We start from the raw sequence: 72089 nt of genomic DNA on the forward strand, positions 1-72089 counted from the left end.
TCCACACATGGAGGTCCAGGTTTTCTAGCCCCAGGTATTAAGGAGGCTGCTGATAAAATGAGGCATGCTAATCTTTCCTATGTTTTATATATGGTTGCCTTCTGATGATTAAGGGGACATGATGTTTGAATTCAGTCAGTTCCCCACGTATAACTATGATTTAATTCTTCTTATTGCTAAAGTACATGAAATTTTGAGAACTGGTACATTTATGCTCTTTCCAACTATGTTCTAGTCACACAAAACACAATTGGCACACTTTTCATCTTATTGTGATGTTCTATTCATGTTTAGTATAAAAATGTAATATGCAAATTTAGGTCTTCCAAATAAGTCAATTTTGAAAGTTTGAGTTAACTTAGTTACATAGTATGCACACTGTGTTTATTACATGACTATACTAAGAGGTTACCTACGCTCTTTATTCCTGCTTATTTTCTCCCTGTATCATATTTTTAACTTGAAAAGTAGCCTAAGGCTGCCATCATGTTTGCTAGATTTTCCAAGAGCTCAGAGCACAAGGTTTAAGTTCCTCTTAGCTGCTTTGACTTAGCAGGTGTCTAAAGTGGCAGCTTTTCCCCTCCCTTTTCCCCTGGTTATGCCTTTACCTACCTCAGCAGTGGTGTTCAGTCCCTGCCTCTAAGAAGAAAGAGAAAGATCTGGAGTCTCCAAGGAATGGCCTGTCCCTAGGGTGACACCTCCAAAGGATAATCCTTCCCTTCATCCATTATTTGTCCTCTTAAACAAAACCTTCCTCATGGCTAATACCTTTAAATGTCTACCTGGCAAGTCCCTGGTGGTCAGGGGTGGCCACTGTGGGGCATGCCCTCCTCTGTAGGTGCAGCAATGACTCAGAGGGGGTTATGGTTTGCTTGTGAGGGGTTCCCTGAAAAGCTCCTGTGTTGGACAACACAGCAGAGTCGGAGGGGAAGCGACAAATCATGGAACCTCCACCTGATCCAGGTGTTAATCCATTTGTTGGAACTGTGATTTGAATGGGTCATACCCATAGGCAGGTGGGGACTTTTGGGGGAAGCAGGTCACTGGGGATATGGCCGTAAGGATGATATTTTGGTCCTGGATGCCCAAGTGTGCTCCCTGCTCCCATCATGCCCCCTGGCTGCCATGGACTGAGCAGGTGTCCACCACATACCCTCCTGTCACAGACGACCTGCCTTGTTGCCAGCTGAGAGGACTGACCTCTGAAACTGTGAGCCCAAAAGAAACTTTCCTCCTCCAAGTTGTTCGTCTCAGGTATTTGATCACAGTGATACAAAGTGACTAATGCAGAGGGGACGAGGTGGTCACCCAGAGAAGAACCAGTGGTCTCAACTGTCTGTTGTTTTTTAAAAATTTGGTGACAGTTTAATTTTAAAGGAAAGATTCTCAGCCTGTCACAGGTAACAGCACTTCAAAGTCCAAGCACATTGTCCAGGGAGATTTATAACCTCAAATTACTTCTTTTGAAATCTGAAGGAGAGCTCAAATTGCTCCTTCCCCTGTTCTCCTTGTACCAGGAGCCACCCATCCCCCTGGATGGCAGCCATGGACGGGGTGGGAGGTGGGGATCAGCGGAAGCAGGGAAGCAGCAGAGAAGGGGCTGCCTGCAGAGCAGCATGGACAGTTAGGGGGAGTCATGGAGGACTGTCGTTGAGAGGGGACACGTGAAGTCAAGGTGGAAGAGAAGGAATTGCCTCTTGATATCACATGCTGGACACTGGGCAGGCTCAGGCACCTGGACTGTGGAGAATTAGCCTCATTATTCACCTCTTCTGCCCCATGCCATGTCCTACCTTAGCTCTGAAACTGCAGCCTCCTTTACAAGGCATGGGGGAGGCAGGAGGGAGGAGGAACAGGAGGACGGGAAACAAGGGGAAGCAGCCCAGGCAGCCCCCTGGGTGGAGAGCAATGTAAAGAGCCTCATCATGAAACACGGCTCTCATGAGGACCCCTGGGTGAGGGCCAGTGACAGCAAATTTGGGATTCTGATGGTCACGACCATAATATGATAGATTTCTGTTGCCGTAGGTACTAGGTGTGCAGTCCTTTAAGTAAGTTGTCCTTGCTGCTGATCTCCACCTCCCACCCCATCCAGAAGCATTAGAAAACTTACACAAGGTGGTTGTACTGTGGGGAGATATGCCAGGGGCTTCAGCAATGTTTCATTTCTTACTTGAGCTGCACATTCATTGCTGTAGGCACCACAATCACTCCAGGCTGAAGGAGGGAACCCCATCATGAGCTGGAATCTCTGTGGAACAGGGAAGCTGAGCCAAGACTCACAGTCAAATGCATTTCCCATGAACTGCACGCACCACTTCCCCAAAACTCAGGAGACCCAAGAGGCACGAGACCCCCACCCAATGTCATGGTCCATGAAGTGCCAGTGACCTTGTGGTCAGAAAGGGAAGATCAACAAACAGCTGGTGACACATGAGAGCTCAGGGGAGGGCTCAGGCCCTCAAGTCCCCTCCCTCCACCTTGCTCAGGGCTCTGGGCCTCAGGGGCAGGTGTCCCACAGTGTGGAGGTGCAGCCAGGGGAGGCTCAGTGTGAGGACACGCCCTGTGCTGAGCTCAAGGCCACTCTGTGGGCACTCAGTCAGTGACAGGCTTTGCTGATACCACGTGATAAACCAAGGGGATCCCCAGGATGAGCAGTGACCACCCTGTGTCTCCCCCAGGATGAGCAGTGACCACCCTGTGTCTCCCCCAGGAGCGGCTGCACAGGAGCTGCAGGTGATCCAGCCTGAGAAGCCAGTGTCTGTTGCTGCTGGAGAGTCGGCCACTCTGCACTGCACTGTGACCTCCCTGCTCCCTGTGGGGCCTGTTGAGTGGTATAAAGGGTCAGGGCCAGGAGATAATCTACAAGTTCATAGAAGGCCACTTCCCCCGAGTCACAAATGTCTCAGATGCCACAAGGAGGGACAACAAGGACTTCTCCATCCGCATCAGTAATGTCACCCCAGCAGACGCCGGCACCTACTACTGTGTGAAGTTCCAGAGATCGACCCCTGTTGATAAGGAGGTTAAGTCTGGACCAGGCACCGAGTTGTCTGTGCGAGGTGAGTGCAGCTGCCTCCTCCTCCCTGGGGTGGGACAGGAGGTCAGGGTCACGCCCTCCACCCTGGGGGCCACAGCTGAGAAGCAGGAGCAGCACTGGGGGCTCATGTCATAACCTGTCACCCCTTCTGCAGGTCAGGGAGGCAGAGGCCTGTGGAGGCCGTGCTATGTGGTCCAGGCTCCATGGCTGGTAAATGGGGGGCACCTGCACCCCTCACCTGCCTGCTCCACAGCCCTGCCCTTTTCCAGTCTGGCCTGCCCTGTGGCTCCCCAGCTGAGGGCTCTGAGGGTTTGAGGGACTTGCTAATCACAGAGCCAGACCATGTGTGCTGCCTTCAGAGAGCACTGCCCTGTGGGGGTGAGCCTTCTCCTTTTGCCATAGATCCTGAGGGCCTACCATGTGCCATTCTGTCCTCTGAATGCTATGAAACAGTAAAGTTCTTTTCCTACAGGCTACTGTTTCTGTCCCTCCCTGGGGACCAGGCCTCCAGAGCAGGGAGGGGACAGGGCATCTTTCCTTCCTTCCCCTCCTGGAACAGCACCTGACAGGATTCTGACAGGCTCAGGTTCCCTGTAGACCTGGATCCCTGGTGGAGGAGCTGCCAAGAGGTTGGGCCTTTGCCCTGGGTCTGCCTGTAAATCCCTGTGTCCCAGGGACCAGCCCTCACAGGCCCGGCAGGGTAGGAGCAGAGCTGGGTCACTTACCAGGCTTCATTCCCCATGTTGGTGACACAGGGGTTCCAGATTCAGGAACCCAGATGCTCACTTTCTGTTTTCTGCAAGAGGCCCTGCATGCCCCTCCTAAGTCATGAGGCGGAGGTGGTCAGCACACATGGACCTTCACCTCTGTGCCCACCCCTGCTGACCTGGGGAGCTGGAGGCCCAGCAGGCCCTCTCTCACACAGCACATTAATGCCAGGAGGGGACAGAGCCCAACCTGACTCCAGCCAAGGCTCCTGCTGCCCTGGGAATAGACACTGTCCCCACAGAGGAGCCAGGGCACAGGAGGGGCTCAATACAGACCTGACCTGACCCACTGGGCAGGGAGCTGCATCTCTACTCCTCATCTGTCTCCCAAGGTTCAGGTGCCACTGACATTCACACCATGAAGCCACAGTGACTGAGAACCTCTCCTGAATATTGGCCATGATCTCCCTCCACAGGGAGATGCCCAGCAGGACACACAGAGCTGCTCCATTATTTGAACAAGGACAAAAGCCTTCTTCTGTGGAGATGTTACAGTTGTTCTTGCTGTTCTTGCTGTTGTGGTGGGTGGGGTCAGGGGCTCCGCACTGGCTGTGCAGAGTTATCATGTGGAAAACTGAAGGCAAAAACTCCCAGACCCAGGCTTCACCTACACATTTTTCTTTTAAAATTCCAACATGAGTCTGGGCATCTGAAGTTTTTACTTACTCCAGAAGATTCTAACACAGAGCCAGGGCTCTCAACCCCTGAGGTAGATGTCCTGAAGACACAGAAGGAAATTTTGGGTTTTCCTCTGGCAATGAAGGAGAACATGGGAGCCCTCTCAGGTGTGGATCCTTCAGAACAGCACATGCTGGGCTCAGCTCCCTGGGGCCTGTGGCAGGGTCTCCTGACGGAGCCCGCTCAAATTCAGCGTCAGCCTGGGACCCACATGTGACATGTGTCTATCTCAGAACAGGAGCTGGAGCCACTGAGTCCTGCCTCTTCAGCACACAGCCCTCCCTGCCTTGATGACCCATAATGCCACTGAGGCATCTGTCCCTTGTCCCTTCACAGAGCCCCACTTTATGGAAACAGCTTCTCTGGATGAAACCCCTGTGATGCTGTTCATGATGTGAGAAGCACTTTGCCACTTTGTTTCCTGTGGGGACTCTTAAGAACACAGGGAGAGGGCGGGGGTGCAGCTCAGTGGAGGAGGCCTGCTGAGCACCCTGAGGCCCTGGGTAGACTCTCAGTGTGTGTGTGGGGGGTGGGGGGGCGGGCAATTAAACAGGCAGAGCATCATCACAGGGTTGGGGTGGTGTCTGCTCCTCCTCTCACTTGGGTTCTCCTGTCAGCTGCAGAATGAAGCTTTTCCCAGAATCCCCACTGCATTTGTTGCTCCTTCTGGCTACTAAAGAATGAATGTGTGGTTTCATAAGGAGTGAGGATACAGCCACAGGTGTCATTATTAAGCTCCTACTGCATGCAGTGCTGTGCCTTGCCTTCACCCTCAACTTGCAAGGTTGTGCTTTTAATCACTCTCTGCAGAAGGAGACATAGAAGCTTGGCATAAAAAAATGTATTCAGTTATCCTCATGTTTGGTTGAGAAGGATCCGATCTCTTCCCTCTTCCCCAGCCTGGTGCTGGTGACCGGCCACTCACCTCTCTGACCTTATTCCATAACAGGCTCTCACTAGTGTCCCCTCATGTGGCAGGTGTGTATCAAGAGCTGAGGGACTTTGAGGGCTCAGGCCTGTATCAGAATGCTGAGCAGCTCTTGATAAGTGTCCAATGATTAAAGTCCCTAACCCTTGGAGGGACATCCAGGCTGCTGGTGTCTGGGTGATTCCACTTCTTCAGTGACACCCTCTATACTGTGCCCTCCTAGTGCTGGACATGTGTCAGGCATGGAGGTCAATATTTGCTGATACAAACATTCATGATGACTACTGTAGAAGGTGCTGGGTGGTGGTGAGCAATCTGGAGACACCAAAGGGCCCGTCTGAGGACCTGTCCCCAGGCAAGCAGCCTCCTGATGCTCTCCCCTGAGTGCCCTCAGGACCTGCCCAGGGGCCTCGGACTGTATCTCTTGTAATTATCCATCAGTTATGAACGTAGCCCTGTGGCTTCCTCTGCACTCAGTGACCTGTGACTCCAATGCCAAGTGACCCAGGGAAGCCCAGAATCAGAAAAGCTCCCCTTCATTTTCTCCCTCTCAAATCCAGGCCCGGCTAGACGAGGCCCATGGCACATTGGTAGAAAAAAGAACAATTGGGGTGAATTCATAACCACCTGTGGAAGAGCCCTGCACAGAATAAAGTCTGGAAGAAGGAGGACCTGGGTTTGTTTTTTCTGTTGTTTTTTGTTTGTTTGTTTTGTTTTTGGTACCGAGGATTGAAACCAGGGGCACCTTAATACTGAGTTACATCCTCAGTCCTTTTTATTATATATTTTGAGGCAGGTTCTCGCTGTTTCCCAGTCTGGTCTGGACATTGCAGTCCCCCTGCCTCAGCCTCCCCAGTCTCTGGACAACACGCCCTACCGTTTGCTGAGATTCCAGGGGCAGCTCTGTGTGATCCAAAGCCAGCTGTGCTCGGTGTGGCCTGGGAGGAGATTTGCCAACCACCCCACTCCACAGATGAGGTGCTGGGCCAGGTCTCTGCATGGAGAGCTGGTCCCCATGTTCATTTTGGTGTCCTGGTCCTGTTTGTCCCCTGCATTTGTTTCTAAATATGACTCCCTTTGGTGTCAAGCACTCCAGGGCAGGCCAGCAGGAAAAGGTTTCTAACAAAGAGTGAGACAGGGCAGTGAGGTCCTCCCTGGGCCCAGGTTGGCAGCAGTGCCTGGTGCAGAGAGGAAGGCTCTGACCTCAGGCTGGAGCAGCACCTGGGCTGTCGGTCCTCACTGTCTTACTAGACAGCTGTGCTCGCCCAGGGACATGAGGGCAGGAACACCCCACAAGGATGAGCTCAGAGAACTTTATTTGGAGCATTAAAAACATCTTGTCATTTTGGGTATAGCCCAGTGACAGAGCATGTGCTTAGCAGGCACCTGGGGTCGATTCCTAGCACAACAACAAATAGTAATAATAATAACAATAATTACGTGAAGAAAGATTCTTCATTTTTGGTCAGAGGGTGTCTCTCAGTCACCTGACTCACCTGTCACTGCTCCATTGTAGCCAGACCTTCTCCTCCTGTGGTGTCGGGTTCTGAGACCAGGGCCACACCTGGGCAGATGGTGAGCTTCACCTATGAGTCCCACGGCTTCTCCCCCCGGAACATCACCCTCAAGTGGTTCAAAAATGGGAATGAGCTTTCGCACACCCAGATCAGTATGGACTCCAGGGAAAGAAGTGCATCCTACAGTATGACCAGCACAGCCCAGGTGACCCTGGCTCCTGGGGATGTTCACTCTCAGGTCATCTGCGAGGTGGCCCATGTCACTTTGCAGGGGGGGCCTCCTCTTCGTGGGACTGCCAACTTGTTGGACACCATCTAAGGTTCAGAACCCTGCTCCCCGCCCCACTCCACACCTGACTACCTACCCTGCTGCTCCCCAGGGGCCTTTACTCTAGGTCCTCAGTGGCCTGGGCTCTAATTCCCAGCAGTGCTGCCACCTGCCATCACATATGGACTCCTGTCCTGTGGCCAGCATGAGCTGGTGGCTTCATTTCATTGACCAGCAGCAACTAACACTGCTGAGCTCCTAACAGAGCCGAGCCTTTACATGCAGGGAGGTTTCATCGATTGTGCTCACTTCCTGCAGGCCAGGAGATGTGCTTGTCAGCCTCACTCACTTACCCTCAGGGGAGCTGCTGGTCACTTGGCACCTGTGGGTGGCAGGCCCTGTGGTTAGTGATTCACTCCCGTGCAAACCCCCAGTGTCTGAGCCCCTCTGCATGCCTGGCCCTGTCCCAAGGGAGGCCCTTGCCCTGCTGGGAGGAGCTCAGCTGTCTGTCCCATAAGGTCACAGCTTCTCCCTGTGCTGTTTCAGTTCCACCCAACGTGGAGGTCACCCCACAGCCCACCATGGCAGGGAACCAGGTGAACGTCACCTGCCAAGTGAAGCACTTCTACCCCCAGAGCCTACAGGTGACCTGGGTGGAGAATGGAAATGTGTCCAGGACAGAGACAGCCTCAACCCATTCAGAGAACAAGGCCGGGACCTTCAACCTGACGAGCTGGCTGCTGGTCAACTCCTCTGTGCACAGGGAGGACGTGACGTTCACCTGCCGGGTGGAGCATGACGGGCAGCCGGCCACCACCAGGAACTACACCCTGAAGGTCTCTTCAAGCTTCAGGGAGCAAGGCCTGGATAACACCCCTGGTGAATCCTGCATCCCAGCTGATTGAATGCTTTAAACTTCACCTTGACTCTGTGTGTTGTGATGTGAGAGCAGTGACCCCCCTTCCCCCAGGGCACCCAGAGCCTGGAACACAGCAGCGTCTTAGTCAGCTCCCCACACCACACTCTGAGGGTCTCCTCTGTTGGGTTGGGCACACATCTCATGGGGCCTTCAAACAGGGACACTAGGAAGAAGGGGGGAATGGGCCTGTCCTGGCACCTGCCACTTGCCTTCTTCACCTGACAATTGCCCTCCCCCTCCACCTCTCTTTCCACCCACCAGGGAGATCACCCCAAAACAAGCAGTGACACAGAATCAGCAACGAAGTTCTACCCCATGAATTTGCATGTGACCTGCTTGGAAAATGGAAATGTGTCCAATATGGAAACCACCTCCGTCATCATAGAGACCATGGATAGGACCTTTAACCCCATGAGCTGCCTCCTGGAGAACTCCTGTACCCAGAGTAGGGACGTGGTGGTCACCCTGACTCTAAATAAAATATTGAAAAGTGCTGGGGATGTGGTCTCCACATGGATCTTGATTTGTGGTCAGAGACCTATTGAAGTGACGACCCTCAAAGCCTCATCACAACATGCAAATTTCTGCTTGTGTGTATTCTCCTTTGATGCTCCAACTACCTGTGTGTTAGGAGTTTACAGAAAGGGAAACTAGCCCAGGAGACCAGTGGGAACGTTGCTGATGACTTCCTGCCCTGACACATGTACTACTCAAGTAAAATCTAAGTTGCTGGGAACAGGGACAACACCAGCCCATAGTGCAAACTTTCTCTAATTAAAAAAAAAATATTCTCTCTCCATTGAAAATTGTCCCAAAGACCCACAGTTGTCTGGAGATCCCATTTTGTAGCCCAATGTGTGTCATTTCCCTGTGAACCACAGGAGCAGGTCTGACTCCATAAGACTCTTTCAGGGTAGAGATCCTTCCAGCAGGCCCTGTCATGGGCTTCCTGTGCTGCTGGGTCAACAATGGGCTACTGATTCTTCCCTGTCCCTTCCTGCAGGAAGAGTAATGACAGGAAGCAAATGCAATTTCCCTCACAGTAGGAGAATATGGAGGCTGCCTAACTCCTGTGCTAATCACTTAGGCAGGTGTGCAAAACAGTGCAAGTGCAGTCCACAGCTGGAGTGGTCAAATGATGAAGGACATTCCTCTACAAATCCAACAGCATTATCCCAGTTAATAAAAATAATATTTTCTCAAATCATTAATAATGATTGAAGTATATATTTAAATTTTTCAAGATTCATTTCATAGCTCTTCTCTGCACCAAAACTGGTTTTAATTCATCTTTAAATGCATGGTACAATCTATTTAGGAAACCATTTGGGCATCAGGAAACCTTTTGTCGGGTTTTTAAATGATGTAATTACTTAGAAGTTTAGGGCCTTTCACATGCTAGATTTCATTCTGGGTGTATTGGGGTAGATTGAGTGTCTTTGAAGCATTGTTGGTCCATTTTATCTAAGTTGTCAACTTTATAACTGCAGATTGGCACCTAATATCTCTTTATTATCAATCTATTATCTGCAGAATCTGGAGCAATACACCATGTTCAATCTTGGTGTTACAAGAGTGTTTCTCTCTCTCTCTCTCTCTCTCTCTCTCTCTCTCTCTCTCTCTCTCTCTCTCTCTCTCTCTCATCTTATTGATCTCCAAAGGATCAATTTCATGTTGCAATTATCGTCTCTATTACTTCCATTTTATTGAATTTTGACTCTTTTCTATTTTAATTATTTCCTTTATTCTGCTTACTTCTTCATATTGATCTTCTTTTATTGCTTCTGTGGGAGGAGGATTCAGTTATTGATCTCACACTCTCCCAGTTTCCTCTGACACACCTGGACACCAGCATAAAACGGCATCCTGAGGGCCAGCCCATGGGAAGTGTGCCCTGGCGCATCCCAGATCCTCTCTGTAACATGGAACCACAGCACTTCTCCTTTCTGGGTTGCAGTAAGGATTACATGATTCAGGAGAGGTATTTTTGTTGGGATGGAAGATGGCACTGGATGTCTTTGGAGCAGAGTTAACTGGCAGCCGTCCTGCTGCGACTGTGGCCAGCAACCCAGAAGTCCACTGAAGGTCTACGTGTGCTTTGATCCATATGGCCCTAAACTTCATATCCAGCTTCTACAACTTCCCTATCAGGAAGAGCCCTTGAACCTGAGAATGTCAACTCCTCTGAATCTCTGCTACTGTTGGAATTTCATCCAGGAACTAAACCTCTGCTTTTACTGCCCTCTGGCTCCAGGAGACAAAAAACCCCACAAATCCACCAGGAACCCCTTTGGCTCTCACAATTCACCTTTACCTTCTGATGACTCAAATTTACTTTCTCCTTGTCTTTCCCCACGGGACTGATGCCCAGAAAAAGCTCTACAATACCAGAGCCTAATAACAGCCATTTCCCAATTCATGGTCAAGCACCAGATCCCAAGAATCCCCTTCCTGAGGTTAATCCACAAGTTCACTTCTGGTGAAAGTATGCACAAGGGCACCTCAACACAGGCCAGTGCCTGCCCAGGTGCCATGGACCCCAGCCCTGGGGTCATGTTACCAGACAGCTGATGAGTTCCAGGTTCAAACTCAAATTGCAGAGTCCAATTTGCAAACCACACATGGAGCTGGGATTCCCTAAGAAGTTACCAGTATGATGGACGGGGAATCAGGGAGCTTCTTGGAATGTTCTCAGGATCAACACGAGGGTCTCTCCTACAGGACTGGGAGAAGCAGCAGCAGCTGAGCTGCTCCCACAGACAGCTGAGCTGCCCCCACAGACAGCCAGAGGGACACCAGAGCTGCTTTCACTGGAGGAGGGGGGCCTTCCACTCCTGCTCAGGCAGGCTCTGATGCTGGTGCCTTCTAGAGGGAGGAGGGGGAAGGCAGTGCAGCTCCACTGAGGGGGAGTCCAGAGCACCACTCAGCCTCCCCAGGTCTAATTCCCTGAATCTGGCTTTGTGTACCCAACATAAAGACTTCAGGTAACAGAGCCCTGGAGAGGGGTCTGCTATTAGGAGACTGTGGCCCCTCCCACATAGGAGAAATGTTTTCTTGACCCACAAAAGTCTTTTTCAGGCAGCGGTTTTCTTAGTTCATCCTGCACCTCCTTAGCAGGATCCCCAAGGTGCTGAGACCCAGGGCCCCTCAGCTCACCCGTGGACCTGAGCCAGCAACCTTGCCCTCACCCCTCACCAGGGAAGGGCCCTCACCCATGTGCATGCCCCACTGAAAATACTGTTCTGGGCCTGAAGACACTGGGCATTCGTTGGGTCCAAAAACCATGATCTCAGGTGTCACCATGTAGGACTCCATGGAGGAGCCTTGCTGGGTTTGGGTTCCTCTAAGCTGTGACCTCCCTAACTCCCCAGGCCTCAGTGTCCTTATCAGGAGGACATGATCCCTCTACATGAGACGCAGAGGATCAATACAGAATCAGCACAGCTGGGATGGCAGTGGGCACAGAGCACACAACTTCACCTTCCCTCAGAGAGAACACCTGGGACCTGGGACTGGGTGGGTGGGAATAAGGAACCCCCTGACCAGGTTCTGCCTCAGGCTTGACTATGGCAGCCAGGACACGGTGTGTGTGCTAATGCTTCATAATTTTGTTGGGCCCAGGTAGCCTCACATGAGGCAAGTGCAGGCTCCTGGGAATGGACGCATAGGAGTCCTCCTAATGGCTCCCACTCTCCCTTGATTTTCAGGAGCAGTGAAGTCTACTCTTGCTTCATACCACATAGCCCTGTTCTTTGGTTCAAGATCCTACTGGCTGTCAGTGTCTCTGCTGTCTACGTCCACAGGAAGCAGAAGTCCTGACTGTAAGTCCCCAGGAGGGAGGGTGGAGCACAGGCTGCTGCAGAGGGGGCAGGGCCAGGGGGAGTGCAGCCCACCTGTGCACAGCTGTAGTCAGTGGGTCTAGAGAACCAGGCACACACCCCCAGCACCCTCAGGGTCTCAGGCAACTTCTTCTCCCAGGAAGTGTGTGGGGTGGGCAGGAGATGAGGAGGTCAAGGGTTGGCAATCATTGTCCACTTAGTCCTAGTAGCACAAGAGATGATGGGCCAAGGGTGTACAAAGAGGTGCAGCAGAATGGGTGTGTCCCTTGGAGGCCACCTCTATATAAGTCCAATAGTTAAATGCTGGGCCTCCATGTGCAGGAAGACTCTACCATACAGAGCAATGTTGAGAAGACTAGGTGGGCTGCACTCAGGGTGCTCACTTCTGACCCTCACTGTGGCCCCCTGCAGGGAGAGGGAAGGGGATTAAGAACGCAGGAGAGACTCAGAATTCTAACCTCGGGCTGTTGGTTCACTCACCACAGGCATCCCAGGACGGCCACACCAGGACCTCCTAGCTCTAAGGAGACTCTCATGAATCGTCAGCAGATACCTGAATGTGCACATGTTTCCCACAGATCCTTCATCACTCCCTGCTACCTGGGACCCTCAGTCTCTGCCACCTTCTCCCTGCTCCACGGTGCTCAGCCTGAGAGAAGGAGCTGCCCAGAAGCCTCTGTAGCCTCTGCTCCAAATACCTCCCCAAAGGACACCAGCCCACAGGCCCCTGTTGAACCTCTGACCAGTCCTTGATGCCCCATGGCTGAGTCTGCACTCATGGTCCTGAGCAGGGCCCTTGGACGTGCCTCTGGATGGCAACTCATGACACCTCCCCAGAATGTGACCAGCAAGCCCCACCCGACCACAACAGGATGACTCTCCCACATTGCCTTGGGCTTGGCCATCAAGCACCCCTAGTCCTCACTCTCAAGAGTCATTCAGCCATCTTTTTCTTGCCTACCCCTCCTCCCCAGCCTTGTTGAGGTTCTCAAATGAAACTCGTTCTGCTTTAATAAGGAAAAATTATTCTCCTTCCTCTTTACCAAGTGTCCTATGCCTCAAACTCAGGAAAAAAGAAAAAGGTTCTTCTTAACCTGAGAGACTTTCTTCCTTAGCACTTATAAGCAACACTCTTGTCCTGGATAAAGGCAGTCTTGTCTCTCCATGGAAGAGCAGGATTGTAAAAATGACCATGCAAACTGAAACCAACACCCTGGGAAGATATTTCCATCGTGATCATGAAAAATAATCATGGTCCTTCCAACTTTGCAGCGTTTGTCAAAATATGAAACACACTCAAAATATCAGTTAAATGTAACTTTAAACATATAGGGAAACATAAACAATAATAAATGGGGCCTAGTGTACACTCATTTGAAACATAGAAACACTGAGCTTTAGTGTTTTGTACCTTAGTAAAAACTTATCCAGAGGATGGTCAACACGCTGGCCTTGTTCTTCTTTATTTGAGTATGCAAAGAAAGCACCTTTTCTACCTTGGTGAATTACCAGCCCACTTCAATACCATTGTCTTTTGGGTCACCACCACTCCCCTGGTGTATATGGGTAAAGTCACCTTCAGAAAGTTTGTCTATCTGCAAAGGAAAGTCCCCATACAAGATCCATGTCCACACACCACAGCCAGCTGCTTCTGTTCCATTTGTGCCCAGGTTAATGTCATTTCCATAACTGTCACCTCTCCTGTCCTCACTGTGCTTTTTGCTGTGTTGATTAGTATTTTAATATAGAAGGGATCAAAGAGGAAATGAGAGTAGAAATGAAGAAATCCTTAGAAGCAAATTCGAACAGAGATACAACATATCTAAATCTCTGGGACACTATGAAAGCAGCTCTATTAGGAAAATCTAAATCATTGAGTGCCTACCTGAGTGACATAAAGAGATATCAAATAAATAAGGTTATACTCTAACTCAAAGCCTTAAGATAGGAAGAACAAACTGATTCAGAAAGAGTAGAGGATAGGAAATCATTAAGATCAGAGCAGAAATTATTGCAACTGAGAATGGAAAACAACACCAAGGATCAATGCCAGGAGGAGCTGGTTCTTTAAAAAGTTAAATAAGATTGAAAATCCCTCAGCCAAATGACCACAGAAAGAGAGGAAACACCCAAATATATCAAATTAGAGATGAAAAAGGAAACATCACTGGAAACACTGCTGAAATCCAGAGAAAGTCTGGACACTATGTGCAAAATTCAGACACAAAAAAGTTAGGAAATTTAGAAGACATTGATGAATCCCTAGACACATGTGACCTGCCCAGATTGAACCCAAAAGATATAGAAAACCTAAACAGAACAGTGTCAGGAGTGAAATTCAAACAGCAAGTAAAAGGCTTCCAACAAAGAACAGACACGAGGACCACAGACATCATCAGTTAAGTTCTACCACATTTTTAAAGAAAAACTAACACCAGTCCTTCTCTAAATGTGCCATGAAATTAAAAGGGAGGGAACACTCCCAAATGCACTCTATGAAGCTAGTAGAATCTTTATGTGAAAACCAGACTGAGACACACAGAGTGAACTTCAGGCTGACATCACTGATGGACATAGATGCAAAAATACTTAATGAAATATTACCAACCTGCATGAAAAACACAGCAAGATGCTAATACAGCATGATCAATGGGTTTCATCTCAGGGAGGCTAGGTTGGTTCAACATTCACAAATCAATAACTATTGTTCACCACTTAGACAGAATTATGGACAGGAATCACAGAACCATCTCAATAGATGCAGAAAAGATCTTTGAACATCAATTCATGATTAAAATGCTGAAGAAGGTTAGGATGGAAGAATCCTACCTCAGCATTGTCAAAGCTGTGAATGACAAACGTCAACCAACATCACACCAAATGGAGAAAATTTAAATGCATTTTCTCTAAAATAAAGAATAAGTCAAGGTTGTCCACTCTCCCCACTCCTGTGCAATATAGATCTTGAAACACTAGACAGAGCAATCAGGCAAGAGATGGAAATTAAGGGATACAAATAGGAAGAGAACAAGCCATCTACTTGGAAATGACATGATGCTGTCATTACAGGATGCCCAAAATTCCATCAGACGATTTCCAGAGATATAAATCAATTCAGCAAAGTAGAAGGACACAAGATCTACCCCATGAATCAATTGTTTTTCTGTCCTCTAACAGTGATTCAGCCAAGGAAGATATCATCAAAGTCATCCCATTCACACATACACACACTCAAAAAATTGAAGTTAATGGGAACTAATCTATTCAAGAATTAAAAGAGCTCTACATAAATATTGAAGAACACTGAAAATGATATTGAAGAAAAGTGTAGAAGATGGAGAAACTTCCCATGTTTTCTCATAGGCAGAACTAATATCTCAAAATGGCCATACTACCAAGAGCAATGGACATACTACCAAGATTCAATGCAATCACCCTCGAAATGACAATTACATCCCTCCCAGGATTAGAAAAACAATTCTTGAATTCATTCGGAACAATAAAAGACATGAAATACCAAGAGCCATATTAAGCAAGAAAAATAATGCAGGGGACATCAGAATACCTGACCTGAAATGATAGCACAGAACCATAGTAAGGAAACCAGCCTGGCATTGGCAACAAATAGACATGAAGACCCGTGTAAAGAGCTATTAAGGCACAGAGACAAACCCACACACTCACAGCTGTCTAGGGATACTTGACAAGAGGGATAAAAATACACTTTGTAAAAAGGACTCTTTAACAAATGGTACTGGAAAAACTGGATGCTAGATGTGTGTAGAAAAAGGAAAATGGGTCTGTGTCTCTCACCTGCACAAAAGTCAAATCACAATGGATCAAAGACTTGGGAATTAGTCCAGAAACCTTGCAAACGGATAAAGAAAACATAGGGCCATTGTTATAGGTGCTGGCCACAACTTCTTTAAAGAAACCCCAAGAGCAAGAAGGAAAATCAAGAGTCAATAAGTGGGATGCCGTCAGTTACCATCTTGTGCACAGCAAAGGAAATGATGAAGGGAATAAATAAAGAGCCTACGGAAGGGAGAGGAGCTTTGCCAGCCACTCCCCCAACAGGGGACTAGTACTCAGAATACGTGAAGAACCCCAACACCTTCAACCTAAATCGTAATAATAACAATAACCCAAAAAACAAATGGGCCAAAAATCTATACAGAAACTTCTCAAAAGAGAAAACACAAATAGCCAATATGTACATGAAAAAATGTTCAACATTCCTTGTCATCAGGGAAATGCAAATCAAAACTTCAATATGGTTTCATCTCACTCCAGTCAGTCAGCAAATACCAAGATTAGAAATAAAAACAAGTGTTGGTGAGGATGCAGGTGAGATGTTCACTGTACATTGTTGGTGGACCAGCAAATGAAGGCCACCACTAGAAAAGCAGAAAGGAGAACCCTCAAATAACTAGGCATAGAACCACCACATGACGCAGCCATGCCACTCCTTGGTACTTTTCCAAAACATCTAAAATTAGCATCCTACAAGGATGGAGCCAGATAAAGGTTTATAGTAGCACAATTCACAACAGCTAAATCATGGAATCAACCAGGTGCATGTCAATAGATAAAGAGATTTAAAAACTGCTTTTTTGGAACTGTGCTCCTGGTTTCTATTTCACAATTTTGGAGGAAATTGCTTGTCACTCTGTCACAGTCACTTCCTCTTGAAACAAGGGACACAGAGTATCAGTTCTCTCCAGAGAGCAGAGTCAGGGATCTCCCCAGCACAGACACTGGGACAGAGCAGGCTCCTCAGGGCTCCACCATGTCTGTGCCTGCCTCCTGGCTACAGTGTTCCCGTCCTGTCCTGCTGCTGACCCTTCTGCTGGGACTCACAGGTGAGTGAGCTCTGTCTGGGGAGAGTCCTCTGTCCTGGCCCCTGGGTCAGCTCTGCCCTGGACTCTCAGGGACTCAGGACCAACACAGGCTCCACCATGGAGGCTGGGACAGGGCATTCTCTGGAGCCCAGACCAAGGGTCCTGAGCTCTGTCTCTGGGAGGCCTCCCCTGCAGCTGGGGCCAGAGGTGTCACATCAGCTGATGCTTTAAACAGCAGTGACAAGAATCACCTGCACATTACAATCCTTCAGCTCACAGAACATCTCTCCAGGGGATCAGTGTGTACATTCTGATAACTTCTGAGATAGCCAAGGGGAGGTGATCTCCTCAAGGCCGTGGAGTAAGCCATTTCCCCACCCCTGCCATAGTCTGGCCATGAGATACATGGCTTTGTCCCATTGTACCTTCCCCTCCATTGATTTGGTGCCTCCCACAGGCCCAATATCCATGATATAACTAATGCTGGATTGAAACCCTAAAACTATGAGCTCATCATACTTTTCTCTTCATAAGTGGATTTGTCTCAGGTATTACTTACAGTAATGAAGAGTTGACTGACACAGGCTGTGACGATGTCCTTACCCTTATCTACATCATACGGGGCCAGTGGAAGGCTCCAGGCCTCAAGAAATCTACTGAGTAATGACTTTCAATTTCTTGAACACTCATCATGGGCTAAACTCTCTTGTAATGCTGTACAGCTAGTCTCGTGACCATGACACCCACAGCAGACACCCTGGCCACCCACCTTACAGCTAAGAAGCAGAAGCATCAGGAGCTCCGTGGTCGTTCAGGGGCAGTGCGAGGGCTGTGGTTTGGGTACAGATGCTCTGATCTGGAGCTCGTGGTTCACCCACCATCTTCTCAAACTCTGTGGCCCTGAGCCTACATGTGGCCAGACACTGTTTTAATGGTGTGTAGCACGACATCATGGGGTCAGACATCTGCTTCCAAAGAGCTGGGCAACTCAAGCTCATCATGGGTGGTCTAGAGACCCCAAGAGGATTTGGATCTTGTTTCTAATCTTTCTTCTTTTTTTAAGGCAATAAGTTTAAATTTGTATATGAAATTAGTAAAAAAATTCTTATGTGGACTGATTTACACACTTTCTGCAGCTTCCACCAATGGTCTAGACAATGGTGGAGGAAAAGGGTTTGTGGCTTTCTTCTCCTGGGCTCTTCTACTTCCTGCCTATATCTGGCAAACAGTTCTTGTTTTGCCAAATATTCTGTGTGGGAAACTCAACTTGTGGCAATTTCTACAAAATGTATCTACTGCAAATCCACTTCTGCAGGCTTGTGGCACTGAGCAATTCACACACTAAATACACACTGATTGTGCATTGAGCATAAAAGAGGCAAAGGATTTGCCCTGTGTAGCTAAGGTACCTCTAGGGACAATGGTAGTGATCAACACACAACAAAGAGGTAAATCGTATCACATATTGAACAGTGATCAGTGCCACTTAAAAACTATCAGCGGGATAAGGGAATTGAAGAACAAGTGGGAGAGGTACTGCAAATAAGGTCATCTGGGCGGGCATCACTGAGAAGGGGAATTTGAGCAGAGATTTAGAGGAGGGGCAGGAGTGGCCCTGAGGTTTTCTGGCAGAAGGGCTTCCTGATAGAGAAACCTCATGTCACAGGACGTGAGAGCACATGTCCCTGCTGTGTTCAAGGGACTTCCTCTCACTCTGATTGAAATGGGAGCCACCTCCAGGTGTGGAGCAGAGAGGTGAATTGCCCTGAGCTCAGGAGGCTGCCTGGGCTGTGGCCAGGTGTGTTGTCCTTGGTTCCCATGCTTCAGAGGGAGGCTCTGGTTAAGGGGTGGAGGCACCACATCCCACTGAGTTCCAGGTGTATGACGGGTGGCTGTGCCATTCCTACAGTCCACGGGTTTCCATTATGTCCACTAGGTTAATTCTTAGGGCTCCAGCTAGCCGTGGGGCCTGGTGGGAGGTGACCCCTCTGATACCCAGGTTTTGGGTAAGGGTCTAAGCCTAGGGAAGTCACCCCATCCTGCCAGTGGGAAAGGCCAGATGATCTAGGTTTTGCTTTATCTTCTCCTGATGATGCTTTTGTAGCTGTGGGAGCAGTTGAGGTGAGCAGTGTTCATGGAGCATCTAAGCCCTAGAGAGCCAAGGGGTCAGCAGACACCTGTTGTTTTCATGATGTGTAGACAAGTCCGTGAGGGGAAGAATTTTCCAATGCCAGGGGGCAGTTTATGATCCTGGGGAGTGGTCCAGTGCCTCCAAGGGGAATTTCTGTCTGCTGCTTAAATGGAATAACAGGAGTGTGTGTTGGTATTTTTTTTATTTTTAAATTTCTTCTTTTTTAGTTATATATGACAGTAGAATGTATTTTGACATATTATACATACATGGAGTATGACTTCCCATTCTTGTAGTTGTACATGCTGTGAAGTTACACTGGTTGTGCATTTATATAAGAATATAGGGAGTTTATGTGCAATTCATTCTGACTTTCCTAATCCTATGCCATATCCCTTCCTTTTATTTCTCTTTGTCAATTCCAGTGAACTTCTATTCTTCTCTCCTCATCCTCCCTTCTTGTGTGTTAGCCTCTGCATGTCAACATTTGGCCTTTGGTTTTGTTTCAGATTGATTTACTTCACTTAGCATGATAGTTCCATGCATTTACTGGCAAATGCCATTATTTGATTCTTCTTTATGGCTAAGTAATATTCTATTGTGTATATGTACCATATTTCTTTATCCATTTATTTGTTGAAGGGCACCTAGGTTGGTTCCATAGCTTAGCTATTGTGATTTGGGCTGTTTTATACACTGCTGTGGCCGTGTCACTGTAGTTGCTGACTTAATGTTCTTAGGGTATAAACAGTGAATTGTGTTAGCTGGATCAAATGGTGATTCTATTCCAAGTTTTCTGAGGAATCTCCATACTGCTTTCCAGAGTGGTTACACAAATTTGCAGTCCCACCATTAGTGTTTGAGTGTACTTTCCCCACCACATCCTTGCCAACATTTTATTGTGACTTGTATTATTGATAATTGCCATTCTGACTGGAGTGACATGGAATCTCACTGTAGTACTAATTTACATTTCTTTAATTGCTGGAGACGTTGAACATTTTTTCATGCACTTGTTGACTGATTATATTTCTTTTTCTATGAAGCAACTCTTCAGTTCCTTTTCCATCTATTGATTGGGTTATTCGTTTGTTTGTTTTGGTGTTAAGTTTTTTAATTCTTTATATATCCTTGAGATCAAGGCTGTATCTAAGGTGCCAGTGGCAAAAATTTTCTCCCATTCCATGGGATCTCTGTTCACCTTCTTAATGTTCCCCTTGTTGTGAAGAAGCTTTTTAGTTTGATATCATCCCATTTACTGGTTTTTGGTTTTACTTCTTGCACTTTAGGAGTCTTGTTGAGGTAGTTGATTCCTAAGCTGATGTAATTTAGAGTTGGGCCTATTTTTTCTTCTAGTGGGCACAAGGTCTCTGGTGTAGTGCCTAGGTCCTTGATCCACTTTGAGTTGAGTTTTGGACAGGGTTAGAGACAGCAGTTTAATGTCATTTTGCTACATGCAGCTGTCCAGTTTTGCCAGTACCGTTTGGGAAGAGGCTATCTTTTCTCCAGCGTAGGTTTATGGTGCCTTGTCTAGTATGAGAGAACTGTGTGTGTGAGTGCATCTGTTTGTCTTCCAATCTGTGCCATTGGTCTTCATGTCTGTTTTGGTGCTGAAACCGTGCTGATTTGTTACTATCACTCTGTAGTGTAATTTAAGGTCTGGTATTGTGATGCCTCCTGCTTCACGTTTCTTGCTGAGGATTATTTAGCTATTCTGGGACTCTTATTTTTCCAAATGAATTTCACAACTGCCTTTTCTATTTCTACGAAGAACACTATTGGAATTATAATATTTCCTTTTTACCCCTAAATAGGCATAGTGATCTTGGTAATATAGCCTTTTTGACAATATTACCTCTGCCTATCCAAGAACACAGGAGATCTTTCACACTCTAAGGTCTCATTCTATTTCTTTATTTTTTGTTTCTTACTTGTCATTGTAAAGGTCTTTCACCTCTTTTGTTAGATTGATTCCCAAATACTTTTTGAGGCCATTATGAATGGGATGGTTTTCCCAATTTCTATTTCAGTTAATTCACCACTGATATATAGGAAAGCAATTTATTTATGAGCGTTAATTTTATATCCTTCTCCTTTGCTGAATTCATTTCTGAGAAATGTTTTCTGATGGAATTTTTTAGATCTTCTACATATAGAAGATCAAACAGAGATGGTTTGAGTTCTTCTTTTCCTGTGCATATTTTTTAATTCCTTTCTTCTGTCTAATTGCTCTGGGTAGAGTTTCAAGGATGATCTTGAACAAAAGTGTTGAGAGGGCGTCCCTGTCTTGTTCCAATTTCTAGAGGGAATGCTGTCAGTTGTTTGCTATATAGAATGGTGTTGGACTCGTGCTTTGCATATACAGCTTGGACAATGTTGATGTGTGTTCCTACTATCATTAGTTTTTCTTGTGTTTTGAAAATGAATTGATTCTGAATTTTGTCAAATACTTTTTCTATGTCTGTTCAGATAACAAAATGGTCCTTTTCTTTAGGTCTACTGACATGATGAATTACGTTTATTGATTTCCATACATTCCACCAAACTTGCATCCCTGGGTTGTACCTCACTTGATCATGGTGCATTACCCTTTTAATATGATTTTTTATGTTATTTGTCAGTATTTTATTAAGAATTTTTATCTATGTTCATCAGGAATATTAATCTGAAGGTTTTTTTTCTTGATGTGTCTGGTTTTGGCATAATACCAGGGTGTTACCAGCCTCATATAATGAGTTTGAAAGTTTTCTCTCCTTTTCTATTTCATGGAATAATTTGAGAAGGATTCGTGTTATTTCTTCTTTGAAGATCTGTTCAAACTAGGCTGAGATTCCATCTGGTCTTGGGCTTTTCTGTTTTGGTCAGCTTTAGATATCATCTTCAATTTCATTACTTAAAATCATCTGTTTGAATAATCTGTCTTATTCAAATTGGGTAGGTCATATATGTCTCTAAATTTGTCAATGTTTCAATGTTTCTATTTTATTAGAGTCTATATTTTCAAAATAATTTCTGACTATCTTCTGCTTTTCAGTAGTGTCCATGGTAATATTTCCTCTTTCAGCACAAAGTTTTATCCTTTGAGTTTTTTCTCTTTCTTTATGTTAGCTTGAGTAAGCATTTATAACTTTTATTTCTTTTTTTCAAAGAACCAACATTTTGTTCTTAATGTTTAAAATTGGTTTTGTTTCAATTTTATTGACTTCATCTCTTATTTAATTATTTCTTGTCTTGTTCTGTGTTTGGTGTTGATTTTTTCTTGTTTGATTTTTTGGTGTTGATTTTTTCTAGGGCTTCACATATTTATTTATTTATTTTGTGACTTTCTATTATTTTAATGAATGCACTCAATGCAGTGATATTTCCTCTTAGCACTGCCTTCACAGAGCCCCAGAGTTTTTATATATTGTATTACTATTCTCGTTTACCTCTAATATATTTTTTATTCATCCCTGATTTCTTCTGCTATCCATTGGTCACTCAAAGGTGTACTATTTTGTCTCCAGGTGTAGTTTCTATTTCTTATCATTGATTTCTTATTTTATTTCATTATCATTTCATCAGAATAGCATTCTGACAGAGCAGAGAATATATAGTTGTTTTATTCCCTCAAGCAGTACAAATTCAGACAATATCTGTTGAGGGCCACAGCCGAGTCGGGATGATGCATGGCAAAATGCCAGGCGCCATCCTGACTTGTTTACAGACCCTAACATCAAATATCTTACTTCTCAAGACAGCACCAAGATATAGCAGCCTGGGCTCTGGGGTTCCTGAGAGATGCTGTAAGATTCTTCCCCTATGCACAGCTACTCTGGAAACTCCAGACTGCTCCCTTAACTAGGCTCCAAGCCTAGGTTGATAGTGGACCTTTTTTTTCTTTCTTTTTTGGGGGTTGTATACAAACCATATTCACACCATTTGTGTCGTCATACATGTACTTAGGGTAATAAAGTCCATGTCATTCCACCATCTTTTCCACCCCATTCCCCTTCTCTACCCTCAGACCCTTTTGCTGTATCTAGCATTTGTCTATTCCTCCCATGCTCACTGCCTCCCCCATTCCCATTATGAGTCAGTATACTTACATCAGAGAAAACATTCAGTATTTGGTTTTTTGGGGATTGGCTAACTTCATTTAGTATTATATTCTCCATCTCCATTCATTTACTTACAAATTCCAGGATTTTATTCTCTTTTATTGCTGAGTAATATTCCATTGTGTATATATGCCATATTTTTTAATCCATTCATCTACTGAAGGGCAACTAGGTTGGCTCCATAATTTAGCCACTGTGAATTGTGCCGCTATAAACATTGATGTGGCTGTGTCCCTGTAGTATGCTGTTTTTAAGTCCTCTGGGTATAGACGGAGGAGAGGGATAGCTGGGTCAAATGGTGGTTCCATTCCAGTTTTCAAGGAATCTCCATACTGCTTTCCATATTGGCTGCACCAATTTGCTGTCCCACCAGCAATGTATATGTATGAGTGTGCCTTATCCCCACATCCTTGCCAACACTTATTGTTGTTTGTCTTTATAATAGCATTCTGACAGGAGTGAGATGAAATCTTAGAGTAGTTTTGATTGGCATTTCTCTAATCTAGAGATGATGAACATTTTTGATATATTTATTGATTGATTGTATATCCTCTTCTGAAAAGTGTCATTTCAGATCCTTGGCCCATTTATTGATTGGGTTATTTTTTATGGTGTTTAGCTTTTTAAATTCTTTATATGTTCTAGAGATTAGTGCTCTATCTGATGTGTAAGGGGTAAAAATTTGCTTCTAAGATGTAGGCTCTCTATTAACCTCACAGATTGTTTCTTTTTCTGAGAAGAAACTTTTTAGTTTGAGGCCATCCCATTTATTGATTCTTGGTTTTAATACTTGTGCTAATGGAGTCTTATTAAGTAAGTTGTGGGCCTATTCCCACATGATGAAAATAAGGACCTACTTTTTCTTCTATTAGACACAGAGTCTCTGGTTTAATTCCTAGGTCCTTGATCCATTTTAAGTTAAGTTTTGTGCATGGGGAGAGATAGGAGTTTAATTTCATTTTGTTACATATGGATTTTCAGTTTTCCCAGCTCCATTTGTTAGGCTATCTTTTCTCCAATGCATGTTTTTGGCACCTTTGTCTAATATAGGATAATTGTAATTTTGTGGGTTAGTGTATATTTCCTCTATTGGTCTACCAGTCTGTTTCGGTGCCAATACCTTGCTGTTTTATTACTATTGCTCTGTAGTATAATTTAAGGTCTGGTATAGTGACGCCATATGCTTCATTGTCCATGATAAGAATTGCTTTAGCTATTCTGGTCTCTGATTTTTCCAGATTAATTTCATGATTGTTTTTTCTATTTCTCTGAGGAATGCCATTGGGATTTTGATCAGAATTGCATTAAATCTATAATGTGCTTTTGATAGGTCATTTGATAATATTAATTCTGCCTATCCAAGAGCAAGGTACATCTTTCCATCTTCTAAGGTCTTCTTTGATTCCTCTGTTTAGGGTTCTGTAGTTTTCATTGTATAGAATTTTCATTAAGTTGATTTTCAAGTATTTTTCTTTTTGAGGCTATTGTAAATGGGGTAGTTTTCCTCCTTTCCCTTTCAGAGGATTTGTCGCACATATATAGAAATGCCTTTGATATATCAGTGTTGATTTTGTATCCTGGTACTTTGCTGAATTCATTTACTACATCTAGAAGTTTTGGGGGGAAGCTTTTTGAGTCTTCTAGGTATAGAATCATATCATCAGCTAGAAGTGCTAATTTAAGTCCTTCTTTTGCTATATGTATCCCTTTAATTTCTTTTTGTCTGTCTAATTGCTCTGGTCAGTGTTTCAAAAACTGTTATATAGAAGTGGTGGAAAAAGGGTATCCCTGTCTTGTTCCAGTTTTTACACAGAATGTCTTTAAGTTTTCTCCATTTAAAATGATGTTGGCTTGGGGCTGAGCATAGATAGCTTTTACAATGTTGAGATATGTTCCTGTTATCACTTGTTTTTTTAGTGGTTTGAACATGAAGTAGTGCTGTATTTTGTCAAATGCTTTTTCTGCATCTATTGAGATGATCATATGATTCTTATCTTTGAGTCCATCGATGTGATGAATTACATTCAGTGTGTTGAACCAACTTTGCATCTCTGGGATAAGTCCCACTTGATCATAGTACACAATCCTTTTCATATGTTTTTGTATTGAATTTGCCAGAATTTTATTGAGAATTTTTGCATCTGTGTTCATTAGAAATATTGGTCTAAAGTTTTCTTTCTTTGTTGTGTCTTTGCCTGGTTTTGGAATCAGGAAGATATTGGCCTCATCGAATGAGTTTTGAAGTGCTCCCTCTTTTTTATTTACTGAAATAAATTGAAGAGTATTGGTATTAGTTCTTCTTTAAAGGTCTTGTAGAACTTGGCTGTATATCCATGGAGTCCTGGGCTTTTCTTGGTTGGTAGGCTTCAGATAGCTTCTTCTATTTCATATCTTGATATTGGTCTGTTTAAATCATGTATATCATCCTGATTCAGTATGGGCAAATCATATGACCAACCTTTCATCTTCAGTCTGTATATGTCTTTTTTTATGAGATGAGACTCCTGGAGGCAATATTGTTGGTTTTGTTTTTTTTTTAAATCAAGTCTGCTAGCTTATGTCCTTTGATTGGTGAGTTTAGACCATTAACATTCAGGGTTATTACTGAGACATGATTTGTATTTCTAGCAATTTTTTGTTTATTTTTGGATTTTAACTTGACTTAATTTCTCCTTTGATTGGTTTTTCCTTTAGTGTAATACCTCCATTTGCTGGTTTTCATTGTTGTTTTTATTTCCTCTTTATGGAATATTTTGCCAAGAATGTTCTCTGGTGGAGCTTTCTACCTATAAATTCTTGTAGCTTTTGATTATCATGAAAGGTTTTTATTTCATCATCAAATCTAAACCTTAATTTTGCAGGATACAAGATTCTTGGTTGGCACCCATTTTTTTTCAGAGCTTGATATATGTTGTTCCAGGACATTCTAGATTCCATGGTGTGGGTTAAAAAATCTGCACATAAGCTAATTGGTTTCCCCCATATGTAACCTGATTCCTTACTCTCGTGGCATTTAATATTCTCTCCTTATTCTGTATGTTAGGAATTTTTATTATAATGTGCCTTTGTGTGGATATGTTATGATTTTGTGCATTTGTCAACCTGTAAGCCTCTTGAATTTAATTTTCTAATTCATTCTTTGTGTTTGAAAAGTTTTCTGATATTATTTCATTGAATAGATTGTTCATTCCTTTGTTTTGCAACTCTGTGCTATCCTCTATCTCCCAATAACTCTTAAATTTGTTTTTTTAATGCTATTCCATATTTCTTGAATGATCTGCTCATGGCTTATTATTATTTTCACTGTATGGCATTATTCTTTTCAAGATTGCATATTTTGTCTTCATTGTCTGAGGTCCTGTCTTCCAAATGGTCTACTCTGTTGGTGATGCTTCAATTGAACTTTTAATTTGGTTTATTGTTTCTTTCATTTCAAGAATTTCTGTTTGTTTGTTTGTAGAACCTCTATCTCCCTATTATTCTTTTGTTTCCTATGTTTGTTTGTGTAGCTCTTTGTCAAAATGATCTTTTGCTCCCTAGGTTTGCTCTCTTATATCACCCTTTAATTCACAGAACATTTTAATTATGTACATCCTGAACTCCTTCTGTGTCTTTCTTATGCTCTTCTGGCCATGGATTCTAATAATGTGGTATCTTGGTTTGTTTGGGGCACTTTCTTCCCTTGTCTTTTCATGTTGTTCATTTGTCTTCCTTTCTAGCTCTGCAGATCCAAGGTGTTAGCATTTTTACCCTATAGGATTATAGTGCCCCTGTAGGGTCCCAATACCTCTCCTTTGAGGCAAAAGGCAATATTAACAGATCCCAATATAAACAGTATACAGTCTAAAAACAAATAGATGCTATTAAGACGTTTACAGTTTGGTCACAATACACATAAATGTTTAATTCAATTATTATCTACAATATGATCTGTAGGTTTGTAAAAGCATTTACATTTTCTGACAGTGGACAAAGAACTGGGGGTTAGTTGTAGGATGATATGCTGAGGAGGTAGGAGGTGAGGATATAGAGTTATCATATCTTAAGAAGTGTGAAAGAGAAATCTAAAGAAGAAGGTTAGTAGCAGAATAGAGAGGAAGTAATTTTGGGTAGAGAAGTAAGAGGGAAAACAGTAGAGTACATAAAACAAACACACATATGTGTTAAGAAAAATAAAAAAATTTTAAAATACTAAAAATTGGAGGGAACAAAAGAATATACAACACAACCGTAATATACTCTGTAGTGTCCCAGTCCTCAAAATCCTAATTCATGCAAAGTACTTGGTTTCACATATGTTGGGGATGTGAGGGCAGGAGAATAGAGAGAGAGAAGAAAAAGGAAAAAATAATAACCTCCAAGGAAGAAACCAGGAATGTTTGGGTTGGAGATGAAATCTTTCCTGCTTCCCTTCTCATCCAATAGGTGGGGTTGTCTGTTGTTAACTGGTATCTCCATCCTCGGGATAGTGAAGGAAACCAGGGTGGGAGGGTTGGTCCTGGGTGGAGAGTACCAGGGAGTGGGGTGTGGCACCCACTGGTCCCCAATGGGAGACTACACCTCAAGGATCTCTTTTTGGGCCCACTCCTGTGATTTGAGCACCTGGACTTATCTCCTTATCTCTCCTGAAGACCTCCCAGTTCTTGGTCTCTATGTGAGTCTCTAAACTCTATCTCACTCACGCTTTCCCTTACTAGTTCCTAATAAGGGACCTTTCTCTCTGGGGGTCTTGTGTGGGGCACTTTGGGAGCACTGTGCATCTGCTGCTAAGAGCTGTTTTGTGTTGGAAAGTCACTCTGCCAGGCTAGCAGCTGCTGGCGGGGGAAGAGTGGAAACTGATACCTGGATGTGGGCTCACTAGGTCCAGCCGAAGCCCACCAAACAGCTGAGGAGGGTGTGGAAATGGAATTGAAAAGAGACCTCTGGAGATCAGTTTCAGAGAACTCAATTCCTTTTATTATTGCAGAGGAAAGTTTTTATGCATAGTCTGTGACGGGGAAGATTCATCTGAGGATCGAATGACCAAAGAGCTAGCAACATGCTTATGAGTGGCAACCAATGGGCTCAATGGTCAATGGAAAAAGCAGAAGGAAAGGGACATGCTGTGCATCCGTGGGAGGCCAGATTCCCATGGTGATGAGGCTGAGTGCAGTTAGTGTGTTAACCACTGTATCCGGATTCAGTGTGCTGGACCCTGAGAGTCCCTCACATAGGCCACATAGGCTGCTTTCTAACTCATGGGCCCAGCACCTGACCAGCCAGAGTTCCAAACTGGGAGTTGTCCTCACTAGAGATGGTGATGAGGTGACCCAAATGAAGGCGGCTGCTTCAGCAATGGGGTGTCGGGTCGGGAGTGGAGAGCCAGGCTTTGCAGTGAGCAATGTGTTCAGAGAAGAGCTGGTTATCTTCAGACCCTTGTGAAGTCCTCAGATGCAGGCAGGCTACCATGCATAGGGGACTGTCTCCATTACTGTGGAGTCCCAAGATGGAGGAAACCAGGCGAGCCCGATGTTGGTAAATGGGGGTCCACACACGAGTGGTTGCCAGAGTTCCTCTACATGGATAGCTACCAGGAATTCTGCATGGGAGCAGCATCCTGGATTTCTGCTCAGAGGAGTGGACAAAAGTTCTGCACAGGTGGTGATGCTGATGGTCCTACTTGGGCACCTCGTAGTTCTGCATGGGTGAGTCGTTGGGAGACCTACTCTGACATTGAGGCCTGGTGTCCTGAAAATGCACAGTGACCATTATTTCTGTGAGGGAGCAGGAATATCACTCTCAGAGAAGCAGTACTCTCACTAATTGAGTCCCAGGTGAGAGAGCAACACAGAATGTTGCCTCCCTCTGGACCGCCACCTTGGATCCCCTCCAAAGTTAATCTTCATAGCAGCTATGACACTGACATAGTTTGGAATTTCCCTCATCATTGCTCTACAAAGGGGAGTCCCCCCTCCTCTGCCTAGAAAGGCATCTGGGAAAATTCTAGGGGGCTTTGTTTCTCTTTCTTTTTTACTATTTTTTATTTTTGGATGGTGGAGCACATATGAATTTTACAAAATAATGGGTTTCCCTGTGGCATATTTATACACGCATAAAACATAACGATCAAATTCACTCCCTAATGCTGCTAATACCTCTCTGCACAACCACCAGCAGGGATCTTAACTCAAATCACATTCCCACACAAGTGCACTGGTCAATAGCCAATTCACAGTTCTGGTTTTCCAGAATCCAATGGTAGGATGATTCTGCAGCTGGGGTCAAGGCTAGGAACTGGTATCTCAGTCTGCATTCTTGGGGTTGAGATGAGAGCAGTACTCTAATGTAGAGAGCATTATAAGCTCTCTGAAAAGGAACAGAGAGCTTCACAAAGCAGGGCAAAAGACATCCAGCTGGCCAGAGAGCTGTGAAACACAGTGGAGCCATTAGGGACAGCCAGCCAGTAAGGTACGAACAGTCCGAGGCTTTATCTGAAGTACTTTGCCACTGATTTTAGAACTTCCCTCCCTCATCTCCACTGTGTGGTGGATGGGAAGGTTCATCCCACTGATGAACCACCTAAGGACCTTGCCAACAAAGCTGTGGGAACTGCACCTGGAAAGACACCAGAAATTGAGGATTTTTCAGGAACACAGTTCCTAGAGAGAACCCTGGGCAAGTGCCTGGTAGGGGTCCCTGCAGAGCACACAAGCCAATATCATGAGGGATTTCACAGGCGTGTGTTAATTCCACTAGATCCCAGTCCAGGAAGAACCACAGGGGAACTCATGGTTGAGAATGGCTTATTTCATTAATATACTTGTTGGTTGAATGAAGTTTTCATATCTATTCTTGGGGAAACTGAGGCACCAGGAAATTTAAAACATTAATAAGGTCTCTTTATTTTTTGGTGCAACTTGGTCTTATTATCTACAGTACTTTCATTTCAACCTCATGATCTCCCTTCAAATTTCCTGTGGGACATTTCTAGAGTTAGTGCCGTACTCATTTTCCATTATCTGGAAATATCTTCATTTTTCATTTATGTTGGAAGGACAGTTGTGCCAGGGATAGAATTCTTGATATATTTTTATTCAACACTTTAGATCAGTCATCTTACTGCCTCTGACTCCCATCATCAAGAACTTGATACAAACCTCAGGAAGCTCTCCAGTATCTGGTGATCATTCCTCTCTTTCTGCTTCAGTATATTCGGCTTTATTTTAATTTTAGCACATTGGTTTCCAATGTGCCTCAGTGTGGGTCGGCTCACGTTGATGGTTCCCGAAGTTTGTTCAGTATCTGGGATTAGAACATTCATATACTTGATCATATTTAAGATTGTAGGCAATATTTCTCTTTGAAATAAACCTTTTAACATTTTTCTTTCTTGAATTTCTGGGAGTCTCATATGTTTGTCGATGCTCTTTTTGATATCCTGAATGGACTCTAGGTTCTTTTTAAGATTCCAAGTTTTTTGTTTTTTGGTTTTGGGTTTTTTTGGTTTTGTTTTTGTTTTTCTGCATTTCAGACTCAGCAATGTCAATGGATCCTGCTCCACATTTTGTGATTTTTTTTCAACTTCCTGTTCAAACCTGTTGTGGGATCTCCAGTGAACTTCTGAGTTAATTAAGCTTATCAACTCCCAAATTTCTGTTTGAATATTTTTATACATTCTCTCTCTTTATTGATGTTCTCAATTTGCTGATCGTATTCCAGATTTTCTTTTCTACTTTTCCATATTTTCCTGGAGCATGTTGGAGACAGCTGCTTCACAGTGCTGGTCTGGTTTCAGATGGGGCCCAATAGATCACTAGGGTCCTGAGAAGGAGGAGGCAGGAGGGTAAGAGTTAGGGAAGGACATGGGATGAGGAGGCAAGAGGGAGGAGGGACAGGAGGATAGGAAACAAGGGGAAGCAGCCCAGGCAGCCCCCTGGGTGTGGAGAGCAGGGAACAGCCTCCTAAGGAAACAGCTCTCACGAGGAGCCCTGGGTGGAGGCCCAGAGACAGCGAATTTGGGCTTCTGATGTTCACGGCCATAACCTGATAGATTTCTGTTGCTGTAGGCACTAGGTGTGCAGTCCTTTGTCACAGCAGCATTAGAAACGTACACAAGGCGGTTGTACTGTGGGGAGATATGCCAGGGGCTTCAGCAATGCTTCATTTCTTACTTGAGCTGCACCTTCATTGTTGTATGCACCATGATCACTCCAGGCTGAAGGAGGGAACCCCATCATGAGCTGGAATCTCTGTGGAACAGGGAACCTGAGCAGAGACTCTCAGTCAAATGCATTTCCCACTAATTGCACCCACCACTTCCCCAAAATTCAGGAGACCCAGAGCCACAGGACCCCACCCAATGTCATAGTCCATATAGTGCCAGTGACCTTGTGGTCAGAAAGGGAAGAGCAACAAACAGTTGGTGACACATGAGAGCTCAGGGGAGGGCTCAGCCCTCAAGTCCCCTCCCTCCACCTTGCTCAGGGCTCTGGGCCTCAGGGGCAGGTGTCCCACAGTGTGGAGGTGCAGCCAGGGGAGGCTCAGTGTGAGGACACACGCCCTGTGCTGAGCTCAAGGCCACTCTGTGGGCACTCAGTCAGTGACAGGCTTTGCTGATACCACGTGATAAACCAAGGGGATCCCCGGGACGAGCAGTGACCACCCTGTGTCTCCCCCAGGATGAGCAGTGACCACCCTGTGTCTCCCCCAGGAGCCGCTGCACAGGAGCTGCAGGTGATCCAGCCTGAGAAGTCAGTGTCTGTTGCTGCTGGAGAGTCGGCCACTCTGCACTGCACTGTGACCTCCCTGCTCCCTGTGGGGCCCCATCTGTGGTTTAAGGGGGCAGGGCCAGGACGGGAGTTGATCTACCACTTCAAAGGACACTTCCCCCGAGTCACAAATGTCTCAGATGCCACAAAGAGGGACAACAGGGACTTTTCCATCCGCATCAGTAATGTCACCCCAGCAGACACCGGCACCTACTACTGTGTGAAGTTCCAGAGATCGACCCCTGTTGAGAAGGAGTACAAGTCTGGACCAGGCACCGAGTTGTCTGTGCGAGGTGAGTGCAGCTGCCTCCTCCTCCCTGGGGTGGGACAGGGGGTCAGGGGTCACGTCCTCCATCCTGGGGGCCACAGCTGAGAAGCAGGAGCAGCACTGGGTGCTCATGTCATGACCTGCTGTCACCCCTTCTGCAGGTCAGGGAGGCAGAGGCCTGTGGAGGCCGTGCTATGAGGTCCAGGCTCCATGGCTGGTAAATGGGGGGCACCTGCACCCCTCACCTGCCTGCTCCACAGCCCTGACCTTTTCCAGTCTGGCCTGCCCTGTGGCTCCCCAGCTGAGGGCTCTGAGGGTTTGGGGGACTTGCCAATCACAGAGCCAGAGCAAGTGTGCTGCCTGCAGAGAGCACTGCCCCTGTGTGGTGAGCCTTCTCTTTTTGCCACAAGCACCCAGGACCCACTGTGTGCCAATCGCACTCTAGATGCTCTGGAAAGAGCTGGGAGCAGAGAAGGTAAAGTTCTCCTCCCACAGGCTACTGTTCCTGTCCCTCCCTGAGGACCAGGCCTCCAGAGCAGGGAGGGGGAGGGCATCTTTCCTTCCTTCCCCTCCCGGAACAGCACCTGAGAGGATTCTGACAGGCTCAGGTTCCCTGTAGACCTGGGGCCTGGTGGAGGAGCTGCCAAGAGGTTGGGCCTGTGCCCTGGGTCTGCCTGTAAGTCCCTGTGTCTCAGGGACCAGCCCTCACAGGCCCTGCAGGGTAGGAGCAGAGCTGGGTCACTCACCAGGAAGTGTTCTCCATGTGGGTGACATGGGGGGTCCCAGTTCAGGAATCACAGGTGCTCATTGTGTGGTTCCTACAAGAGGCCCTGCATGCCCCTCCTAGGCCATGAGGCTGAGGTGGTCAGCACACATGGACCTTCACCCCTGTGCCCACCCCTGTTGACCTGGGGAGCTGGAGGCCCAGCAGGCCCTCTCTCTCACAGCACATTAATGCCAGGAGGGGACAGAGCCCAACCTGACTCCAGCCCAGGCTCCTGCTGCCCTGGGAATAGACACTGTCCCCACAGAGGAGCCAGGGCACAGGAGGGGCTCAACACAGACCCTGACCTGACCCACTGAGCAGGGAGCTGCGTCCATGCTCCTCTCCCTCTCCCACAGGTTCAGGAAGCCACTCACATTCACACCCTGAAGCCACAGTGAGTGGAGATTATCTCCTGAATGTTGGCCATGGTCTCCTTCCACAGGGAGATGCCCCAGCAGGACACACAGAGCTGCTCCCTTGTTTGAACAAGGGCAAAGCCTTCTTCCTGGGGAGATGCTACAGTTGTTCTTACTGTTCTGGTGGGTGGGGTCCGGGGCTCCCCACTGGCTGTGCATAGGAATCACATGGGAAAGTGATGACAAAATCTCCCAGATTCAGGATTCACCTTGACATTTTGCTTTTAAAGTTCCAACATGAGTCTGAACATCTAAGTATTTTACTTACTTCAGAAGGTTCTAACACGCAGCCTGGGCTCTCAACCCCTGAGATTGATGTCCTGAAGACTCAGAAGGGAAGCTGGTGTTTTTCCTTTGGCAATGAGGGAGAACACAGGAGTCCTTCTCAGTGTGGGTGTTCAGAACAGCCCGTGTTGGGCTCTCTGGGGCTGTGGCAGGGTCTCCAGAGACAGAGCCCGCTCAGATCCAGCGTCAGCCTGGGACCCACATGTGACATGTGTCGTCTCTGAACAGGAGCTGGAGCCACTGAGTCCTGGCTCTTCAGCACACAGCCCTCCCTGCCCTGATGACCCAGAATGTCACTCAGGCATCTGTCCCTTGTCCCTTCACAGTTCCCAATGTTATGGAAACAGCCTCTCTGAATGAAACCCCTGTGATGCTGTTGATGATGTGAGAAGCCCTTTCCCACCTTGTTTCCTGTGGGGACTCTTAAGAACACAGGGAGAGGGCGGGGGTGCAGCTCAGTGCTAGATCCTGCTGAGCACCCTGAGGCCCTGGGTAGACTCTCAGTCTCTGGTGGGGGGAGGGGGGAGGCAAAAAAACAGGCGGAGCACCATCACGGGGGTGGGGTGTCTGCTTCTCCTCTCACTGGGATCCTCCTGGCAGCTGCAGTAACAGGATGGAGACTGTTCCTGGGGTCCCCACTGCATTTGTTGCTGAACAATGAATTTGTGGGTTAGAAGGTGACAATGGCAGCCACAGATGTCATTTATCAGCACCTACTTCATTCCAGCACTGTCCCTTGCCTTCACCCTTGTCTTGTAGGGTGGTGCTTTAAGAACTCTCTATAGGGGCTGGAGATGTGACAGTTTTACACGTGAGAAACCATGGTTTTGATCCTCACCACCACATAAAAATAAATAAGTGAAATAAAGGTATTGTATCCAACTACAAGTAAAACATACTTTTTTTTTAAAAAAAAGAACTCTCTATAGAAGGGGACATTGAGGCTCAGTAGAAAAAGAACAGGTGTTACCTTGTCCTCCTGTGTGGATGACAGGAGTTTGCCCTCTTCCCTCTCCCCACCCTGGTGCCCTTGGCCAGCCATCTCCATCTCTGAGCCTTATTCCATAACGGGCTCTCACTAGGACCCCCTCATGTGGCAGGTGTGTATCAAGAGCTGAGGGACTTCAAGGGCTCAAGCCCACATCAGGATGCTGAGCAGCTCCTGATAAGTGGCCAATGACTAGAGTCCCTAACCCCTGTAGGGACGTCCAGGCTGCTGCAGTCTGGGTGACTCCACTTCTTCAGTGACAACCTGCATATTGTGCCCTCTGAGTGTTGGGTGCATGTCAGGCAGGGAGGTCAATATTCGCTGATACAAACCTTCATGACTTTTGCTGCTGGTCACACTGTAGAAGGTGGTGGGTGGTGGTAAGCAATCTGGAGACACCAAAAGACCTATCTGAGGATCCAGCCACAGGCAGATGGCCGGCTCATCCTCTCACCTGAGTGCCCTCAGGACCTGCCCAGGGGCCTGGTCTGCATCTCTTATATTAGCCTCCAGTTATGAACTTAGCCCTTTGGCTTCCTCTGCACTCAGTGACCTCTGACTTCAATGCAGAGTGACCCAGGGAAGCCCAGATTCAGAAAAGGATCCTTCCTCCTCTCCTCCTCAAATTCAGTCCTGGCCCAGGCGAGACCCATGGCATGTTTGTCAAAAGAGGAACAATCAAGGTGAATTCATAACCACCTGTGGTCGAGCCCTGCACAGAAGTCTGGAAAAGATGGACCTGGGTTTGTTTTGTTTTCATTTGTTTGGTTTTTTAGTTTTGATTGAGGATTGAAATCATGGTACTCTACACTGAACTACATCCCCAACCCTTTTCATATTTTATTTTGAGGCAAGTTCTTGCTAAGTGTCCCAGGCTGGCTTTGAATTTGCAATCCCCTGCCTCACCCTCCCCAGTCCCTGAGACGACAGACTTGGGTCAACACGTCCAGCATGTGCTTGTTCCCAGAAGCGTCTCCCTAACGTTCCAAGGCCAGCTGTGCTCACTGTGTCCTGGGAGGAGACCTGCAACACTCCCAGTTCACTGATGTGGCACTGGGCCAAGTCCCAGCCTTGTTCCCGTGTTCATGGTGGTGTCCTGGTGCCATTTGTCCCCTGCATTTGTTTCTATAAATGGCTCCCCTGGGTGCCAATCGTTCCAGGGCAGGCCAGCAGGAATCAGTTGTCAAGAGAGGGGGAGACAGGTCCCCAGTTCCTCCCTGAGCCCTGGTGCTGAGACGAAGCAAGACCTCAGCCCTGGAGCAGCTCCTGGGCTTCAGGTCCTCACCGTCTGGTGGACACTGTGCTCGCCTACTCGGGAGGGTAGGGACACCAACAGGGATGAGCACAGCACCCAGAGAGCTTTAATAGGAGGATTCAGAAGTGCATCATGGTCCTGATAACAGATGTAGCCCAGTGACAGCGCAGACGTTCAGCATGCACCTGAGGATGACCCCAGGACAGCAAATAATAAAGACAACAAAGACAACGTCTAGGAAGGGTCTTCACAGTGTCACTCACTGTGGTCAGAGGTGGCCTCCTGATCACCTGACTTGTCTGTCAATCCCCTCCACAGCCAGACCTTCTCCCCCCATAGTATTGGGTCCTGGGACGAGGGCCACACCTGGGCAGATGGTGAGCTTCACCTGTAAGTCCCACAGCTTCTCCCCCCACAACATCACCCCAAACTAGTTTAATAATGGGAAAGAGCTCTCGCACACCCAAACCAGCATGGACTACAGGGGAAAAAGTGTGTCCTACAGTGTGTCCATCACAGCCCAGGTAACCTTGGCCCCAGGGGCGTCCACTTTCAGGTCATCTGAGAGGTGACCCAGGTCACCTTGCATGTGGCCCCTCCTCTTTGTGGAATTGTCAACTTGTCTGACACAATCTGAGGTAGAGACCCTTCTCCTGACCCTAGTCTACACCTTGCCACCCAGACTCTGCTCCCCAGGGGCCTTTGCTCCAGGACTTCAGTGGCCTGGGCTCTAATTCCCAGCAGTGCTGCCACCTGCCATGCATGTTGGACTCCTGCCCTGTGGCCAGCATGAGCTGTTGGCTTCATTTCATTGACCAGCAGCAAGTAACACAACTGAGCTCCTCCCAGAACCAATTTTTGACATGGAGGGAGGTTCCACCTTTTTTGCTAAATTCCTGCAGGTCAGGAGTTGTGCTTGTCAATCACACTGACTTTTACCCTCAGGGGAGCTGCTGGTCACTTGGCACCTGTGGGTGGCAGGCCCTGTGGTTACTGATTCACTCCTGTGCAAACCCCCAGTGTCTGAGCCCTTCTGCATGCTTGACACTGTCCCCGAGGGAGGCCCCTGCCATACTGGAAGAGGTCAGCTGTCTGTCCCATAAGGTCACAGCTTCTGCCTGTGATATTTCAGTTCCACCCACCGTGGAGGTCACCCCCCTGCCCACCATGGCATGGAACCTAGTGAATGTCACCTGCCAGGTGAAGCACTTCTACCCCCGGAGACTACAGCTGACCTGGGTGGAGAATGTCAACGTGTCCAGGACAGAAACAGGCTCGACACTGTCAGAGAACAAGGACGGGACCTTCAACCTGAGGAGCTGGCTGCTGGTCAACTCCTGTGTGCACAGGGAGAATGTGACATTCACCTGCCAGGTGGAGCATGACGGACAGCCGGCCACCACCAGGAGCTACACCCTGAAGGTCTCTTCAGGCTTCAGGGAGCAAGGTATGGACAACACCCCTGGTGATTGAATGCTTTAAACTTCACCTTGACTCAGTGTGTTGTCTTGTGAGAGCAGTGAGCCCTCCTTCCCCCAGGGCACCCAGAGCCTGGGACACAGCAGCATCTTAGTCAGCTCCCCACACCACACTCTGAGGTCTCCTCTGTGGGGTTGGGCACACATCTCATGGGGCCTTCAAACAGGGACACTAAGGAGGAAGGGGGGGGATGGCCTGTCCTGGTACCTGCCATTTGCATTCTTCACCTGACACTTGCCAAGTCCTAATTGCCTCCCCCTCCACCTCTCTTTCCACCCACCATGGAGGTCACCCAAAAACATGCAGTGACACAGAACCAGGTGACCATCACCCGCTAAGCAAAGAAGTTCTAACCCCTGATTTTGCATATGACCTGGTTGGAAAATGAAAACATGTCCAATATGGAAACCACTTCAGTCATCACAGAGACCATGGATAGGACCTTTAACCCCATGAGCTGCCTCCTGGAGAACTCCTGTACCCAGAGTAGGGACGTGGTGGTCACCCATCAGGTGATTTATAAAGGCCAGCCAGCCACCTCCAGACACCACAGACTGGATATCTCCATCCTCAGAAGGAGCAGGGGACAGACACCTCCCTGACCAAGCTCAGTGTCTAAGCCCAGTGGGTCAGGAGATTGGTGCAGAAGGAAGAAATATTCCAAGTTAGCTTCTGAAACTTAGCGAAGCCCTAAGCAACTCATCTAGACCGCGTCTCTAAATAAAATATTGAAAATTGCTTGAGATGTGATTGAATGGATAAGCACCCCTGGGCTCAATCTCCAGTACCAAAAATTAAAAAAAAAAATTCCCTGGTGTCCATTCCGGTGACTGTTTCTTTTCTATATTTTCTTTTCTTTTTCTTTTTCTTTTTCTTTTTCTTTTTTTTTCTTTTTCTTTTTTTTGTGCTAAAGGTAGTATTCCTGTTCATTGTAGAATAATTCTCAAGTCTATAAATATATATTAGAACCTTACCTTCACCTGAAACTTCCCACTCATCACCACCAAAGATCTCCACTGTGAAGAGCTTGGTCCATCTCTCCATGGACCCTCAGACATAAATATTAGAGAAGAAGGATAATGAACAGATATTAGAGAACAAGGAGAGGGAGGGGAACCCTCCTGTCCTACTCTTCAGCCTCTTGTCTCTTCACCTACCAGTTGCTTCTGTTCTCCTTCCTCAGGGCCTCTCTCTCCTACTTACCCTATTGACCTCTGCCCATCGTCCATTCCAGATTGGAATTTCCCAAAGACATCTGTATCCTCACCACACAGACTCTGGCTCCTGCTAAGGGAAATCTGGAAAGGACTCCCTGGGGAGGTGGAGACTGTTTGGACCAGGCCTCTAGGTGACCTTGAGTGGTCTCCACAGGGTCTTGATTTCCTCCTGATTTGTTACCTACCATAATGATGACCCTCAAAGCCTCATCACAACATGCAAATTTCTGCTTGTGTATATTCTCCTTTGATGCTCCAGCTACCTGTGTGTTAGGAGTTTACAGAAAGGGAAACTAGGACAGCCCTGGAGAGCAATGGGAGCATTGCTGCTGGCTTCCTGCCCTGACACATGTAAACTATCTGTACTACTCAACACAAATCCAAGTTGCTGTGGACAGAGACAACACCAGCCCATAGAGCAAACTTTTGCTAATTAAAAACAATGTTCCCTCTCCCATGAAAATTGTCCCAAAGACCCACAGTTGTCTGGAGACCCCATTCTGTGGCCCAATGTGTGTCATTTCCCTGTGAACCTCAGGAGCAGGTCTGGCTCCACAAGACTCTTTCAGGGTAGAGATCCTTCCAGCAGGCCCTATCATGAGCTTCCTCTGCTGGGTCAACAATGGGCGATTGATTCTTCCCTGTCCCTTCTTGCAGGAAGAGTAATGACAGGAAGCAAATGCAATTTCCCTCACAGTAGGAGAATATATGGAGGCTGCCTAACTCCTGTGCTAATCACTTAGGCAGGTGTGCAAAACAGTACAAGTGCAGTCCACAGCTGGAGTGGTCAAATGATGAAGGACATTCCTCTACAAATCCAACAGCATTATCCCAGTTAATAAAAATAATGATATTTTCTCTAATCATTAATAATGATTAAAGTATATATTCCAATTTTTCAAAATTCCTTTCATAGCTCTTCTCTGCACCAAAATTGGTTTTAATTCTTTAAATGCATGGTAAAATTTCCTTAAGAAACCATTTAAACATCAAGTTTTTAAATGATGTAATTACTTAGAAGTTTAATGCTATTCACATGCTAGATTTCATTCTGGGTATATTGGGGTAAATTGTGTGTCTTTGAAGCATTGTGGTCCATTTTAACTAAAGTGTCAACTTTATAACTGCAGATTGGCACCAATATCTCTTTATTATCAGTCTAATATCTGCAGAATCTGGAGCAATACACCATGTTCAATCTTGGTGTTACAAGTCTCTCTCTCTCTCTCTCTCTCTCTCTCTCTCTCTCTCTCTCTCTCTCTCTCTCTCTCTCTCTCTCTCTCTCCATCATCATCATCATCATCATCATCATCTGTAATTACTTTTGCAAGAGAATTTTCAATTTCTTTCAGAGGATCAATTTTGTGTTTCAATTATCTTCTCTATTACTTCCCTGTTTCTATTTTATTCAATTTTGTCTCTTTTCTATTTTTATTATTTCCTTTATTATTTATGCTTACTTCAGATTCATATTGATCTTCATTTTGCTGCTTCTGTGGGAGGAGGCTTCAATTATTGATCTGACACTCTCCTAGTTTCCTCTGACACACCTGGACACAGGCATAAAACTGCATCCTGAGGGCCAGCCCATGGGAAGTGTGCCCTGGCGCATCCCAGATCTTCTCTGTAACATGGAACCATAGCACTTCTCCTTTCTGGGATGTGGCGAGGATTACGTGATGCAGGTATTGAGATGGAACATGGAAGATAGCACTGGATGTCTTTGGAGCAGAGTTAACTGGCAGCCATCCTGCTGCGACTGTGGCCAGCAACCCAGAAGTCCACTGAAGGTCTACGTGTGCTTTGATCCATGTGGCCCTAAACTTCATATCCAGCTTCTACAACTTCCCTATCAGGAAGAGCCCCTGAACCTGAGAATGTCAACTCCTCTGAATCTCTGCTACTGTTGGAATTTCATCCAGGAACCTAACCTCTGCTTTTGCTGCCCTCAGGCTCCAGAGGACAAAAAAAAAAAAAAACATATCCACCAGGAACCCCTTTGGCTCCCACACTTCACCTTTACCTTCTGATGACTCAAATTTACTTTCTCCTTGTCTTTCCCCACGGGACTGATGCCCAGAAAAAGCTCTACAATACCAGAGCCTAATAACAGCCATTTCCCAATTCATGGTCAAGCACCAGATCCCAAGAATCCCCTTCCTGAGGTTAATCCACAAGTTCACTTCTGGTGAAACTGTGCACAAGGGCACCTCAATACAGGCCAGTGCCTGCTCAGGTGCCACTGACCCCAGCCCTGGGGTCATGTTACCAGCCAGCTGATGAGTTCCAGGTTCAAACTCACAGTGCAGAGTCCAATTCCCAGACCACTCCTGGAGCTGGGATTCCCTAAGAAGTTCCAATGTGATGGACGGGGAATCAGGGAGCTTCTTGGAGTGTTCTCAGGATCAACATCAGGATCCCGCCCACATGAATGAGAGATGAAGCAGCAGCTCAGCTGCCCCCACAGTCAGCCAGAGGAACCCCAGAGCTGCTTTCAGGGGAGGAGGGGGGCCTTCCACTCCTGCTCAGGCAGGCTCTGATGCTGGTGCCTTCTAGAGGGAGGAGGGGGCAGGAGTGCAGCTCTCCTCCACTGAGGGGGAGTCCCAGAGCAGCACTCAGCTGAGAACCATGGCCTCCAGCAGGGCAGCAGCCCCACAGGGTGAGGTGTCCCCTCCTGCCTAAGGATCCAACAGCATTACTTTATTTATAAAACATTTTTCCATCTTCGTTAGCATCATTTGAAAAGGAAAAATAGCTCATGGCAACAATGAAAAGACTTTAAAGGTCTAATTCCCTGGATCTGGTTTGTGTGTCCAACAGAAAGACTTCAGGTGACAGAGCCCTGGAGGGGGGTCTGCTATTAGGAGACTGTGGCCCCTCCCACATAGGAGAAACATGTTCTTGACCCACGAAAGTCTTTTTCAGGCAGCGGTTTTCTTAGTTCATCCTGCACCTCCTTAGCAGGATCCCCAAGGTGCTGAGACCCAGGGCCCCTCAGCTCACCCGTGGACCTGAGCCAGCAACCTTGCCCTCACCTCTCACCAGGGAAGGGCCCTCACCCATGTGCATGCCCCACTGAAAATACTGTTCTGGGCCTGAAGTCACTGGGCATTCGTTGCGTCCAAAAACCATGATCTCAGGTGTCACCATGTAGGACTCCATGGAGGAGCTTCCCTGGGTTTGGGTTCCTCTAAGCTGTGACCTCCCTAACTCCCCAGGCCTCATGTCCTTATCAGGAGGAGATGATCCCTCTACATGAGACGCAGAGGCTCAATACAGAATCAGCACGGCTGGGATGGCAATGTCACAGAGCACACAACTTCACCTTCCCTCAGGGAGGACACCCGGGACCTGGGACTGGGTGGGTGGGAATAAGGAACCCCTTGACCAGGTTCTGCCTCAGGCTTGACTATGGCAGCCAGGACACGGTGTGTGTGTGCTATTGCTTCACAATTTTGTTGGGCCCAGGTAGCCTCACCTGGGGCAAGTGCAGGCTCCTGGGAATGGACGCATAGGAGTCCTCCTAATGGCTCCCACTGTCCCTTGATTTCAGGAGCAGTGAAGTCTACTCTTGCTTCATACGACATCGCCCTGTTCTTTGGCCTCAAGATCCTACTGGCAGTTGGTGTCTCTGCCATCTACATCCACAGGAAGCAGAAGTCCTGACTGTAAGTCCCCAGGAGGGAGGGTGGAGCACAGGCTGCTGCAGAGGGGGCAGGGCCAGGGGGAGTGCAGCCCACCTGTGCACAGCTGCAGTCAGTGGGTCTAGAGAACCAGGCACACACCCCTCAGCACCCTCAGGGTCTCAGGCATCTTCTGGGGGTCCCAGCTCCAAGGAAGTGTGTGGGGTGGGCATGAGATGAGGGGTCAAGTGTTGTCAATGGGTGTTCACTGAGTCCCAGGGGGTCCAGAGATGATGGGCCCAGGTAGTACAAAGAGGTGCAGCAGACTGGGTGTGTCCCTTGGAGGCCACCTCTAGATTAGTCCAATAGTCAACGGCTGGGCCTCCATGTGCAGGAATATTCTACCATACAGAGCAATATTGAGAAGACCTAGGTGGGCTGCTCTCAGGGTGCTCACTTCTGACTCTCATTGTGGCCCACTGCAGGGAGAGGGAAGGAGAGTCAGGAAACAGGAGAGGCTGAGCTGAGAGTCCTGTCTTGGGGTATTGGTTCAGTCAAGACAGGTGTCCCAGGACAGCCACATGGGGATCATTGCTCTCAGGAAATTGTCATGAAAAATGAATAGATAATTGAATGTGCACATGTTTCCCACAGATCCTTCATCACTCCCTGCTGCCTGGGACCCTCAGTCTCTGCCACCTTCTTCCTGCTCCGTGGTGCTCAGCCTGAGAGAAGGAGCTGCCCAGAAGCCTCTGTAGCCTCTGCTCCAAATGTCTCCTCCCAGGACACCAGCCCACAGGCCCCTGTTGAACCTCTGACCAGTCCTTGATGCCCCATGGCTGAGTCTGCACTCATGGTCCTGAGCAGGGCCCTTGGACGTACCTCTGGATGGCAACTCATGACACCTCCCCAGATGTGACAAGAAAGCCCCACCTGGCCACATCAGGATGGCTCTCCCACATTGCCTTGGGCTTGGCCATCAAGCACCCCTAGTCCTCACTCTCAAGAGTCATTCAGCCATCGTTTTCCTGCCTACCCCTCCTCCCCAGCCTTGTTGAGGTTCTCAAATGAAACTCGTTCTGCTTTAATAAGGAAAAAATATTCCCCTTCCTCTTTACCAAAGTGTCCTATGCCTCAAACTCAGCCAGGACAGGGTGTGTGCTATTGCTTCATAATTTTGAGGGTCCCAGGTAGCCCCACCTGAGGCATATAGGCTCCTGGGAATGGATGCATAGGAGTCCTCCTATTGTTCTTCTTAACATGAGTGACTTTCTTCCTTAGCACTTATGAACAACACGATTGTCCTAGATAAATGAAGTCTTCTCTCTCCATAGAAGAGCAGGATTGTAAAAATGGTCATGAACTGAAAAACTGAAACTAAAACCCTGGGAAGACATCTCCAAAGTGATCATAAAAATAAAACTTTTTAGCATTCGTCAAAATATGAAAGACACCAGTTAAATGTCAATTTAAACATATAGGGAAACAAAACAATAATAAAATTTGAAACATAGAAATACCAAGCATTAGTGTTTTGTACCTTGGTAAAAACTTTTCCAGAGGAGTGTCAAGACACTGGCCTTGTTCTTCTGTATTTGAGTATGAAAAGCAAGCATCTTTTTATACCTTGGGATATTATCAGTCCCTTCAATACCATTGCCCTTTGGATCAGAATATGTGAATAACTCGAATACATTCAACCTAAATCATAATAATAACAATAACCCAAAAAAGGAATAGAATAAAAAACTAAACAGAAACTTCTCAAAAGAAAAAAAAACACAAATAGTCAATATGTACATGAAAAAATGTTCAACATTCCTTGTCATCAGGGAAATGCAAATCAAAACTTCAATATGGTTTCATCTCATTCCAGTCAGTCAGCAAATACCAAGATTAGAAATAAAAACAAGTGTTGGTGAGGATGCAGGTGAAATGTTCGCTGTACATTGTTGGTGGGATTATAAATGAAGGCCACCACTAGAAAAGCAGAAAGGAGAACCCTCAAATAACTAGGCATAGAACCACCACATGACCCAGCCGTGCCACTCCTTGGTATTTTTCCAAAAGATTTAAAATCAGCATCCTACAGGGATGCAGCCACCTAAATGTTTATTGCAGCACAATCACAATAGATAACTTATGGAATAAACCAGGTGCCTCCTAATATATGAATGGATTAAGAAACTGTGGTTTTACACACAATGGAGATCTCAGCCAAAAAGAATAAAGTTTTGGCCTTTGGTGGTGAATGGATGAAAATGGAGAACATCGTGCTAAGTGAAGTCGGTCAAACTCAGAAAATCAAATTTGAATTGTTTTCTCTCATCTGTGGAGACCATAGTTACATAAAGGAAATAATGAGAGAAGGATGTGGTATAATAAAGATTTCAGAAAGATCGGTATTATAGAAGGAGATGAAGAGTCAGAGACGAGGGACAGAAAAGGGGAGGAAATCTGGAATGAGTTCTTGAAAAGTCATGTTAAGTTGAAAATATAAATATTTCACCTTTATGTATAAATAAAAGGACCAATCAAAAACAAATATCAAGATGAACAAATCCATGAGGGCCTAGTGGACCAGTACAGACCTAGGGAGGCCTTGTTCCTCGAGGCCTGTCCAATTCCTTCTGAAAATGCAGCATGAGACCCTTAACTTTGCTGTCTGTTATACTGTTTTCAAATTCTCAATCTTGAAGGAAAATTGCTTGTCATTCTGTCACTGTCACTTTGTCTTGCAACAAGGGAGGCAGGTTGTCAGTTCTCTCCAGAGAGCAGAGTCGGGGATCTCCCCAAAACAAACGCTGGACAGAGCAGGCTCCTCAGGGCTCCACCATGTCTGTGCCTGCCTCCTGGCTACAGTGTCCCTGTCCTGTCCTGCTGCTGACCCTCCTGCTGGGACTCACAGGTGAGTGAGCACTGTCTGGGGAGAGTCCTCTGTCCTGGTCCCTGAGTCAGCTCTGCCCTGGACTCCCAGGGACTCAGGACAAACACAGGCTCCGCCATGGAGGCTGGGACAGGGCATCATCTGGAGCCCAGACCAAGGGTCCTGAGCTCTGTCTCTGGGAGGCCTCCCCTGCAGCTGGGGCCAGAGACATCACATCAGCTGATGCTTAAAACAGCAGTGACAAGAATCACCTGCATATTACAATCCTTCAGCTCACAGAACACTTCTCCAGGGGATCAGTGTGTAAATCCTGATAACTTCTGAGACCCCCAAAAGGCAAGGTAACCTGAACAAGGCCATGAAGTGATAAAGTGATATCTCTCTCTCTCTCTCTCTCTCTCTCTCTCTCTCTCTCTCTCTCTCTCTCTCTCTCTCTTTTAATTTCTTGAACACTCACCAGGGCCACACACCACTGAAATGCTCTACAGCTCTCATGTGACCATGATGCCCACGGCAGGCACTCTGGTCACCCCCACTTACATCTGAGGACAGAGAAGCACCAGGAGCTCCGTGGTCCTTCAGGGGCAGAGCAAGGGCTGGGGTTTGAATGCAGATGCTCTGATCTGGAGCTCGTGGTTCACCCACCATCTTCTTAAATACTGTGGCCCTGATCCAATATGTGGCCAGACACTGTTTTAATGGTGTGTAGTACAAGACCATGGGGCAGGGGGCAGATTGTGGTTTCTGAAGCCTTGGGGCATTTTATGGTCATCATGAATGGTCTAGAGAACCCAAGAGGAATTTTGATTCCATCTTTTTTTTTTTTTTTGGAAGGCAATGAGAGGACTGAATTTTGGTTTTAAGAGTTGTGTGGAATTCATAATGAGGCACACTGCTGATTTATGAGCTTTCTGCATCTCCTTCCCATGGGCATAGAGAATAGTAGAGTGAGGGGAAGAGGTTTTCCTCTGTGGTTGTCTTCTCCTGGGCCCTTCCCCTTCCTGCCTATATCTGGCAAATAGTTCTTGTTTTGCTAAGTATTCTGTGTGGGAAACTCAACTTGTGGCCATTTCTACAAGATGCACACACTTCAAATAGACTTCTGCAATGCAGAGGCTCTTGTACTGAGCAATTCCCACATGAAGCATACATTGATTGGACACCTACTGTGTGCCAGGAACTGTTACAGGAACAGGCAGGGCCTTGGGAACAAAAGAGGAAAAGTAGATGCCCTGTGTAGCCAAGGTCATTCTAAGGACAATGGTTGTGATCAATACACAACAAATAGGTAAATTGTTTAACACCCTGAATCATGGTCAATATGAAGTGAAATCAATCAGCTGGATAAGGGACCAGGAGACTCTGTGGGAGAGAGGTACTGCCAATGAGCAGGCATCACTGAGAAGGGGAATTTGAGCAGAGCTTCCTGACAGGGAAACTGCATGCACAAAGGGCCTGAAAGGGGTAGTCCCTGCTGTGTTCAAGAGAGTTCCTCTCACTCTGATTGAAATGGGAGCCACTTCCAGGCTTGGAACAAAAAGGTGAATTGCCCTGAGCTCAGGAGACTGCCTGGGCTGTGGCAAGGTGTGTTGTCCTTGGTTCCTAAGCTTTAGAAGGGGCTCTGGTTAAGGGATGGAAGGCAGCCACATCCCACTGAGTTCCAGGATGTATGATGGTGGCTGTGCCACTCCTAAGTCCATGGACTCCCACTATGTCCTCTAGGTTAATTCTCAGGTCTCCAGCTAGCCTCGGGGCCTGGTAGGAGGTGGAGCCCCTTTGATGCCCAGGCTTCAGGTAAGGACCTAAGCATGTGGGAGCCACACCATCCTGCAGGTAGGGCACACCAGATGGTCTAACTTCTGTTCTATCCTGTCCTGATGATGATTTGGTAGCTGTGGGGAGCAGTGCAGGTGATCATTGTCCCAGAGCATCTAAGTCCTAGAGAGCCAGGAGATCACCAGACATCTGCTGCTTTCCAAAGCCATGGGGCAGCTTATAGCCATTGTGAGTGGTCTAGAGACTCCAAGGGGAATTCGCCCTTGCTTGGTTGAAGGAAATAACAGGGGTGTCTGTTGACTTTTAATTTTTAATTGTTATTTTATGAAACAATGTTATTCTTCTTTACGGTGGAATAAAACTCCATTGTGTAAATATAGCACATATTCTTTAATCATTCATCTGTTGAAGGATACATGGGTGATTCCATGACTTGGTTATTATGAGCTGTGCTGTGATAAAAACGTGTGCCTTAGTCATCTGTTTTTCTTCTGTGAGCCAAAAATATGACAAGAATAATTAGAGGAGGAAAAGATTCATTTGGGGGCTCACAGCTTCAGGTGTCAGCCCATAAAGGCTCCATTCCTCAGGGTTAGGGTTGAGGCACAACAGCACCAGACGTACGTGGCAGAGGAAAGCAGGTCAGGACATGGCCACCAAGAAGCAGAAAGAGATAAAACTGTATTCACCTACCAAATGTAGACCCCAAAGGAATGCCCCCATGGACCCGCCTCCTCTACCCACACCATACCTGACTGCAGTCACCCTCAGTTAATCCCTTTTAAGGGATTAAGACACTGATTGAGTTAAGGCTTTCATTACCCCATCATTTCATCTCCAAACTCACATGAGCTTTTGTGCAACGCCTCATGTCTAAACCATAAGTATAGGTATGCATGTACCACTAGAGTTTTCTACAGGATACTGACTCTCATTCTTTATTTTTAAATATTATTTAGGTGTAGCTAGACACAATGTATTTATTTTACTTATTTTTCATGTGGTGCTGAGGAACAAACCCAATGCCTCAGCAAGTAAGGGAAGTACTCTACCACGGAGCTACAGCCCCAGCCCCTGACTTCTAAGATAAATACCAAGCAGTGGTCGAGTTGATCATGCAGTAGTTCTGTTTTTTGGTCTTGAGGAAGCTCCACACTGATTTTCATAGTAGATTGGCATTTTCACAAACACTGAGTAAGAGTTCCTTTTTTCCATGTCCTCTCCACCATCTATCATTTGCCTTCTTGATGATTGCCATTCTGATGGGAGTGAGATTATGGAATCACAAGTGTGGGAACTATAGGCAGGTGTGGACTGGTGGAAGGAAATAGGTCCCTGAGGACTGTATTTTGTCCCTGGATCCCCATGTGCACTCGCTCTTCGTACCAACACCTCATTTCTCTCTATATTTCTCCTTTATTTCCTCCTCCTCCTATTCTTCTTCTTCATTGTCTTTCTCTTCTCCTTCTCCTCCTTCTTCTTCCTGGCACTGACTGCCATGGACTAAGGAGCTTCCCACCACATGCCCTGATTTTACAATGGTCCTATCTTCTTACCGCTTGGCAATGGACTAACTTCTGAAACTGTCAGCCCAATATGATCTATCCTCCTCTAAGTTGTTCTTGTGGGTATTTGATTGCAGTGATACAAGTTGAATAACCCAGAAAAGCAGGGGTCGTTATCCAGAGGAACAATAGTGATCTCAATTGTATCTCTTAAATTCTTTATTTGTGACAAATTGATTATAAGGACAAGAGTATCACCCTGGAAATGGCAGCAGTACTTCCAAGTCCAGGCACATTGCCCAGGGGGATTTATAACCTCAAATTACTTTCTTGGGCATCTGAAGGAGAGAGGGCTCAAAACGTTCCTTTCTCTGTTCTCCTTGTACTAGGAGCCCCCCATCACCTTGATGGCACCATGGACGGGGTGGGAGGTGGAGATCAGCTGTAGCAAGGAAGCAGCAGATAAGGGGCTGCCAGCAGAGCAGCATGGACATTTGGGGGTGTCACGGAGGACTGTCATTTGGAGAGGAGCCATGTGAGTTCAAGGTAGAATAGAATGAATGACTTCTCACTAATGCCACTCACCATATTCTGGACACTGAATAGGCTCATGCAGCTGTTGTGTGGCCCTCTGCCCCCTTGACTCTCACAGGAGCACTCAGCAATGGACACTCAGCACCTCATGGAACTACACCCCCCCCCAGCAGAGGTCCTTCCTCAAATCACATTCCCACATTAAGTGCACTGGTAAATATCCAATTCACAGGGTCTGGTGTTCCAGATTCCAATGGTAGGATGATTCTGCAGCTGGGGTCAAGGCTAGGAGCTGGTATCTCAGTGTGCGTTCTCAGAATTGGAACAGGATCAGCACTGTAAGGTGGAGAGTGTTGTCTGCTCTCTGAAAAAAGCAACAGAGAGCTGCACAAAGCAGGGCACAAGACATCCAGCAGGCCAGAGAGCTGTGCAACATGGTAGAGGCATTCAGGACATTCAGGTAGTGATACATGTTACAGGCCATGACCCAGGGACCTTGTTTATGACTTTAGAACCATTCCCCTCATTGCCACTGTATTGTCAAAAGGACAGTTAATCTCACAGATGAGCCACCTAAGGACCTTGGCAACAGAGCTCTGGGAAATGGACCTGGAGAGGCACAAGAAATTAAGAATTTTTCAGGAACACAGTTCCTAGAGAGAAGCCCTGGGCAAGTGCCTTGATTGAGGTGCCTGCAGAGAAACAAGACAGAATTGTGAGGGATTTCACTGGTGTGTGTGAATGTCACTAGATCACAGTCCAGAGAGTGCAATAGAGACCAGCTTATTACAATGATGTACCTGTTGCCTGGGGGAGTGTTCACATCTGCTTATTGGGATGATGAGGCACCACAAAGTTCAAAATATTCAAGATATGAGAGATCTTTATTTTGTGGTGCAACTTAGTCTTATTATCTAGCATCCTTCATTTCAACCCAATGACCTCCCTTCAGAATTTCCTGCAGAACATTTCTAGAGGTAATAACCTGCTCAATTTTTGTTTATGTGGGAATATCTTCATTTCTAATTCATGTTGGACAAACAGTTTTGCCAAATATAGAATTCGTGATTCCTTGTTTTTCTTTTTAACACTGCAGATACATTATCTTACTGCCTTGGGTTCCAATCATTAAGAACTGATAAAAAAAACAGACATTATTACTGTATGTATAAGTGACTACATGACAAATTTGAATCTGCAAAGAAGGGGGGAAGGTGGTGGGCCAGAAAGAGGCAGCATCCTGTGTCGCTCCATGACCCAGGTCTCACCTAGTCGAAATACAGCATCTCAGAGAGTGTGAGAGGACCCCTATACAGTGGATTTTCACAGAAATCACCAGCACTGTGACCCCTGAGCAGGTCTCAGAGCTTCAGTGTTCAAGTAGGACTCCAGATTCTGGATCCAAACCCTGCAATTCTAGCTCACAAGTGGCTTAGCAGAATCACCTATCAGCACCTCTGCAGAACTCCAGACTGCGCTCTGCTCTCATGAAGGTCACTCAGCTGCTACCTATCCACAGCACAAGGCCATCGCCCAGCTCCCCCCACCTCACCAAGACACCCCAGTGCTGGAAGGAGATCAGATCCATACTGGATAACTTTTCTTGCTATATTTGGTGGGCGCAGGTCTCAGATTGGATATCCATCTGGCCAGGTACCTGGTTTCCAAATCCTGCACCCCAGTGGTGATAACTCAGCACCATGACTACCCAACAGCTATGTTCTTTTCAAGAGTATATATTTTACCTTCCTCGTCTGGAAAAAAAAAAACAGCTCTCATTTGGGCAGGTGTGCAGTTCGACCAGGGCACCACCCACCTGGTATAAGCCTGGGGGTGAGAGGTCCCACAGTTGGGAACTGCTAAGTGAGAGAGGGGATGGGATAAACTCTGGAGCATAACAGAGAAACCAGAATCTGGAAAATCTCCAGGCAAGAGAGGGAGACAATACCAGGGGCTCAAGTCAGATGAGCAGTCCCAAAAAGAGACCTGTGAGGTGCAATTTCCCTGTGGGACCTGTGGGCGGCACTCCCCACTCGCAGATGCTCTACACCAGGTCCAGTCTTCTCACCCTCCTTACCTACACCATCCTGAGGGTAGAGACACCAGCTTAAAACAGACAGCCCCACCTACAGGATGAGAAGACAAGCAGAAAAGAAACAGATCTCTAAAACTAGCAACAACCCTGATTTCTTCTTTTGAGTAAGTTTTTTTTTTCTTTTCTCTTCTACCCTTCTATCTTCTGACCCTCACATCCCAAACATATGTGAAACCAAGAACTTTGCATGAAATAGAACTTTGAGGACTGAGTCATCTGTGAAATATAATATACAGGAGTTGCATATGCCCTTGTTTTTCTTTTCTTCCCTTTTTTTCTTTCTTTTTTTTTGTTATCTTCTTTACTCTCCAAATTTTACTATTTTAACATCCTGTATTTTTCTAAATACATATGTGTTTGTTTTATATACTCTACTGTCTTCCCACGAACTTGTCTACCATAAATTACTCCCTGTCTCTTCCCCTGCTACTAACCCTCTTCATTAGATTTCGGTTTCACATTTCCTAAGACATATTAACTCTACACCCCCACATCTTTCCCCCTCAGTATATCGTCCTATGCCCAACCCAAGTTCATTGTCCACTGCCAGAAACTGTAAACTTCTTATGAAACTACTGATAATATTTTAGATAATAATTGAATCCAACATTTCTGAACATTGAGACTAAACTGTAAATGTCTCAATAACAACAAATTGTTCATAGGTGATGTATAGTTGATCTGTTAACATTGTCCTTCCCCACAAAGGAGAGACCTGGGACCTTTCAAGAGCACTACAAATCTATAGGGTAAAAACAATAACACACTAGACCCACAGAGCTGAAAATAAAAACACAAGAGCAACATGAAAAGACAAGGGAAGAAAGTATCACAAACAAATGAAGACAACACATTATTAGAATCATTGGCAGCTATAGCAGAAAAAATGACAGAGAAATATTTCAGGATATACATGGTTAAAATGTTCTGTGAACTCAAGGGAGATATAAGAGAACAACTACAAGTAAAGAAAGATCACTTCCACAATGAGCTACATAAACAAATCCAAGAAGCGAAAGATCACCTCAACAGGGAGATAGGGGTTCTAGAAATAAACCAACAGAAATCCTTGAAATGAAAAAAAAATTAAACCAAATTAAAAGCTCAAATGAAAGCATCACAAACAGAGTAGACCACTTGGAAGATAGGACATCAGACAAGGAAGATAAAATACATGATCATGAAAATAACATAGATCACACAGTGAAAATTCAGGAGTTATTGGGATAGAAGAAGGCATAGAGGTCCAAACCAAAGGAATGAACAATCTATTCAATGAAATAATGTTAGAAAAAGTTTCAAACACGAAGAATGAATTAGAAATACAAATTCAAGAGGCCTACTGGACACCAAATGTACAAAATCACAACAGGCACATTATAATGAAAATGCCCAACATACAGAATAAGGAGAGAATTTTAAAAGCCATGAGAGAAAACAATCAGATTACATATTGGGAAAAACCAATTAGGATAATGGCAGATTTTTCATCACAGACCCTAAATGCTAGAAGATTCTGGAACAACATATATCAAGCTCTGAAAGAAAATCAGTGACAGCCAAGAATCTTGTATCCAGCAAACTTAAGCTTTAGATTTGAAGATGAAATAAAAACCTTCCATGATAAACAAAATCTAAAAGAATTTATAGCTAGGAAAACCAGCACTACAAAACATCCTTGGCAAGATATTCCATGAAAAGGAAACAAACAACAATAATGAAAATTAGCAGAGGGAGGTAGTACCCTAAAGGAAAAAATAATCAAAGAAGAAAACCAAGTCAAGTTAAATAATAAAAATGAACAAACGTGATTGGAAATACAAACCATGTCTCAATAATAACCCTGAATGTTAATGGCTTAAACTCACCAATCAAAAGATATAGGCTAGCACAATGCATTAGAAAAAGAGGACTCCAAAATATGCTGCCTCCAGGAGACTCACCTGGAAAAAAAAAAAGACATCAACAGACTAAAGGTGAAAGGTTGGGAAAAATCATACCACTCACATGGACTGCAGAAGTAAGCAGGGGTTTCCATTCTCATATCAAATGAAGTAGACTTCAAGCCAAAGTTAATCAAAAAGGATAAAGATGGACATTATATACTGCTCAAGGGAAACATACACCAACAAGACATAACAATCACAAATATATATGTGAATGGTGCAGCTATGTTCATCAAACAAACTCTTCTCAAGTTCAAGAGTCAAATTGACCACAACACAATAATAAAGCACCCCTTTATGTTCAAAACACTAGAAAAACTAGAGATAACTGGAACATATCTCAACATCGTTAAAGGCTATCTACACTAAGCCTCAGGCCAACATCATGCTAAATGGAGAAAAATTGAAGGCATTCCTCTAAAAACTGTAACAAGACAGGGATGCCCTCTTTCTTCTATTCAACATAGTTCTTGAAACACTGGCCAGAGCAATTAGACAGATGAAAGAAATTAAAGGGATATGTACAAAAGAAGAAGAACTTAAATTAGCACTATTTGCTGATGATATGATTCTATAACTAAAAGACCCCAAAAACTCCACCAGGAAACTTCTAGAACTAGTAAATGAATTCAGCAAAGCATTAGGTTATAAAATCAACACTCATGAATCAAAGGGATTTCTGTATACCAGTGACAAACCCTCTGAGAAAGAAATGCAGAAAACTACCCCATTCACAATATCCTCAAAAACAAGATAAGATACTTGGGAATCAACTTAATGAAAGAAGTGAAAGATCTATATAGTGAAAACTTCATAATCTTAAAGAGAGAAATCAAAGAAGACCTTAGAAAATGGAAAGATCTACCTTGCTCTTGGATAGGCAGAATTAATAATATCAAAATGACCATATTTCCAAAAGCACTATACAGATTTAATGCAATTCTGATCAAAATCCCAAAGGCATTTCTAATAGAAATAGAAAAAGCAGCCATGAAATTCATCTGGAAAAATAAGAGATCCAGAATAGCTAAAGAAATCCTTAGCAGGAAGAGTGAAGCATGTGGCATCACTATACCAGACCTTAAACTATACTATAGAGCAACAGTAATAAAACAGCATGGTATTGGCACCAAAACCGACTGGTAGACCAATGGTACAGAGGACACAGAGAATTATCTTTTATTAGTCAAAGGCACCAAAAACATGCACTGGAGAAAGGATAGCATCTTTTATAAATGATGCTGGGAAAACTAGAAATCTAAATGAAGCAAAATGAAATTAAACCCCTCTATCACCATGCACAAAACTTAATTCAGAATGGGTCAAGGTCCTAGGAATAAAATAAGAGACTCTGCATCTAATAGAAGAAAAAGTAGGCCCTGATCTTCATCATGTGGGATTAGACTCCAACTTCCTCAATAAGACTCCTATAGCCCAATAATTAAAACCAAGAATCAATAAATGGGATGGAATCAAGATAAAATATTTCTTCTCAGCAAAAAAAAAAAAAATCTGTGAGGTGAACAGAGAGCCTACATCCTGTAAGCAAATTTTTACCCCTCACACATCAGATAGAGCACTAATCTCTAGGGTATATAAAGAACTCATAAGCTAAGTGCCAAATAAACCAAATAACCAATCAAAAAATGGGCCAAATGAACAGACACTTCTCAGAACAGGATATACAATCTATTAACAAATATACTAAAAATGCTCATCATCTCTTGTCGGAGACCAGCTCCAACAGGGGGTCTCAGGAGACGAAGGGATGGTGAGGAGTCGTCGAAAGAGGGGGTGGAGAAACAACACAGACACCAAAGTGAAGGTGTTGATCCCAATCTTTACTTGTGAAGTTGATCATATATACTTTTCATTTTGGCAGGCTTACAGTACTTTGTGGTTACAAAACAGGAATCATTATTCAAACAAAACAAAATATTACATAGCTACAATTAGAATAGAAGAATGTATCTTGGCTTATGCATAAGCAAGCATTTGTACTTTCAGTTCGCGTTTTGCTTTGAGCTGTTTCTGCTTAGTTAACTTTTAATAATAGTTACAAATGTCCCAAACTATTGGCCTATACCTTGACTATTCTTTCTTGACTTACTGACTGGAACCAGTGCCATGGTTATGGCAGTAGTTGATTTGTTATTACTTTTAATCAAACAGGAGTAAGAGCACAAACCATTGTGCACAGGAACAAGAACAAGTTGCCCAGTACTAAGCATTAATCTATATTCTTAACATTAATTTTTCTTCTCTAGATTTTAATTTAATTTCTCAAAAACTTCCTTGACAGGAATACAGGGAGTTTTTCTTTAGACATTAACAATTTACACTCCACAGCTGAATCATTGCATTTAGAGAAAATAGATCTATGCTTTAGAAGTAGTTGCATTAATTGGGAAAGTCATGATTTTTCCTTTATACTTAATGGTCATATGAGAAATCAAAACTATACTTATTAAAGGAATACAAAAACAAATCAGCCCATTCCCAGAAACATACTGTGCTCCTCCAGAGGATGGACACCTTGCGCCATCCACCTCAGTAGGGCCTTGCCATTGCCTGAGTCAGGGGAGGGGCGCCGCAATCTCTAGCAATTAGAGAAATGCAAATCAAAATTACCTTTAGACATCATCTCACTTGAGTTAGAATGGCAGCTATTATGAAGACAAACAACAATAAGTGTTGGCAAGGATGTGGGGGGAAAGGCACCCATACATTGCTGGTGGGACTGCAAATTGGTGCAGACAATATGGAAAGAAGTATGGAGATTTCTTAGAAATCTTGGAATGGAACCACCATTTGACCCTGCTATCTCTCGCCTGGGACTATTCCCAAAGGACTTAAAAACAGCATACTACAGGGACTCTATCTAAATCTTCCAGTGTTGTTCTGAATAATAGTAATTATGGTGAACACACTTGTCCTGTTCTGTATCTTGAATGAAATGCTTTCAGCTTTTCCCCATTCAGTACAACATTGACTATGGGTTTGTTCTATCTAGTCTCCCTTCTGTTGAGTTACAATTTTTCTATGCCTAGTTTGTTCAGGGTCTTTATCATGAACAAAAGTCAAATTTGATCAAATGGATTTCTGAGTCTATTCTGATGATAATATGAATTCTTCTTCACTCTGTTGATGTGAAATATCTCATTTATTGTTCATGTGTGTTGAAACAACCTTGTATCACTGAGATACATCCAAGTTGTCAGGGAAATGATCTTGTTTTGCTATTGGATTTGATATCCTGGTAGTTGAGAATTTTCACATCTATATTCATTAGGAATATTGGTGTTTACTTTTCTGTTGTTTTCTCTTTTGTGTTTGGGAAATCATGGTAATGCTAATCTCATAAAATGAGTTTGAAATTCTTCTCTCCCTTTTGATCTTTGTAATAGTTTGAGCAGAGTTGACATTGGATTTTACATAAAAGATTGATGTAATTCAGCAGGAAAGCCATGTGGGCCTGACCTTCCCTTTGTTGGGTGACTTTTTATTACTGATTCAATCTCACAATTCATTATTTAAACCTAGGTGCTCAGTGTATTCATGGCTCAATTTTGGCAGGTTCTATGTGTTGTTTACTTAATGTGCTATTACTTGGACATTAGTGCTGTAAGATGAGTTGCTCTTGTTGTATCCCACGAGGTTCCGTGTGTTGTGTTTCTATCTCCATTTCTTTCAAGAAATAGTAATTTCTAGTTTTCTTTCTATAGTGTCCCATCACTCATTGAAGAGCATGTTTTTAAGTCTCCATGATTTCTACACTTTTTGATGCTTATATGTTTTTTATTAATTGCTGCTTTTATTCCACTGTGGCCAAAGAAGATATATAATATAATTTTGACACTTTGGGAGGTCTTAAGACTGCTTTGTGTACTAATAGATAATCTCTTCTAGAGAATATTCCACATGCTGAAATAAAGGAGGTGTGTTCTGCAGGTGTGGTATATGCTTTGCTGTGTGTAAGGCCTGAGATCTAATGCAGAGTTGATTCCTGATGGATCTGTGCTGCTGTTTTGTCAGAACGATCTGTGCATTAGTGAAAGGGAAGTGTTGAAATCTCCCACTATTATTGTGTACTAGCCTCATTTTCCATTCAGATCCTGTGTTGATCTTCCCAAGTTAGAAATTCCACTATTAGGTGGATGTACATTTACAATTGTATTCTCTTAAATCACATTAATCTTCTCTATAATTTTTCAAATTCTGTATCAAGTAATTCATCAACAACATTTTCTTTGAAATCCATTGCTCATGAGTTATTTTGATCTTTATCGTGTTTCATATTCTTCTGTATTGAGATTTGGGCATCTGCTGGATCAGCCACTTCTATAAGTTTGATGGGGTGAATCTCTTGTAGTAAAAGGCTATTTCCTGGAGATGTGTCTTGCTGGTTTGATATGGAATGCTGCCTTTGTTTCCAGCCGAGGACAACAATGTGAACTCTCATATCTACTTGGTCTGTAAGCATGACTTTGGGTACAGTGCATACTGTAGCAGAGTCAAAAAGGCCCATTGTCTCTAGGTGAGACCCACACAGGTGAGGACCCTCTAGCAGGTTTCAAGTTAACACAGCACTTGTTAAGGGAGAGCCAGTCTGTGACACCTCCGATGATGGGGATGATGGCACCAGATGGGTGATGGATGGTTTCTCTGTCACTCTGCTGCTCGGAAGGGTCTCTGGCACTGGCAATTTCAGTAGAGTGTGGGGGTCAGAAGCACCTGTCCACAGCTGAGGCAGTGGTTGACCTCATACACTGCACAGGGATGGGGAGAGTGAAACCCTGTGTTGAGCTTCCTATCAGCCTCCCTAGCCGACTCACAGAGAAATAAAATAGGGGCACAGGGGTGGCCAGGACAAGGTGGATACATATCCTGAAATTGGCACAAAACCACACAGAGATAGCTATACTTTTAACCTCTAAGGACAAGTGTTCTTTTCACAGTTCTGGAGGAAGGCACGCATCCATTCCCACTGTGCTATATAATAGCTGCCTCCTGCAACTCAGGGCAAAGAACACACTTGAGTGATGGGATCACAGTTGTTCTGCTAGGCTTAGCTGGGTTTCTGAGAATTCAACCCCTTGGGTTGATGTGGTGGATTTCTGTAGGGACAAGAGCAGGGTATATACAGTTGTTTTGATCCCCTCAAGCAGTAAAAATTCAGAAAATACCTCACCCCTTAAGACAGCACCAAGCTACAGCAGGCTGGGCTCTGGGAATGGTGGGGAGATAATGTGAGATTCTTTTCCAATTCACAGTGACTGTGGAGACTCCAGGCCACTCCCATAACTGGGCTGGAAGCCTGGGTTGACTGTGAATCTTTCCAGTATTTGTGATGCTGACATCCATTGGGATAAAGTTACTTGGACATTCTCCTTCAACCTTCCTCTGCAAAGGGGAGTCCCACCTCTGGGGAGACAGGGTGAAAGATGTCAGGGTGTTTTGTTCATTTTCCTCTTCTTTGTCCTGCATTTTGGGGGGATACATATTAATTATACAGATTAATGGGTATCTTGGTGGCCTTTTCATGCATGTATATAACATAATATGATTAAATTATTAGAATTATTATTCTAATACCACTCTGAACCCTCCCTTTCCTCCTCCCCAATTCCCTTTCCTTCATCTATCCTAATTATCTCTCTTCTACACTCATAATCAAATGCTTTTTTTCCCCTGTATCTTTCCACATATAAGAGAAAACATAACATCATTGTCTCTCTGAATCTGGCCTATTTCCTTTGACATGATAGTCTCCTGTTCCATTCCTTTTCCTGAAAATGATGTAATTTCACTTTTCTTCATGGTTGAATAAAATTCCATTATGTGCCCAGCACGGTAGCACATGCCTTTAATTCTAGCAACTTGGGAGGCTGAGGCAGGAGGATCACAACTTCAAAGCCAGTCTCAGTGAGACCCTAAGCAACTTAGCAAGTCCCTGTCTCAAAATAAAACACAAAAAATAGCTGAGGATGTGGTTTACAGGTTAAGAACCTCTGGCTCAATTCCCAGTACAAAAAATTCCATTGTGTATATTTGGTGTATTTTTTTTACCCTTTCTTCTGTGGACAGAGAGCTAGGTGATTCCATCACTTGGTTAGTGTGAGTTGTACTGTAATATACATGGAAGTGCATGTATCTCTATAGTAGTCTGCTGTAACTGGATCACATGATAGTTCTATTTTTAGGTTTCTGAGGAACTTCCATGCTGATTTCCATAGTAGTTTTAGTAATTTACTTTTTCACTACCAGTGAGTAAGAGTTCCTTTTTTTCCCGACATCCTCACCAGCATTCATCTTTAGAATTTTTTTTAAGAAAAAGGAGAAGAGGTTTAGTTACCACAGAGTGTAGGAGATTCAAGTTGCATAGCACTGGCATCAGCTCATTTCTCAGAGCATCACGTCATGGGGGAAGGAAACGCAGGAGCACCAGGTGACCACAGTGTTTGCATCTTGACAGTTGCCATTCCGACTGGGATGAGATGAAATCATAATGTGTGTTGGATTTGCATTTCCTGATGGCTAAGAATGATGAATCTTCTTTTATTTGATTTGTTGGCCTCTTATCCTTTAAAAAAATAGCGGAATGTACCTTTAATAGATCTTTACATAGTAGTGGGTTCATCTCAATAAACTCTTGCATGCATGGAATTAAATCTCAGTTCATGATCTCCTTCTTTCTCCTCCTTTTTCCCCTCCAATCTGCCTCTCCTCACTGTTCTCCCTTCTATACTCTCTTTTCTCTTTTGAAAAGTACTTGCTCAACTCATTTCCCCATTTATCAAAAGGGTTATTGCTGCAGTCTAGCTGGGCACAATTCAGGAGCCACTTGTCAAAAGAAACAAACTTTATTTTTAGAACCACACACGCCAAACAAAACAGCTCCTCAGGAAAAACCCTCAGAGCCCAACTGCCACCACGGGCTTCCCACAAGCCTCTCACCCCCACACCAGCCTCTCCACCTCCCACAATCCTCCTGCTCTTGAGGCCGATTGGCTGGGTCATGTGGGCGGAGCCAAAAAAGTCCACCAATGAGCAGCTCCATGGCCTGAAAGGGCGGGGAAACAGCTCAATGAACATCACCGCAGAGGAGCCAATCAGCTAGATGTTGCTGGGGCCGCTGTGAGTCAATCATCAGCTGGCAGCTGGAAGTTTGCTGGCAGCTGGAAGTTTTCTGGGGCCCCTTTGGCTGTGGCTCTCAACAGGTTATTTTCATTTGGGGGTTTTGTTGTTGTTGTTGTTGTTTTTGAGGTTTTTTTTTTTTTTTACTTATTTATATGTTCTGGTCATTAACCCTTGTCAGAAGAATAGTGGGCAAAGATTTCCTCCCTTTATATAGATTTTCTCTTCAATCTGTTTTTTATTTCCTGTTCTGTGCAGAAGGTTTCTAATTTGAGGCTATTCCACAGATCAATTCTATTTGCCATTTTCTGAGCTACAGAAGTTTTCTTCAGGAAATCTTTGCCTGTGTCTATATGTTGAAGTTTTTCTTTAGATTTCTTCAAGTACTTCCAAGCTTTGTCATTTCAGAATTGAGTTTTGATCCTCTTTGAGTTGACTCTTGAGCGGGGTGAGAGAGAGGGACCCAGTTCCATTCCTCCAAACAGAGAGGGCCAGGTTTTCCAGCCTCAAGTGTTAAGGAGGCCATGCACTCTCCAGTGTGTGATTTTGGAATCTCTTGTCCCTCTTCCTGTGGTCTCATCCAGGGTCTCTGAGTCTCGACCATCTGAGGCCCAACAACCTCCCACATCATTGAATTCAAAATGCAGTGCCCACCTGTGGTTTGGTTTTTCTTCATGTGGAATGAGTGCTAGGCACCTCTGCTTGGCCACTGTGGAACCTCCCTATGTGAACTGTTTTAACTGTGGGTTTATATTGTTTGTTCATCAATTAAAATTTAAGTCCTAAATGTAATTTATTAAGAAAAAAAATTATTATTAATGTAGCATTCCTTATGTTAGAGCACATTGCCCACTTTGGAATATTTATACCAATGAGACCACAACTATGGGACATATAGGCAAGATTCAGATAAAATGAGGGATGCCCAACTTTCCTCTATCTTATATTTAGCTGCCTTCTGAAGATTATAGGAGTCATGTTGTTTGAATTTTGTGAGTTTCTCTCTTATATCTATAATATGATTTCCTTACTACTTATGACCACGAAATCTGAGAACTGACATAATTATGTTATTTCCACTTGTGTTGTAGTGGCACAAAAACCATTTAACATCCTTAAGGCAGTTATCTTAATAATGTTGTTTCTTATATCAATATTTAGTTTAAAACTGTAATATATAAATTTGGGGTTTTCAGTCAAGTCAAATTATGAAACTTTGAGTCACTTTAGTTACATATTACAAAAAAACCTGTACAGTAGTTAATTTATCACATAACTATACTAAAATGTTAACTATGCTTTGAGTTTACTTCACTCCCATTTATATTCTGTCCTGTACCTTATTTTTAACTTGATAAATATTCTAAAGCTACCCTTACCCTCACCCTACCTTCACGCTTGCTCCAAAGGTGTACAATTCAGTCTCAGAAGTTGTTATGTTTGCATGTGAAGTATTCCCTCAAAACCCCATGTATTAGATTTGGGGATTCAAAATGGGTGGCCCATTCTGCCAGAGGGAGGCAGAATTCTGTGTTGTTCTGTGACCTGGAATTCAAGTAGTGGAAATATTGCTTCTCTGTGAGTGTAGAAGAATCCAACAAACAGCTGCTCCTGTGCAGGAATCACAGTCACCATGCCTACTCAAGGCTCCTGGTCTCAGCATCAGATCAGGATTCCTGACTACACACCCATGCAGTTCTCTCGTGTGCCCAAGTGAGACCACTGGCATTAGCACCCATGCAGGACTCCTGGCCACCCATCTTCACAAAAATCCCAGGTGCTGTCTCATGCAGTATACCAAGCCATTACCTACACATGAGAACTCTGGATTCCACATCCATGTGGTCCCCAATCTACCAATGCGGGGCTCCCCTGGTTGCCTCCATCTTTGGACTCTGCAGTAACTGCCATAGTCCCCTATAAGCAGTAGCCTACCTGCACCTGGGTGTGGGAGGGCATCCTCAAATGTGATTTGAGTTACCTCCCTGGCTGGGTGAGAGGTGCTTAAACACAGTCTGTGTTAAAAGCCTTCCCCACACTTTCCCAGGTCTGAGGGCTTGACTATGCAGAGGCGGGCCTGGCCACTGACCTGAAGACCCAATTGCAGGCCCTGACCTTGGGATGCTGCCCCCCTTAACCTTCATTGTATGGGATTTTCCCTTGAATTTTTTGTTCCCCAATAAAAGCTCACTCCCTGGCATGCTCTCCCTCTCTCTCTAGTCTCTTCTGTGAACCTCGCCACTGCATTAGGTGGCTGGAGGCGGGAGCTAGGAGAAGCCTTCTAATAGCTGTGTTAAAGGTAATGAGAGTCTGTCTCTTTAATTTAAAACTCACTAGCAATTTCTTATGAACTGAACCTTCTTTCATGAAGCTCACGCTGGTCGCATGGCAGAAGTGGCACCCAGGAGGGGGCATAATAAATTGATTAGGTTGAATTAGGGAGCGCACTATAGAAATAAGGAATTGGTGACATTTTGGGGGTCACAGAAGTACCAGGCAGTTTTTTAAGTGAAGAGATGTTAAACTATTGATAATGGGAAATTCAACTTCTACTGATAAGGACATATACTTGACTATTTTAGAGACAATAATTAATCAGAAGGGAAAGCAAATTAAAAAGACTCAGTTGCTACAATTCTTAAAGGTTGTATGTGAATGTTGCCCTTGGTTTTGTGACCAAGATTCACCAAATTTACATACTTGAGACAAATTAGAAAGGAAATTACATAAAATATGCCTTTCTAATGAATTACCTGGAAATTTTGAAAATATCCAAATGGTTTGGACTGCATTAGAGATCTGTCTTTTTGATTACATGGGCCATAGTCTGTGGCCCCCCTGAAGATCTACTGAAAAGTATTCAGAAAGCTATTTAAGTCTATTAACATGGAAAAAATGCCTGAGGCTAAGGAAATCCTCTTTCCTCTAAGCGAACTAAAAACAAAAAGCCTCGGAGCAAAACCAAAAGTAAAAAATGTAATCTTGCTTGAGCCCAGCCAAAGAGGTCTGGAAGAAGATCATAGAGAGGGAAATCAGAGAGAGGAAACCTCCAGAGGGATAGAAGGTTCTCCTCCCAGAGAGGAAAGAATGGAAAGAGATTCCTAGAGAGATAGAAAGCTCTTCTCTCCCACATGGCTTACAAGCCCAAATTCAACATGGTGGCAGTGGAGAACCCAAGGAGGAGTCACAGTCTGAGGGAGAGGAATTGGACAATGAAATCCGGGATTTACCGGGAAATTTCAACAGGCTGTGTTTAACAGCACCTGCCCAGGCTATTCGAATTCGGCCATTGTCTGTTAAAAAGACAAACTTTAACAGGTACTCTGAGTTAGCAATGACCTTTCTTACTCCATTCCAGCGAGGTATTAGGAAGGTGCAGGAAGCTGAGGAAGATACCAGCAAATTCCAGCTCTTCTCAGTTTTTGAGCAAATTAACCAATAAGATCAGCGTGTTCACGTCCACAAGGTGTTGGGTGCAGAGCAGGCTGAACTGTGTTGTCTGCAGGGCAGGCTGAACAGATGTTGGCTGCAAGATAGCCCACGCACTCAAACCCCCCCTCTATGTGGTCCTTTATCACCTGTTTGTGTCAAGTCCCGCTCAAGGCTGAGCACTCAACCCCCCTTGGGCCAACAAGGCAGCTTGCAGACCCAGAGGCCCCATTAGATTTGGGCTATAAAAACTCCCTCCTGCCAGGCCCCCCTCTCTCTTGCTCTCTTTCTCTTGCTCTTTCTCTCTTGTTCTCTCTCTCTCTCTCTCTCTTGCTCTTTATCTTTCTTGCGTGCGCTCTCTGTCTCTCTCTTGCTCTTGCTCTCTCCCTGTTCATCTCTTCTCTTTTCTCTCTATTTCCTTCCTTCTTTTCTCTTTGTTGCACCGCTGCAATAAAGATCTTTTGGTCACTCCAAGTGTTGTGGTCACTTTCCTTTCACAAGGTAATTCCCTTTAAAACTATTAAAGAGTTAAAAAATGCCTGTGAGGTTTAAAGTCCAAATTCACCTTTGATGCAAAGTTTGCTTGAAATCATTTGCTCTCAATCACTTCTGCCGAGTGACTGGATCTCAATCGCCAGGGCTTGCCTGAGTTGGGGGGGACTTTTTACTTTGGAGATCATACTGGTCAGATTTCTGTGTCGGGCAAACAGAGAAGAATAGGAGACAGGATCTCCAAACACCATTGGAGATATTTTTAGGAACAGGTGAATTTATTGATTTGTAAAGGCAGTTAAATTATGAGTTCGAGGTGTATGATCAGATTACAGCCTGTGCAAAACATGCCTGGAGACAGATTGCCTCCAAGGACGAATCTAGCTTAGTTCTGACTAAAGTTAAGCAAGGCTCCAGTGAGCTTTATTCTGATTTCATAGCATGACTCTATCAAACCACCAGCTGTTTCATTGGGGACCCGGTGCTTATAAATTTATGGTTAAACAATTGGCATTTAAAAATGCAAATAAATATTGTCAGGATGTTCTCAGACTCCATAAAAAAGGGCATAGTTTCCGAATTTATTCACTTGTGTTCTGAGATTGATCCAACCCATTTACAAACAATTTTGCTCGCTGCTGCTTTAAATTTTTACTAGGTGCCCTGAGTGTCTCCCTGATCCAAAAGACAGCAGAAAAGATCACATGGCTCACAGAAGAGCCTATATGGATTTCTCAGTGTCCCATCTCAGGGAAAAACTTAAGATAATTCATATGTTAGTTGAGAAACAACTTCAGGCTGGTCATATAGAACCAACACTTAGTCCTTGGAACACCCCCATTTTTGTTATTAAGAAAAAGTCAGGTAATTGGAGATTACTACAAGATTTAAGGGCAATAAATCATGCAATTCAGCCTATGGGATCATTACAGCCAGGACTTCCTTCCCCCACAGCCATCATCCCTTTAAACTATAGCTTGATGGTAATAGATCTAAAAGATTATTTTTTCTCAATAAAGTTGCATCCTGAAGATTGTGAAAAATTTTCCTTCACTGTCCCAGCAATTAATTTTAAAGAACCTGTTAAAAGATATTGCTGGAAGGTCCTGCCTCAAGGGATGCATAACAGTCCTATCTTACGTCAAAAATTTGTGAGTCAAGCGGTAGCTCTTATAAGGAATAACTTTCCTAATGCTTATAGTATTCATTTCATGGAAGATATATTATAGGCTCATGCTAATCCAGAAGTACTTTCAGAAATTTTTACTCAGAGGCTTCACTTACAACAATGGGTTTATGCATTGCTCCTCAAAAGATACAAAAGATGCCTCCCTTTCAATATTTAGGTCAGATAATTCGAGGACATGCAATTCATTCTCAAAATCTGCAGATAAAAGTTAAGGAGTTACATACCCTTAATGATTTTCAAAAATCATTAGAAGATATTAATTGGCTGAGGCCATCTTCAAAACTAACTACTTCTGATTTAAGTCCTTTATTTCAGATATTGCAAGGAGATCCTTCTCCAACCTCTCCACGTCAACTGACAATAGAGGCTAAGGCAGCTTTAAAAAAGGTTGAAAGTGCAATTAAAAATGCACAGCTTACTAGAGTTAATCCTAAAGAACTAGTGTATTTATTAATATTTCCAACTGTGCATACCCCAACGGGAGCCATATGACAAAGATTGGGAGTTTTGAGTGGATTCATTTAGCCCACTCTCCCCAAAAGACATTAATTTCTATTCATGACTCTATTGCTCAATTAGTAATTAAAGGTAGGGCAAGTATTTTACAATTAATTGTATCTGAACCTGATACTATAATTATTCCATTTTCTATTCATCAAAATAATTGGCTTTTTCAAGCTTCTAGTTTATGGCAGATAGCTTTTACTGATTTTCCTGGTCAGACAATCATTACCCTCGTGATAAAATTATCCAATTTGCATCAATAACACTGCTTATTTTTCCAAAGATTGTACATGCCCAGGCCATAGATGGAGCCCTATCAGTGTTCACTGATGGTTCAAGCTCAGGTAAAGCAGGTTTTTATAGCCGTGTTCACACAGAGGTAATACAAACCTCATATATTTCTGCCCAAAGAGCGGAGCTGCAAGCTCTCATCTGTGCCTTAAATTACTTTACAAATGAGCCTATTAATATTTATTCTGACAGCTTATATGCAGCTGGAGTTACCAAAAATATTGAAACTTCAGTTATTGGATATACCTCATCACAAGAGCTATTTAAATTATTTAATAATCTACAAAAGGCAGTGCAAATGCGAAAATACCCATTTTTCATAGGACACATACGGCTCATACTAATCTTCCAGGACCTTTAACTTCAGGTAATGACAAGATTGATAAATTAGTAGCTGTTTGTCAACAGATGTCTCCATATGATTGTGCACAAACTTCATATTCCTTGCATCATCAAAATGCTTCTAGCTTATGTAAAAACTTTAATATTACCAGAGAACAAGTACATTAAATTGTAAGTCACTGCCATAGTGTGTTATTCACACTCCATCTCTGCCATCAGGGGTAAATCTCCATAGATTAAAACCAAATCAAATATGGCAAATGGATGTAACTCATATTCCTCAATTTGGTAAGCAATGTTATGTTCATGTGATAGTTGATACACATTCTAGATTTATTTTTGCCACAGCACATACAAAAGAAAATACTCAACATGTAATTTCTCATTGCCTAGCAGCCTTTGCTGTGTTAGGATGCCCTTTGCAGATTAAAACAGATAATGTAGCAGCTTATGTAACCTCTTCTTTTCAACAATTTTGTCAAGAGTTTTAAATTAACCATAAAACAGGAATTCCTTATAACCCCCAAGGTCAAGCCACTGTGGAATGAGCTCATTTATCTATTAAGCTGCAATTACAAAAATTAAAAGGGGGGAATAGGTTTATGACCCCCCAAAATAGCCTCAACCATGCCTTGTTTGTTTAAAATTTTTTTAAATTGTGACACAGAAGTTCACATTGCAGCTGAGAGATATATGTCTTCCACAACAACAGGCCCTTTAGGCAGAGTTTTGTAGAAAGACTTACAGACTGGTCAATGGAAAGGCCCAGACCAGTGTTTATGTGGGGCAGAGGTCATGCTTGTATTTTTGCAGAAGGTGCTTTCTGTCCTATCTGGGTACCTGAATGCGCAATCAGACATGGAAGAGATAGAACCAAAATTCAAGTGACTGAAGATCAACCCAGAGAAGCCTCCATTCAAAAGGAAGAGATATCGAAGAAGGATGAAGAGGAACCAACATGACCCTGCTGAAAAGCTGATCTCATGGGAAGACGTGAAGAAGCTGACAACACAAGCTTCACAAATAATTTGACTCCTAGGAAGAAATAAGACTCCATTGATGATGGTAGCTATGGTTATTGCCCTGCTGGGCTGTCAGGTAAAAGGGAGACAAGCAGACACTTACTGGATGTATTTCCAAGATCCACCCCTTGTACATCCTGTTGTGTGGAATGGAGAATCTATTCCAGTGTTTACTAATGACTCATTCATGATGGGAGGATTTACAGATACTCATATTACTACCAATCATGTGACTAGATTTAATTATTCTGGCTACAGTGCCCAATTACCTTTGTGTTGGTCCCATGATAAACATGCTGGCTGTCTGAGAGTATCATTTGAGAAAAAGACAGTGGTTGGCAGACCTAGACTGACTAATCATACTATTTATGGAGACTTAAAACTTTATAATAGATCAGTGATTAAAATGGGACTTTCCCATAATAAACCAGTCATTTCTGCAAAACCTCCACAAATACCTCACTGTCCAAATAGTTCTACAATTGAGATTGGCACCTTTCCTAGAAGGATAGATTCTGTAAATACTTTTCCTGTACAATATAAGGTATCTAAAGATAGTGGGTATATTTTAGACTGGTCTCCAAAAATTTATGAGACAATTATGAAAAAATTCTGCTATGACACCTGCAGGATTTGTTAATAATATTTTGACTTACAGTAAGGGTGGTATTCAAAAAGATGTTTGGCACTTCATTGCTGTCTCAGAATTCTTACATTTTTCAAACAAGTCTTTACCAAAATTTGTTGGCAAGAACTGTAAGGAAGGATCTTGCTATGGCTTACAAGCCTATGTCCAATCTCCTTACGTTTTAATTATTGGAAATGTAAAAGTTAAATGGATAGATGACAGATATGTGGTAACGTGTAACAAATGTAACCTAACCAATTGAATTACTAGATATAATAGAGGAAAAGGAGTGCTGATGCTTTATCATCCCTCTTTTGTTTTATTGCCTGCTAATATTTCAGAGCCATGGTATGCTGATGCTGGTTTTCAAGTCTTACAGTAAATTCATATCCAGCTAGCGAGACCTATACGTGCTATTGGAATTATCATTGTGGGAGTTTTGGCCTTGGTTTCTTTCATTGCATCCACTGTCACAGCTCAATAACTTTATCTCAAAAAATTCAACATGCAAAATTTCTTAATAATTTAGCCCAAAATACTTCCAAGGCTCTGTGAAATCAAGTAAATATTGATGAAAGAATTTAGATTAAGTTAAATGCCTTAGAGGTGACTGTTATAAATATAGATAATGAACTTTTGGCTTTAAAATTTAAGGAAAGGCTTAAATGCCATGCAAATTATAAAAATGTGTGTTTTACAGCTGCCAAGTACAATGCTTCTCTCTGGGATTGGGAGAAGGTTAAAAACCATTTGTTTTTAAAAAACCATTTTTTTAAAAAACCATTTGTTCAGTATTTGGCAAAATAATAATAATAGCTTGGATCTTTTGGAACTCCATCACCATATCCAAGATATTCAAAATAATAGATACTTCTTCTTTGGCTAATCAAATATTGAAGGAATTAAATGGATTTAACCCTGGAAATATTCTTAAACACTCAGCCTGGTACATTATTGGATTGTTCTCTTTGCTGTTAATTCTTTTTGTATTGTAATTATAGGATGGCGACTTCAGAGCTAGAGTGCAAAGACTCAAGAGAGTAAATCATTGCCTGCTTTTTAAAAGAAAAAAGGAGGAATATGTGGGAGGCCATCCTCGAACGTGATTTGAGTTACCTCCCTGGCTGGGTGAGAGGCGCTTAAACACAGCCTGTGTTAAAAAGCCTTCCCCACACTTTCCCAGGTCTGAGGGCTTGTCTGTGCAGAGGTGGGCCTGGCCACTGACATGAAGACCCAATCACCAGCCCTGACCTTAGGATGTTGCCCCCCTTAACCTTCATTGGATGGGATTTTCCCTTGAATTTTTTGTTCCCCAATAAAAGCTCACTACCTGGCATGTTCTCCCTCTCTCACTAGTCTCTTTGGTAAACCTCGCCTCTACATTAGGTGGCTGGAGGTGGGAGCTAGTAGAAGCCTTCTTGTAGTTGTGTTAAAGGTAATGAGAGTCTGTCTCTTTAATTTAAAACTCACTAGCAATTTCTTATGAACCGAACCTTCTTTCATGAAGCTCGCACTGGTTGCGTGGCAGACCTGGGGGCATGACAGCTGCTCTGAAGACAGCTGACAGCCATAACACTGCTTTCCATTGAGCTCATCTCTGAACATATCACCCAATGCCTGGCCTGGCTCTTTTCACCCACCCTGACACCCCATCACTGCAAGGAGCCACCTCCACCTTGGATCACCTTCACCACCATTTTTAGTTAGAAAAAGTCCCAATTTGGAACACCGGCTGGGCAGGTACCATAGTTCCCAACTCTCCCCTCTCCCTGGCAGCCACTAACCCAGAATAGTGACTTCCCAATACAAACTAGTTCCCTGAGACAGATGTGCAGTACCCAAAGTACAACTCACAAGACCTCCAGAGAGAAAGGTCCCCGATGAGGAAGTAGAAATGGAGAGGATGAGTGAGATAAAGTTTAGAGATTAATTTAGATACAAGGAACTGTGAAGTCTATAGGCAAAATAAAAAGATAAAGTCAGGCACCCACATCACATGAGTGGGCCCTAAAAGAGAACCTTAGGGTGCAGACTCCCATTGGGGACCAACAGGTGCCATATCCCACTTCCAGGTACCCTGCACCCAAGACCCACCTTCCCACAATGGAAATGTTCACCATCCTGAGCATGGAGATATCAGCTAACAATAGACAACCCCACCTATTGGATGAGAATAAAAGCAGGAAAGATACTGATCTCCAACAAAAACATTCCTTGTTTCTTCCTTTGAGATTTTCTAGACTTTCTTTGAGATTCTTCTTCCTCTCTCTTCTCCCACTCTCATGTCCCCAACATTTGTAAAACCAAGTACTTTGCATGAATTAGGACTAGAATGTCTAAATAGTATATCACAGTTGTGTTGTATATTTTTCTCTTATTTTTACACTTTTTTATATTTTAATAATTATGTGTCTTTGTTTTATGTACTCTACTATCTTCTCACTTACTATTCTACATAAAATTACTTCCTCTCTCTTCTCCTCTTCTCCACCTATTAACCTTCTTCTTTAGATGCCTCTTTTACGCTTCCTAAGATATAATAACTCTATATCCTCACCTTCTACCCTGTAAACATCTCATCCTACACCTCACACCTGGTTCTTTGTCCACCATCAGAAACTGTAAACCTTTTGCAAACCAACTGTTGTAGATAATAATTGAACTCACCATTTCTATATATTGCAACCAAACTGTAAATGTCTTAATAGCAACTATTTGGGTTAAGGTTTTATATTGTTTGCATTGGGATCTGTTCACATTGTTCTTTCACTCAAAGGGAAGGTATTGGAACCCTACAGGAGCACTATAATCCTATATGGTAAAAATGGTAATGCCTCCAATCTGCAGTGCTAGAAGGGAAGACATGAACAACTTGAAAAGACAAGGGAAGAAAGTGCCCCAACAAATCAAGATACTAAATTATTAGAATTCATGGCCAGCACAGCAGAAGAAATGACAGAGAAGGAGTTCAGGATGTACATAATTAAAATGTTCTGTAAACTAAAGGATGATATAAAGAGAGCAAATACAGGCAACAAAAGATCATGAAGAGATACACAAGCAAATATAGAAAGCAAAACATTACTTTAATAGGGAGATAGAGGTTCTAAAAAGTAAACATACAGCCACATCAGTGTTTATAGCACCTCAATTCACAATAGCTGTACTATGGAATCAACCTAGGTGTCCCTCAATAGATGAATGGATAAAGAAAATGTGGTATATATACCCAATGGAATATTACTGATCTTTAAAAAAAAGAGTAAAATTGTGGAATTTATCAGTAAAAGGTTGGAATTGGAGAATATTGTGCTAAACAAAATAAGATAATCCCACAAAAACAAAGGCCAGATGTTTTCTCTAATAACTGGATGCTAATTCACAATAAGTCAGAGGTCACCAGGGAAGAATAACATTATCTTATATTAGGTAGAGGGAAGTGATGGGATAGGAGGGGAGGGGATATAGGGATAGAAAAGATAGTAGAATGGAGAGCCGCCTCACGTGCTCGCAAGGTAGGCACACTTGCGACCAACCAGAACAGGCCCAGCGGCCCGCAGGCGTGGTATACACGTCACCCCAAGTGGAGTAGGGGCAGAGCCGCCGCCCGCGACCGCAAGGTAGGCAGAACTGCAACCGACCGGCAGAACAGGCCCAGAGGCCTGCCGGGGTGGTAGACACGTCACCCCAATTCAAGGAGGGGCAAAGAAGAGCCACCGCCCATGCCTGCAAAGTCACACACCTGCGACCAACCTGCAGAACAGGCCCAGCGGCTCACCGGCGGGTTGAACACGTCACCCCAATTGGAGGAGGGGCAGAGCCGCGGCCCGGGCCTGCAAGGTAGGCAGACCTGCAACCTACCGGGAGAACAGGCCCAGGAGCCTGCCAGTGTGGTAGACACATTGTTGAGAGCCACAGCCAAAGGGGCCCCAGCAAACTTCCAGCTGCCAGCAAACTTTCAGCTGCCGGCTGATGATTGGCTCACAGCGGCCCTAGCAACATCTAGCTGATTGGCTCCTCTGTGGTGATGCTCATTGGACTGTTTCCCTGCCCTTTCAGACCACAGAACTGCTCACTGGGGGACTTTTTTGGCTCTGCCCACGTGACCCAGCCAATCAGCCTCAAGAGCAGGAGGATTGTGGGAGGTGGAGAGGCTTGTGGGAAGACGGTGGTGGCAGTTGGGCTCTGAGGGTTTTTCCTGAGGACCTGTTTTGTTTGGCGTTTGTAGTTCTAAAAATAA

At 44.5% G+C, this 72089-nt stretch overlaps 1 protein-coding gene and 1 pseudogene across 2 annotated transcripts; both read left to right on the forward strand.

Annotated features, from left to right (window-relative positions):
- Window positions 1-2515: 2515 nt before the first annotated feature.
- LOC101973598 (tyrosine-protein phosphatase non-receptor type substrate 1-like) lies at window positions 2516-8617 on the forward strand (annotated as a pseudogene). The gene is made up of 2 exons (XR_013439608.1): window positions 2516-3062; window positions 6930-8617. The product of XR_013439608.1 is annotated as a tyrosine-protein phosphatase non-receptor type substrate 1-like (transcript).
- A 7576-nt stretch (window positions 8618-16193) lies between these two features.
- LOC144378082 (signal-regulatory protein beta-1-like) lies at window positions 16194-43595 on the forward strand. Its single transcript, XM_078051551.1, has 5 exons — window positions 16194-16818; window positions 31718-32068; window positions 36886-37200; window positions 42003-42117; window positions 42727-43595. Exons 1-4 carry the CDS (start codon window positions 16746-16748, stop codon window positions 42113-42115), a joined length of 852 nt encoding a protein of 283 aa, XP_077907677.1. The 5' UTR covers window positions 16194-16745; the 3' UTR covers window positions 42116-42117; window positions 42727-43595.
- The last annotated feature ends 28494 nt before the right edge of the window (window positions 43596-72089 follow it).

Source organism: Ictidomys tridecemlineatus, chromosome 5, assembly GCF_052094955.1.
Source record: "Ictidomys tridecemlineatus isolate mIctTri1 chromosome 5, mIctTri1.hap1, whole genome shotgun sequence".
Lineage (NCBI taxonomy): Eukaryota > Metazoa > Chordata > Mammalia > Rodentia > Sciuridae > Ictidomys > Ictidomys tridecemlineatus.

Coding starts and splice junctions, on each gene's coding strand:
- LOC144378082 (XM_078051551.1), top strand. CDS start 16,746: ATGTCTGTGCCTGCCTCCTGGCTACAGTGTTCCCGTCCTGTCCTGCTG. Junction 16,819..31,717: donor CCTTCTGCTGGGACTCACAG/GTGAGTGAGCTC, acceptor TGTCTCCCCCAG/GAGCCGCTGCACAGGAGCTG. Junction 32,069..36,885: donor CACCGAGTTGTCTGTGCGAG/GTGAGTGCAGCT, acceptor GTGATATTTCAG/TTCCACCCACCGTGGAGGTC.